At 41.1% G+C, this 72,089-nt stretch overlaps 2 protein-coding genes and 2 long non-coding RNA genes across 5 annotated transcripts; 3 read left to right on the top strand and 1 right to left on the bottom strand.

The window, feature by feature from the left end:
- Positions 1-25,598: 25,598 nt before the first annotated feature.
- Positions 25,599-28,702, bottom strand: LOC110739004. 2 transcript variants are annotated; one of them, XM_021919457.1, is made up of 3 exons: positions 27,151-28,702; positions 25,979-26,716; positions 25,599-25,894 (listed from the first exon to the last, which is right to left on the bottom strand). In XM_021919457.1, the coding sequence occupies exons 2-3, from the start codon at positions 26,396-26,398 to the stop codon at positions 25,796-25,798; spliced, it is 519 nt and encodes a 172-aa protein (XP_021775149.1). In that variant the 5' UTR covers positions 26,399-26,716; positions 27,151-28,702; the 3' UTR covers positions 25,599-25,795. The 2 variants fall into 2 exon arrangements, with proteins under 2 accessions (XP_021775149.1, XP_021775151.1); XM_021919459.1 differs by having other exon boundaries at positions 25,979-26,400.
- A 641-nt stretch (positions 28,703-29,343) lies between these two features.
- Positions 29,344-31,421, top strand: LOC110738937. The gene is made up of 2 exons (XR_002514683.1): positions 29,344-30,829; positions 30,942-31,421. It is a non-coding gene; the product is annotated as an uncharacterized LOC110738937 (long non-coding RNA).
- A 14,588-nt stretch (positions 31,422-46,009) lies between these two features.
- LOC110739003 (protein SLOW WALKER 1-like) lies at positions 46,010-48,111 on the top strand. Its single transcript, XM_021919456.1, has one exon. It carries the CDS (start codon positions 46,196-46,198, stop codon positions 47,780-47,782), a length of 1,587 nt encoding a protein of 528 aa, XP_021775148.1. The 5' UTR covers positions 46,010-46,195; the 3' UTR covers positions 47,783-48,111.
- An 8,987-nt stretch (positions 48,112-57,098) lies between these two features.
- LOC110738936 lies at positions 57,099-58,959 on the top strand. The gene is made up of 3 exons (XR_002514682.1): positions 57,099-58,238; positions 58,325-58,417; positions 58,515-58,959. It is a non-coding gene; the product is annotated as an uncharacterized LOC110738936 (long non-coding RNA).
- Positions 58,960-72,089: the final 13,130 nt, after the last annotated feature.

Below are 72,089 nucleotides of genomic sequence, written 5' to 3'. Positions count from 1 at the left end.
CTTATAGGCCAGCACGGGTGTGCCTATGGTAACACGGCCGTGCTGCCTGTGTTATGTAATCAATGCACGGCACTTGAACTTCCTTAACTCCTCGGACTCCGGTCAAGGCTAGCTCAGTTACGTATCAAGGGCTCGGGATCCGATTAAACTCGGTTGATATTACCTGAAAACACATCAAAAACAAACCGAAAACCCGTGAAGCACGTAATATGGGGAACGTAAGCATAACAAGATAATAATCGGCCAAAGCGGCCCCAAATACATCCAAAATCATCCTAAAATATGCTCTAAAGCGCGCCCTAAAGTGCGCTTGTCAACTCTCACCTAGAGAGACCCAATCACTTTAATTTCCGCATTAATTACTCCTTAAGCAAGTACTAACTTGACCGTCGGAGGCGGATCTCCAATCATCCGGAGCATCCGTTTGTTTTGCAGGTACAGGCGTCCGGTTCCAGTCTCGGAATTGTAACTCTCCCGTAGGACATCAGAAAACCCCGAAACATTTTGGCGCCGTCTGTGGGGAGAGTACTTCTGAGATGGCATCCATGCCTGTACCAACTCCTGAAGAGAGGCATCCCCTAGACGACCCTCATGTTCAGTCGGATCATGATACTGAGAATGAATTTGAAGTTGAAGCTCACACAGCTTCAGACGGGACCCTAAGGGCCCGACGCACCCGTCATACCGAAAGGAGGGAACGGGAACATCTTCAAACTGGAAGTGAGCCAGCAGGCGCACCGCTTGTTCGGCAGCAGCCGGCTGATGGGTATGCTCCCATCACAAGGAACGAATTCATGACCTTCATGAGGGACTTCAAGGGAGAGATTCAAGAGTTGCTCAACAAGAAGCCTGCTTTGGCCAAGGAACAGTCGGCTAAGAAACCCTCCACTTCAGGGAAGAGGAAGCCAGTTCAAGGGCGAGAGGCGACCCCTCATCCTAAATCTAGGAAGTGGGAGCCGCCTGCCCTTGATTTCACAAAATACCGTTTTCCTACTCCAGGAAAGAGGAAACATGTTCGTCATATTCAGGCGGACGGGTTGAAGAAAACATACACAGATGCTCGGTTATTGCTAGAACAGAAGAAGGGTGACCGATTGTCAGAGTCGGCCTCTACTTCAAACTTCTAAGACATTCTGCGCAATACCTCGATGAGACATACTCAGTCGCATCATGAGAGTCAGTCAGGCGGTACCTCCCGTCAGTCCGGCTTTCACAGTGACCAGGCGATACCAAACTTACCATTTGTACCGCAACAACAATATTTTTTGCAGCCACCTCTGTTTGGGGGGCATGCAGCAAAGAATGTCCAACCTATGGACTGGCAGCTACGGTTGCTTAAACTTGGGGAACAGCCGTCGGCCTTCTCCAAGGAAATTGCTGAAGCCGCTCAGCCGGCCAAAGTGAAAAACGTATTAGTAGGCGCCTATGACGGCACTACTAACCCAGAAGACCATTTGATGGCATTCACCAACCTGATGTACCTTCAAGGGTTGGATGATCCCACTTGGTGCAAATGTTTCCCAGCGACTCTCAAAGGAATCGCACAACAATGGTTCGGCAACCTGCCGACTGGTTGCGTGAATAACTTCAGGACGCTTGCTTACTTATTCACCTCCAACTTTGCCATGAACATCCCTGCGAAGAAGACGACCCTTGATTTAGGAACGATTCAGCAGGGCGAGAAGGAGGGGCTTCGTTCTTACATCAGGCGGTTTAACCTGATGAGAATACAGATTCAAGGGTTACCGGATGAGGTAGCCTATACTGACTTTTTCAGAGGCCTCAAAGACGGATCGACATTCAAATTTGATTTGGTCCGAAAGAGGGTGGCGACTCTTCAAGAGGCCTTGATTGAAGCGGAAGCCTATATACAAGCGACTGACCTTTGCAGTACAAAACAGTCGGACGGGAATAGGTTCGACAAAAAAGAAGGGCGACAAAAACAGTTGTCGAACAAAGATGAGAAGAAAAGGAAAGAGGTCTGGGCGGCTGATTCCTCTAAACAGCCGGCCCAGAAGAAGAAAAAAGAATTCAAACCCTACTCCCCAAAGTATGCGTTTAGCAAGGACAGCCAAGCTATCCTGAAGGAAATCAAGGGACGGATCTCAATTGAGAAGCCGGTCCCCATGAAGGGTTCTGCAAGCAACAGGAACCAAGAAAAATTATGTGATTATCATGAAGATGTTGGTCATCACACCAACGAATGCATCAGTCTTATGCGGTATCTGGACCGCTTGGCTGAGCAAGGCGATCTTGACTCTAATGTCAAGAAATCCACGGGGAACACTTCCTCGAAAAAGCAGTCGGCCAAAAGGAGTCAACAAGCCGACAGCTCTGATACAGATGATGCAGTCGTCTACACCATTGCAGGCGGCTTCGCAGGAGGCGGTCCCACTATTAGGGGTAACAAAGACAATATCAGGCGGTTAGATGTAAATTCCGTTCACCAAGAGCGGTCCTCCAAATATTCATTTCCTGAGATTGTCATCACCGAAAAAGATCTAGAAGGGGTAAGGGGGCCGCATGACGACCCTATCGTTATTGAGTGTAAAGTGGCCAACCAAAGAGTTGGCCGAATCCTTATAGATACTGGAAGCTCCTCAGATCTTATCAGTAGCAAATGTCTGTCAAAGTTAAAATATCAGACTGATTGCATACATCCGGCATCCCACCCTTTAGTAGGGTTTGGAGGAGGAGTCGTCCACCCAGTGGGACGAGTGGATTTACCCATCCGCTTGGGTGAAAAAGGGGAAGGGCGACACATGGTAGTCCGGTTCCTGGTAGTAGAAGAACTCTCGTCCTACAACATGATTCTGGGACGACCAACCCTGAATAATTCCAAGGCTGTTATAATCCCATCACTTATGTTGCTCAAGTTTAAGAGGGATAATGGAACAGTCGGGTCCCTAAGGGGAGATCAGAGGATGGCCCGAGAGTGCTATCTCTCGGATATCAAACCCACTGTTATGACCGCTGGATCAAGTGGTGGAAAAACAGACCTTGACAATGTTAAGGAGAGTGCGCCTGTTCAAGAAGCAGGCGGCAAAAAGAGAAAGGCAGCCCAGACGCGGGCTGCAAGAAAAGACAGAAAATAGCAATCATTGGCAGAGGAGCGGTCGGACGAATTCCGCCCTCAGCCGGCTGGTGAGCATACGGATCTGATCTTAGACAACTCACGTCCTGACCGAACAGTCAAAGTTGGGACGACTGCTTCGCGGATCCTGGGCGACGATTTGCACAAACTTTTAAAAGAATACAAGGATATCTTTCCATTCGAAGTCCACGAAATGCCAGGCATTAGTCCTGACCTGGCGGTACATAAACTGGCTAAGGATCCGAAAAAGAAGCCGGTAAGGCAGAAAAAGCGGAACCATGGTGAAGAAAGAAGTCAGGCGGCAGCCGCCGAAGTCAAAAAACTACTTGATGCAGGGTTCATTCGGCAATGTTACTTCCCAGACTGGGTTGCAAATGTGGTGCTTGTTAAAAAGCCGAATGGCACCTGGCGAATGTGTGTAGACTACACAGACTTAAACAAGGCATGCCCAAAAGACAGTTACCCTCTGCCTAAAATTGATAACCTGGTCGACTCAACAGCCGGCCATGCTTTGATGAGCTTTATGGACGCTTACTCTGGTTTCCATCAAATTCCTTTATGGAAGAAAGATCAGGAAAAGACGGCCTTCGTCACTGATCAAGGGCTATACTGTTACACGGTTATGCCGTTCGGTCTTAAGAATGCCCCGGCCACCTTCCAGCGAATGATAAACACTGTGTTCTTTGATCAAATAGGGAGAAACGTCGAGGCATACATTGATGATATGATTTTCAAGTCTAAGCTTCAGACAGATCATCTGTCGGACCTCCGAGAAACTTTCGCCATACTCAGGCGGAACCGTGTCATGCTCAATCCCAAGAAATGTGTATTTGGAGTTGAGTCTAGGAAATTTCTCGGAATCCTTATCAATCAGAGAGGAATAGAGGCGAACCCTAAGAAGGTACAGGCGGTCATCGATATGCAGTCGCCTCGTACCGTCCGAGAGGTTCAGAAGTTAACAGGTTGTCTGGCGGCCTTGGGAAGATTTCTAAGTTGATCAGGCGACAAATGCTTATACTTCTTCCAGGCCATTAAGAAGAAGGCAAGGTTTGAATGGGGGCCGGATTCTGAGGCGGCCTTCTAGAAATTGAAAGTTCACTTGCATTCCTTGCCAAGGCTGGTCAGCCCTTTGCCCAAAGAAGTACTCTACATGTACCTGGCCGTCTCTGATCATGCGTTAAGCGCTGTTCTTCTTGCTGAAAGAGACGGCTGTCAGCTCCCGGTCTACTTTGTCAGTCATGTATTGAAAAATGCCGAGTTGAGGTATCCCTTAGTGGAAAATTTTGGTCTTGCACTCTTCATGGCTGTTAAAAAATTGAAGCCCTACTTTTTGGCACATGCAGTCGTCGTGTATACAGATCAACCTATCAAGCGGCCACTGACCACCATGGAGTCGTCAGGCCGGATGATCAAATGGGCCATAGAAATTCAGAGCCTCAAAGTTACTTTCGAGCCTAGAAAAGCAGTGAAAGGGCACGCCTTTGCTGACTTTATTGTTGAGATGACTCGCCCCCCTGATTCTCGAGATCCAGACCAAGTCTGGAAGGTATATGTGGATGGAAGCTCTACTTCAAATGGTTGTGGGGCAGGCGTCATATGTCAGTCGCTAGAGGGCGACAAGTACGAGTATGCTCTACGCTTCAGTTTTCAGGCCTCAAACAATAAGGCAGAATATGAAGCTTTACTAGTCGGAATCCGCATGTGGAAGGCTGCAGGGGCACGAAAAATAGACGCCTGTTCCGATTCACAATTGATAGTGAGTCAGTATAATGGTGAATACGAAGCAACCCATCCGGCCATGATCAAGTATTTACAGGCCGTACGACAGGCAGTCGGATCCCTTCAAGATTTTCATCTGACTCAAGTGTCGAGATCAGAAAACAACCAGGCGGATGCACTTTCAAAATTAGCATCATCCGCCTCTTGTGATACTCCTCGAACTGTTTTTTGGGAAGTGATGGAGAAGAGAAGCATCGAGGAAGACCCTATTGGAATCCTAGACAGAAGCTCAACCTGGATGGATCCAATCAGGGCATATCTGACAGACGGTACCCCGCCGGATGATCATCACCAGGCGGCAGCGCTGAAAAAACGGGCAGCCAGTTTTGAAATGATAAAGGGAGAACTTCACAAAAGAGGGTACCTTCAACCCTACTTAAAGTGTGTTACTCCAGAAAAGGGGCGAGAGATACTAGACGATCTTCACTCTGGTTACTGCGCTTCCCATATATGCGGTAGGTCACTTACTCAAAGGACAAGACGGCAGGGCTACTTCTGGCCTACTTTAGAAGCAGATGCCATGGAGATGGTGAAAAAATGTGACAAGTGCCAAAGGTTTGGCAAACTAATTCACCGACCGGCTACTGACCTCACTACCATTCATAGCCCACTACCGTTTGCTAAGTGGGGCATGGATATTCTGGGTCCCTATACGCTTGCTACAGGCGGAAGGAGGTACATACTTGTTGCAGTCGACTACTTCACTAAATGGGTGGAGGCGGAGGCTGTAAAGGGAATCAAGACGAAGAATGTAATTTCATTCATCTTGAAAAATGTCATCACTCGGTTCGGGGTTCCCATGTCTATGGTCTTTGATAATGGTCCCCAATTTGAGACGCCTGTTCTCAAAAGCTGGTTGGGTGACCAAGGAATTTCACACTACTTTGCATCTGTCGGCCGTCCACAAGCAAACGGCCAGGTAGAAGCCTTTAATAAAATCATCTCAGACGGTCTCAAGAAAAAGATTGAACGAGCAGGCGGCCTATGGGCGGATGAATTACCACATGTTCTCTGGGCCATTAGGACGACTGAAAAAGGGGCGACTGGAGAAACTCCATTCCTCCTAACTTATGGTGCGGAAGCTGTTCTTCCAATTGAACACCACGAGCCGACTCTTCGAGTAATGCTATATGACGAAGAGGCAAACTGGGAAGCCATGCGCCTGGCATTAGACTCACTCCCTAAAAGGAGGGGCAATGCTGTCTTGCGCCATGAAATTTACCGCCTGAGAATGACTCGATCATACAACAAAAAAGTACACAGGCGTCCACTCAAAGTGGGGGACTTTGTACTTAGAAAAATGGAAGCAGTTGGTAGGGCTAATGAGTCTTGCAAACTAACTCCCAACTGGGAAGGACCCTACCGAATCTATGAAGAGGTCAGGGACGGTACCTACCGTCTGGAAACACCAGACGGCCAACCGTTGCCTCGAACTTGGAATGTAGATAATCTTAAGAAATATTTCTTTTGAATGATGTAAATAGTCGAGGACTGCTTAATAAAAGTTTGATGTTTTATTCAATTCTGTACTAAGAGGGGCATGCCTACTGACAAACAGTCGGCGACTCTCCATGTTTAGTTTTCATTCTTACTTAAGAGGGGCATGCCACTTGTTCCACACAACCGGTTACTCTCCCAGAACACAGTTCACCAAGAACTATCAAAGGCTCATCGCTAAAATGATCAGACCAGGCGCCAAACCAACTGATCAAAATATAAAAATTCAATTCGACCTGTCCCAACGTTATAGCAGGCGTCCGACGGCATCCATCCGGATGAAATTCGTCGCAGAGAGCAGCTCCCTTTTGGGTGGAACATTGTTCTATAAAATCATTACACGGCACCTATACGACTGTCTAACCAAGACAACCACGTAGCCGTTTCACGGACAAGGATACCTCTCACTTAACTGACTAATCAGGTCAAACAAGTGTTCGCAGTAACCATCCGTGTCAACCGACCGACTGAACTACTTGGGATAAAAACAGTTGGTATCTTATGAGTTAATAGCCAACAAACATTGGCGAATAAAGGGGAACAACCGGTACCCACCGCTTGATACCTCTACTACTCAGTCACTTGGCGACTAGGTAACAATTATGTTTCCATGGTCACTCTTTAAAAAAAAAAATTAGTATGAAACTAAAAAGGTGCTCATACGGCGCCTGTTCACACTAGATTAAAAATGGCGGGGAACAGTCGGCCTGAACCGGCTAGAGTCTCCAGCTTAAAAAACAAACAAGGCAGGTAGGAAACCACCTTCCTACTTGGTTGAAAAAAATCCATTCTTTAAAGTGGCCGACTGATCGCTTAGCCTGGAGACAAACAACCAGTCGTCTAGGGGCATAGGTAGTGTGACTAATTATTTCGTACCTGTCCGCAACTATCGGCCATGAAACAGTCGGTATAGTGTGCAATTTGATATCAGAATATTCAATACTTAAACAAATTTGAAACAAAACAAAAATGAAATATTTCAGCATAAAAAGAAGTCGGTCATTAAAGACCGGCCAAATATTAAGAACCCCGGCCCCCTGGCCGGGTAAATACAAACAAACGGCACGCAGGCCGTGGAGAGAAGACATAAAGCTTAAGAAGGGGGCAGATCTTCAATATTAGCAGTTGCCGCCTGGTCAGCACTCTTCTTGCTTGACTCGGCTTCAGCTGCATCCTTCTTCGATGCATTACCCCCAAGCGGCACAAGCGCCACTACCGGCTCCTCCTCCTCCAACGCCTCGTCCTCAACAGCCGCCAGGATCTCTTGATTATATCTATTAGAACACTGGCGGTACGTTTTTTCCCAGGAGGAATAGTCGGCATTGGGGAAGAGGCGGCCCCAGGTCATGCGCTGGATTTGAGCAGAGTCTTCCATCATCTCTCGGACCAGCTCTTTCTTTTCTTGCTCGGCCTTTTCCGAGAGCTCCTGAGTAAGACTCTTCTCCTGGGTCACCAGGCGTTCCTTTACGTTCGCCAAGGATTTCTCCAAGGTTTCGTATGAGGACATCTTTTGGCGAAGAGGTCTCAGCTCGGCCTTGAGATTGTTGATGGTCGCCTCCAGCTTGCTATTTCTCTTCTGGGCCACTTCTAACTGAGCCCGGATGGCAGAAGTAGCCTGCGCCTGATAATAAAGAATGTCAATTGTCAGAACCTCATTTTGGGCAATTTAAAACATTGCCTTATCACAGTCAGAGGCGGCCATAGCTTTTGCGGCCTTTACCTCTTTTTTCTTCTTGTCAAGCGGCTTACGGAGGCCGTTCACTCGGAGCAGGGCCTAAGTAAAAAGGGAAAAGGCGTCAGTTTCCAAACAAAAAAAAACAGGCGTCCTTCAAATACTAAAAAATATGCTAAGTATACCTCAGCAAGGACCCCTGCAATCCCGTCTAGGTCAAGGGTGCCGACACCCCTGACCGCCTCCCTTTCAGCTGGAGGAACGACCTTGATCATAGACTTGGCCACCTCGACCAAGTCAGGCTCCTGAGGGCCGGCTGCATCAAGCATAGGCAAACGGATTAGACCTAGTAAAGAAGGGAGCAAGTCTAAAATTTACAAGGACAATTTCATACTTCTAGGTGGCCCAGCTGGAGTTTTAGAAGGAGTGGTCGGCTGCTTCTCAGCCGCCGCATGTTTCCTGGCAGAACCAGGAGAGCTTGCAACAGTCGTCCTCCGGGTCTTGGAGTCCGGATGTTGGGAAGAAGAAGCTCTTGGAGCTCCCGTCTAAAAAAAAAAACACTCGGTCAGTATATGCATAAACCCAACTCCAAAAAAGAGAGTGAAGGGTTCGAACCTCACCAAGGGTGCCCCCTTGTTGGGGGAGTCGGTTGAAGACTGTTGTATGATGGAGGCCCGCAACATGGCCGCCGCAGTCTTGGAGGCAGTAATTTTGCTCATGGCGTCCGCTGCAAAAAAAAATAGCAAAGTTAATAAAAAGTCATCACATAAATGCATGGAAAAACAGAGTATTCGACAGGCCGGCTACCTCTTGAGCACCGACTGCTGAGGCCACAGGCGGCCAAAAAGTACTCATCGTAGAGTCATTTGAAGCTCGGGACGCAGTGCAGGGGTACTTGCTCTCGTACCCCTGAGGTAGAGTTCGCCCTCGACTGTACTTTGAAGAGTCCTTTATCTAGGATCTCTTTCTTAGACTTGGGGGGAACAGGCGGCATGCTGCGGCCGCCTGCAAGAAGGGGCGGATTCCTGTTCCACCTGTTGAAGCGCTTGTTCAGTTCTGTGTCTGAACTCTCAATGATAAGGAAGGTGCTCCGCCAGTCCTTCCATTTGTTTGCTTTACCTCTTGTCATGAGGTAGCCCCTGTGGCTCGTCAATTGATACCAGCCGGTACCGCCTGCCTTAGGGGTCCGGCTGAGGTAGTTCATGTGGGCGAAAGCCTCGAAGTTTGGCTCCACCCCGTGCAGTTCACACCCGGCCACATAGCCGAGTACGTTGACCCAGGAGTTCGGGGCTAACTGCCATAACCCCAACTCATACCCATCCAGGATCCGCTGAACAGCCGGATGCAGTGGGAAACGCAGCCCAGCCTTGATTGCCGCCTCGTAGCAGCCAAAGCAGGCGCCATCATAGCTAGTACCAGCCGGCCAGACGACTGTGTCCTCTGGATCCGGCACGAACACTAAAAAGTCGGGGCCCATTGTGTGGTTCGCAATAAAGCTCCCCGCTTTCTCTTGCATGGCCGTTATCCGGCCCCGTGGGTGACAAGCGCACTTTAGGGCGCGCTTTAGAGCGTATTTTAGGATGATTTTGGATGTATTTGGGGCCGCTTTGGCCGATTATTACCTTGTTATGCTTACGTTCCCCATATTACGTGCTTCACGGGTTTTCGGTTTGTTTTTGATGTGTTTTCAGGTAATATCAACCGAGTTTAATCGGATCCCGAGCCCTTGATGCGTAACCGAGCTAGCCTTGACCGGAGTCCGAGGAGTTAAGGAAGTTCAAGTGTCGTGCATTGATTACATAGCACAGGCAGCACGGCCGTGTTACCATAGGCACACCCGTGCTGGCCTATAAGCAAGCAACCCTAGGCAAGGCAGCACGGCCGTGCAAGCCAATAGCACGGCCGTGTCAGTATCCACGCACCCGCACGGCCGTGCAGGCCATTAGCACGGCCGTGTCAGATGTTGCCCGTGCCCGTGTCAGCTTCAGTATGAGCCCCGTGCTAGAGCATATTCAGCACGGCCGTGTCATTTTAGCACGGCCGTGCCAGGAAGCTGCACGGCCGTGCCATATATAGCACGGCCGTGCCAATTTGAAGAAGAAATCCGGTTTACTTACTGACAAGCTAGCACGGCCGTGCCAAATACAGCACGACCGTGCTAATCCAGGGTTAACTGCGCGCTTGACTTTTCCGCATTAGAAGACGTATATAAGGCCCGACTTTAAGAGGATTCCAGAGACAGTTTTAGAGATAGTTTTGAGAGCCTTTGTAGAGAGTTATTGGAGAACGTTCTTAGTATTAGAGATTCATTAGTTTTCTTAGAGATATTTCTAGAGATTTTAGTTTCTTGGATTGATTTGAAGCAAGATTTGCGAAGATTCTTTGTATTATTCATTGACGACGGATATCAAAGTTCTGAACTTTTCCATTGATTCGCATCAATACAGTTGGTATTATTCATTCTTGTTTATTAATCAAGCTTTATTATTCCTTAATCAGAATTCATGTTTATATCTATTATGCTTTTGGAATTCATTATTGCTTTGATTATGAATATGTGTGAGTAGTCTCCTAGCTAGGGTTTCGGGATGAAACCCGGCCTAGGTAATCTATGTAATTGAGGATTGATTTTGATAAACGGATTGTGATTAAATTGATTATATGCGATTGCATGTTAATTCATTATAATAGGAGTAGCTAACCTAGAATCTTGAATTTGATTGCATGATATTCTTGATTTGAACAAGAGATTGTGAATTGAGTATTTCATTATTGAATGTGGTTTGATTATGTATCGAGTAATGTTAAGTGCATGAGAAATCCAAGCTTAGTATTGCCCGTTGTCTTCCTATCACATGATATTGATCAGACTTATAGTCTTTGCATATCCCGTTTGTCTCTGTGATTCCTTGTTGCTTAGTTACCAATGGTTAGGCGGATTCCCGTTCTCCCTAGTGTCTTAGTTTATTGATTTATTCCATCTTATTAGTAGTATTTTAGAACACCATTTTCCATTGATTTCGAACTAGCTTAGGTTTAAGATTGATTTGCAATTACTCTCGTTCCTCGTGGACCGAACCTTCATTTGCCATTGTACTTGGTTATAGGGTGTTCGTATAAGTATTGTTTGATTGAGAGTTAGATTGTAGCGACCATTTTAACCCTCGTCAAAATGGCGTCGTTGCCGGGGAACGGTGTTTGTTAATTGCTTTTTGATTTCTTGAGTCTAGTTCATCATAAAAAAGCGCAAAAAGATTTTTCCCTTTTGGCTACACTTGTAGCCCTGCTATTTAATTGGTTTGGTTAGTGTGTATGCGCAGGTCTAAACAGAGAGAATTAATACCCTTCGATCCAGAAATCGAAAGAATTTTGAAGAGCAATCGTAAATCTCGATTGACGTCATCAAACTCTCAAGGAAAGGAACACAACACACAACAGGTTCCAATGGAAGACATACCGCGCCAACCCAATCGGCCAGCACCACGACCCCTTAAGGAGTTGGGAACTCCTAGGGCGTATAGAGCTTCAAATGGGATTGCTCCACCCACTACTGAGGCCAATGATTTAGAGATCCGGCCGGCTATGATCACCCTCATCGAGAGAAGGTAGTTTAGTGGTGCCAAGCATGAGAGCCCTTTGGCTCATTTGAACGAATTTGAGAAATACTGCAATACCATCAAGGTTAATGGGGTGAATCAAGAGTTCGTGAGATTGAAGCTTTTCCCCTTTTCACTTATTGGGAGAGCTCTCGAATGGTTAGAGAAGGAGGTGAAGCCGAACTCTCTACACACTTGGGATGATGTCACGACAGCATTCTTGGGAAGATTTTATTCCCAAAAGAAGACGGCCGATGCTAGAGCTTTGATCCAGGGATTTCGGCAAAGGAGTGGGGAGTCAATCTACGAAGCATGGGAAAGGTACAAGGAGTATCAAAGAGAGTGCCCACACCACGGAATCCCAACATATCAAGTTTTACAGATTTTCTATGGAGGATTGAGTCCTCAAGGGAAGACCAGTTTGGATGCGGGAGCAGGTGGCCCCATTATGAACAAAACCGAAGAAGAAGTCATTGATATCATAGAAGATGTGGTACGACACCACATGGATTGGCAAGATGGAGAGCGAGAGGCCACGAGCAAGAGTGGAGGAGCGGTCTATTCGGTAGACCATCTTAATGCAATCGGGAATTTGACATCGCAAATTGTAAATCTAGGTAAGGAAATGTCAATTATCAAAGAGAAGCTCAACGCTCCACCGCATCAAAATCTTCCATCCTATTCTAAGGGAGCAGGTATGCACTCTAACTCTAATAATATGCCTGCTGGATGTATATTCTGTGAAAACTGTGGGTCTTATGACCATGATACCTCTGCCTGTAACGTAGATTTCCAATTTCAATCCAACTATAATGATGGTAATGAGTGTGATAATGAACAAGTCAATGCCTTGTCTTATGATAATAGACCTAGGAATGACAATAACAGATATTTACCACCTAATCAAAGAGGGAACAATTATAATCAACAGGGTAATAATTCTGACTACCAACAGCTAAACCAGTGGGGAAACAGGAACCAAAGGGACCAAAATCTCCAAGGGTCTTATAATCAACATGGTAATTTTGGTAATCAGAATAATTACCAACAAAATGCAGGTAATCAAGGGCAATACAATCAGAACATGAATGCCAATAACAGGGGAAATTGGAATAACAATGGTAACAGGAACAACTTCCAAAATCAAAATCCCCAACAGTCTAATGCGCGTGGCTCCCGAGCCTCTAATGAAAACTACAATGCTCAAGGACCATCGCAAAGGACTAGTTTGGAGGAGATGATGGAAGCACAGACCAAAATGTTCAACACTTTCATGGCCACCAGTGACAAAAAGTTTAATGAAGTGATGACACATAATAAAATGCTTGAAACCCAGATTTCTCAGTTGGCTAGTGCTATAAAGGATGGGGTTGGAGTGTCAAAACTCCCACCTCAAGGTATTGACCCTAAAAACTTTGTAAATGCTATCACCACTAGGAGTGGAAAGACATTGAGGGGGAGCGATGAAGTAGTACCCCCTAGGAGTCAATCTGTGACTACACCTACCACTGATACTGTTATAGAGAGTGAGGAGGAGAGGACCGGAGAGAATGATAAAACTGTAGAGGTCCTAAATGAAAAGGAAGTAACACAAGTCAAAGAACCCAATCTATTGCAAAAACTTCCTTACCCCCATAAGTTTGTGAGACATAAGTTGGATGTTCAATTCGGTAAGTTTTTAGATACTTTGAAGCAAATTCACCTTTCCATACCATTCACCGACGCTATAAAACAAATGCCTAACTATGCTAGGTTTTTGAAAGATATTTTGAGTGGCAGGAGGAATTGTGATGGGGTGGAAACTGTTAACCTCACCGCGAATTGTAGTACAATCATCATGAACAAGATGCCTCCCAAATTGGGAGACCCAGGTAATTTCTCAATCCCTTGTGCTATTAATAAAATGAAAATTGATAATGCATTATGTGATCTTGGGGCTAGTGTTAGTCTTATGCCATATTCTGTATATCAAAGATTAGGGGTAGGAGAACTTCTTCCTACCAACATTACCCTACAGTTAGCTGATCGTTCGATCAAATTTCCTAAGGGTAAGGTAGAAGATGTTCCCCTACGAGTTGGGAAATTTGTGATACCTGTGGATTTTGTAGTTTTGGAAATGGATGAAGATAATCATATACCTATTATTCTTGGGCGACCTTTCCTAGCTACCTCTGGTGCTCTCATTGATGTGAAGAGTGCCAAGATTTCTTTAAAGGTGGGAGAGGAGGTCCTTGAATTTGATCTGAACAAAAGCATGCAATATCCTTTGTCTACTTCCGAAAACTGCATGATGATTGACACTATTGATTCGATTGTCTCTAGTATGCATACACTATTGCTTTCTAATAACCATGATCTTGAGCCAAGTGATACCGATGAGAGCAGGTACATAGAGGAGCAAATGCTAGAGGAAGATGATGGTGATAACGGTTTCAAGGAAATTACACCCATGTATGAACTTGCTAAGGCCACCACAAAAGAGGTAAACGAGGCCCCTAAGGTAGAATTGAAACCTCTACCATGACATCTAAGGTACGAATTTCTTGGCCCTGATTCAACTTATCCTGTCATTGTGAATTCTTCTTTAGATGCGGATCAAACTCGGAAGTTGTGTGATGTATTGAGAGAGCATCAAAGTGCCATAGGCTATACCATTGATAACCTCAAGGGTATTAGCCCCGCTATATGTATGCATCACATAACTCTCGAGGATGGTGCGAGGCCTTCTATTGAGAGGCAGAGGAAACTTAATCCTCAAATGGGGGAGGTGGTGAAGAAAGAGATCACCAAACTTCTTGATGCAGGTATCATCTTCCCCATTTCAAGCTCTAGATGGGTTTCCCCTGTGCATGTTGTCCCTAAGAAGGGGGGAATGACTATAGTTGAGAATGAGAATGGTGAGCTCATCTCAACTAGAACGGTGACCGGTTGGCGGATGTGCATAGACTATAGACGTCTAAACGCATCTACCAAAAAGGACCATTTTCCCCTCCCTTTTATTGATCAAATGCTCGAAAGACTACTGAACATTCGGACCCCTGAACTTGCGGTGGAGCGTTGAGGATATTGTGCCAGATGTTGCCCGTGCCCGTGTCAGCTTCAGTATGAGCCCCGTGCTAGAGCATATTCAGCACGGCCGTGTCATTTTTAGCACGGTCGTGCCAGGAAGCTATGGGAGGAGCCGTCTGAGTTCGAAATTTAGCAGTTCTTTTTGTTCTGCCATCATGTTCTGCATAGACACAGAGACAGTCGGACTTTGTATAAAGGGCAAAAATGGGTCCGGAAAAGGGCAGGCGGCACTCCTAGTCCTAGATTCAGCCGTCCCCAGTGACCGGCTGATCACTAACCTAGGCCGTGTCGTGTGCTTCCGTGGTGCCATTTCAAAAAAGAATAAAATAAAGAGAAAATTAAGAGTAAGAGAACCAACGGTTACCTGAACGAGTGACGTTGATGAAGTTCTGAAAATCCTTTGCAGTCGGCTTGTCAGAGCAGGCGGTAGGCAGAAAGGGTCCAAAATGTCAGAGCAAGTTCAGGGGTCCGAATGTTCTCTCACAAAGTTCTCAAGTGTGAAAATGACCGAAGTCAACACTCCTTTATATAGGCGAAGTGAGAAGGCGAAGGGTCACTTCCAGAATTCAAAATTTTGGCGGGAGAATCTCTCGGCCTTTCGCCGAGTGACACCTGTAGCAGGCCGTCGCCTGTTACAGGGCGACACCTGTCACAGGTAACACGTGACCAGTCATGTGCCACCTGTGAGGGGCAAATGATTAGGGGATTTTGCTCCCACCAATCGGAATGCACCACGTGGGCCAATCAGGTCCTGACAAGTGTCCCCCAGTTGGACCTCTCAGGGCTTGCCACGTGGCACACGCTTATTCGTCCACCTTGGACCTATTATGTCATGACACGTGGCATACTCAATGCCTAATGGAGAAGCCGGCCACCTAGGCCCAACTTCCGAGGGAAGCCCAATCAGCCCAAGGTTAACCTAAACCTAGGATTGGCACGTTTCCCGAGGTTATAAATACCTCCCTTAATCCTCATTAAGGGAGATTACGCACATTAAACACTCTCACCTAGAGAGACCCAATCACTTTAATTTCCGCATTAATTACTCCTTAAGCAAGTACTAACTTGACCGTCGGAGGCGGATCTCCAATCATCCGGAGCATCCGTTTGTTTTGCAGGTACAGGCGTCCGGTTCCAGTCTCGGAATTGTAACTCTCCCGCAGGACATCAGAAAACCCCGAAACATCATCTACACTCACTAGTCTTAGCACACACTTTATACATACTCTTTTCACACCATGGCCATGTCTTAGGTTCATGCATGAGTCGGTCTTTTCCGTCATTTGAGTTGGGGGGTACATTATATTCCTAATTCTTCATATCCCTCCATCTACATCATTTTTCCTTCACATTCTATTCCAATATTTCTTCACTTCCTCTACCCATTGCATGTTGAATAAAGTTTGAGTCAAATAATTAACAATGAATATCCCCAAATTCCTTTTCCACAGTACTTGGTCAAGGAGAGAAGGGCGATTAATCAAGGACAACCTCTTTGTTCAAGTCTCACTTTTTGATAAACCGATTCATCAAAAGAGGAAGGCTAAGAAGATAATTGCAACTCAAGAGGAAGTTAATGAACTTAGGATTCAATTGACTAACGTGACTGAGACACTGAAGCTACTCACACTCAGATTGATGATCCTGTGAAGCAACAACAAATGAACCTCATGCAAGAGTGTTTGAGCAAGCTATATAGTGACTATAAATTTCAGGGCATGAGTTCACAAGGGGTCTCGCTGGACAAGGAACTTCTTCCACATAAGTTCAACGCCACTGACATCCCAAAATTCAAGGCAACAGATAACCCTTACTTTCATCTAAGAGCTTTTGAAACTATAATGAACATAAAGGGTATCGATAAGAAGGTTTTTCCCTCTCTGTTCTCACTATCTCTTGAAACCGTTTGCCAACAATGGTACTTCTCCCTTGATAAGGAAAAAACCTCTACCTAGGAATCGATAGTAAACGCTTTCGTTGATAGGTACAAGTGCAATATCCAAGTTGAAACCGACCATAGACAACTTGAGATGCTAAGACAAAAAGAGAATGAAGGTTTTACTTCTTTCTTTAATAAATAGAGGGAAACTTCCACCAAGGTGATTGAAGTCCCCACCGAAAAGGAGTCTGTGAGGATGTTTATCAAGAATCTCCAAGAAAGGTATTCAAAGCACTTAAAATATCAACACAACTTGAATACTTTCAAGGCCGTTTATGACATCGGAATTAAAATCGAAGACGACCTTTCAAAACAAAAAGCTACTAACAATAGTAACCACGGTGGCTGGAAAGGAAAGAAGAACAACAATCCTTCTTCTTCCGAAAACGCCCACTCTAGTAACAATGTTAGTACCTTTGATCTCAGTGAAGTTTTAGCCATAGATAACCAAGGATCTAAGAAGCAACTAAGGAAAGACTTCACCCCCATTGGGATGAGCTACGATACTGCCTTTGATCGACTCCATGCCAAAGGACTCATTACTCCCATTGGACCTATTCAAGATCCCGCACCTGAAAAGAGATTGCCTAGTTGGAATCCAGACGAACACTGCAAGTACCATCAAGGTAGGGGTCATGCTACTGAGAGCTGTTGGAAGCTAAAAGAGGCTATCCAACATTTGATTGATAATAACAAGCTTCCAATGCCTCCAGTTAACAAGAAGATCGAGTGATGATAAAGGAAACAACACAAGACAAGAGGCGAGCTTCAACGACAAGATTTCGTGACCTCTTTTTCTATTTCTTTTTCATTTTTTTCCTTTCCCCAATAAGTCTAGCATAGGCACCTTTTCCTTTGCTTAGATTTATTTTGTAGGAGCATTATATATTTTCCTTTAATAAAATGAGCATTTATTTCCTTATATATGATCATTTCATTTTATTGCATTAAAAAAAAATCCATGTCGAATTAAGCACAAGGTATACCAATGATTTAAGGCAACCCTTGTAGCCACATCATATCTCCTTTCACCTTTCAAATATGCAATTCTTTCTTCATACACCACTTTGAGCCTCGTCTAACGATAGACCCTCCTTCTTTCAACCTACATCTACCTAACCTTGGGATGGGATGGTGTGCAACTTATGCAATTCTAAAAAAGGGCTTGAATGATTCAAAAAAATTAAAATAGCAAAAATAAGCAAAAGCAAAAATAAATAAAAGTGTACAAAAGGGCAAGTGTTCCAATGTCTTTGATATGAAAATGTCTTCGATATGAACACATCTCAGATTGCGTCTCTTATCGAGTGCTCGGTACCGTGCCTGAGAAACATGAATGCCAAGTGAGTGATAGACCGCATGATCGAGATTGCTCACACTTATAAAAATGAAATAAATGCTAAAGCAAAAGAAAGAGCTAAAAAAAGAGTTAAAATCCTCAAGCATAAAAATACAAAGATTCGAAAGCGAGGTTGCACACCTTGGGGGCTTATCTAGGGTCTTGAGCCTTTATCCCCTTCTTCTTTAAACCTTTAGCCTAGCCACGTTACAACCCTTAAAAAGACCTTTAATTTTTGAGGTATACACACTTGTGCGAGGTTCGGCTAGAGCTATGTTCGGCCTGATTCCTAACGGATACGTAGGCAACCTCACATCGAGGTGCGGCTGTAATAAACATGCATTCATATTCACATTCACACACTTACACCATGATCATATCAAGGGATCTCCAATGCTCATCCCTATTCACTTAGAGCTAGACTTGGGGGCTTGATCCCTACATCATTAGCTTACCTAGCCTAAGAGTCACCACCATTTGACTCTTTTCAACATATTTTCCCACACACTTAGCCCTTGCGGCCTAACTTTAGTGTCACTTTCACACACCGCACAGATACATGACCAAATACTTCCCTTAGGAACCCTTTGTCATGAAATCTTAACATAACAATGGAGCATGCCTTGTCACATCACTCATCACTCATAATTGTCATTACATAGAAGTATGAAGTGCTTAGCCTCCGTGACTAAGTTACCCAAATACTTTCATCATTGAGTCAACCATTGAGATAGCCTAGGATGGATTAGTCCTTGCATCTTGAGAGACAGTATCAAATAACATTTGACTAAGCTCATTTAACATGCACCTTCAAAACTTCGATTCTTTTTCGCATCTTTCTTTTTCGGGAGAAAGTCGGTACCCTCCACAAAAATGACGGAAAATTTTTGCTTTTTGCATTTTTAAGTCACATTGAGTTAACACTATGCACACACAGGTCACGAGTCACACGTGTCATTTCACTTTGAGTCGAGTCAACCTCGAGTCAGTCGATCACATCGAGCCAAGTTTATACTTTGAGTCATGTCAAGTCAATGAGTCAAGCAACGCTAAACCTTAGGTCAACCCTAAGATAATTAAACCTTAGGTCAACCCTAAGATGGTTAAAGGGATTTGCAAAGTTCTATAGTCAAAATAAATACAGGTGCAGCAGAATAGGGAAGACTCTACTCCAATTCCTGGCGCCAGAAATATCTCAACAACGACAGAGCTCGAAGCCTCTCTGAAAGGTGATTTTGACCTCATGCAGCAATTTCGGGTTCCTTGGTACGCCAATTAGCCCCTATAATCAATTTGACATGATTGAGTAGTCGATTTGATTACAACCGCAAATAAGTGATCGACCTGGACGAAAGATCGTCTCACTTAGCTTAAAGCACCTAAGAATTGGCTCATCACGGAGACACCGACATACTGGTTTTAGTGGAAGCAAAGTTCAAGCGAGCTTTAGAGATCGACAAGTGTTGGTCTTCGGTAATTTTCTTCGGAATATTATCGCAACAACTGAGGATGACTTCAAGTAAAGTTATTTTCGACAATGTTCGCTAAGATTGTGGAAGTTGTCACCCAAGATTTGAGGAGATAGCACGAGATGGGCGGTCTTCGGCGGCATTCGCTAAGATTATGGAGGTTTTCACCCAAGATTTGAGAAGATAGCACGAGATGGGAGGTCTTCGACGGCGTTCGCTAAGATTGTGGAGGTTGTCACCAAGATTCGAGAAGATAGCACGAGATGGGCAGTCTTCGACGACTTTTGCTATGATTGGAAAGGTTGTCACTATGACTCAAGAAAAGGCTCGAGATGTAGCAACATTGATCGACGGCGTTCCCTAGATTGCGGAAGATCGTCAAAACAAGCAGCAAGATGGCGTTCCATAGATTGTGGAAAGTTGTCAAAAAGCAACTGAGGATTGTTTCAAGAGAAGCAATATTCGATAGTATTCCCTTGGATGTGGAATATTATCAATGCGGATGAGGATTGTTTCAAGAGAAATAATCTTCGATAGTATTCCCTTGGACGTGGAATATTATCAATGCGGATGAGGATTTGTTTAAAGAGAAGCAATCTTCGATGGTATTCCCTTGGACGTGGAATATTATCAATGCGGAGGAGGATCGTTTCAGGCGAAGCAATCTTCTAATTTGGAAGCAGTTACGGGTGTAGCAGTTTTCAAGCAGGATGGCATTCTCTAGCTTGCAGAAGGTCATCAAAATAATCGGTTACTTTTAGAGACATGTGCTCGACGGTGCAAGATACACGTTTTTTAACTCTTTTATCTGTTTAACTAACGTTAGTTTGCAGGTATCGGCGTTACAAGATTGGTTTAGGATCGCAGAACATTCTGAATCATTCTCCGTCCCTATCGATACTTTGACTTTTGTTTTCGAAACTTGCGTTTCTCCAAACTCAGTCAAAGTGGGGGCTTCTGTAGACACCCGTTTGTGTCTCCCAAAAACCAAACCCAGTGATGAGTACCATTTGCATCGAATCATAATCGAATGAAGCGAAAGTGTGGAAAGTCTAGTGTTGCGGAAAGTTTTAATTCTTTTCTCTTCTCTCTGTTTTTGAAAACTTATTTTAAGAAAACAGACAATACAGTTTGGTTGGTTCATGATATGGGTCCAATAATAGTGTAGTTGGATGGGGTTTGAAAAGAGCTTTCCAACGATATATTATAAGCCCAATTCCGATGAATATTGAGGGAATTATGGCCAATTTACTAAACTGGGCCCAGTTTGAGCCTTATATGCGGCCCAATGATCTTAGGGAGGACCTAATATGATTTATCATTCCTAATGTAATTAGGAATGGTTTTAGTCTTCTAGAATCTTCTAGAAGGTTTTCATTCCTAGTTCAATTAGCATTGATAAATTGATTTTTTGACTTTTCAGAGTTTTAATTAAAATCAAATAGCATTTTTGAGGAAATTATATGATTTTATCCTCCAGTACGGTAAAATTATCTGATTTTCGAAAACGCGTTGGAAATAAGCTTGGCGCCTAACCCCAGGCCTTGGCGCCTGGAACCAGGCCTGGCGCCTGGCGCTAGCCATTGGCGCCTGGCGCTAGTGTTGGTGCCTGACGATAGTTAGCCAAGGGTGGCGCCAGCTCTGTTTTCTGTGCGTCAGACTCTGTTTTGTTTATTTTATCTTTTTGGCTAATTTTCTCTATAAATATCGTATTAAAAACTCCGTTTTCATTCACCAATTCTCCTCATTCTTTAATTCATTCACCTACAATCAGTTTTCATTCGCAATCATTAATTCTCTAATTCTCTCTTAATCATTCACCAACTCTCATCAAGGTTTTCTTGATTATTCTCTCTCTTTTTTTTTCTAAACTAGCCTTTTTTCATATACAAAATTCCGCATTCACAAGATCTAGAAACACCTAGCCATATTTGAAGTTGCCTTCACCCTAGACGTGAAAGGTTTAATTTCTGAGGGTTTGGTCTCAAATCTCTTTTTCTATTATTTAATTTAATTGTTGTTTATTATTTTCCTTGAAGTTACTAATGTGTGTATTTTGTTATTAGAAAGAGGTACAAAGCATCAAAGTAAGTACTTAAATTGATTTATTGATATTATGATGTAGAAATCATGTTTACATTGTTATTATGATATTCCTAGTATCATGTCTAGGGTATTTTTAATATTAAATATGATTCCTGTGATGTTTCCTATGTTCTTCCTAATATTTATGATTGTTAGTATCATGTTAGGGTTAAAGATTTGATTTTTATTGCTTAGTGACATGCTAGGGTTTGTTATTAATCTTGTTAGTATCATGCCTAGGATCTTGCTATTTTTATTATGCTTTAATATTAACATGAACATGATTATGATTATAATTGTTATAATTTATTATTATTTTGATGATGATTATTTTATTTATGATGATTATGATTATTATTATGATATGATTATTAATTATTATTCATGATTATAATTTTATTATTATGTTGCTTGATATATTTATTTGTATTGCTTGATCACGCCTTTTATGCATGTTAAAGGGAATTGGTACTTGTAATCATGCTTAATAAGATAATAAATAATCTTGTTAGGGTTAATATGATTATAATTCAAGTGATTGCCAATAATAGTTTGTTTGTGCATTTATATTCAACCAACATAGATTAAACAGGTTTAGGGTTAATCATATTGATTGCATGTTAATCAGAAAGCGCACATGAATACGATAAGAATAAAATAGAGGCCTATTATTAGGGCATGTTCAATATCTTTTAAGTTGGATTTGTACCATCATCCCCAAACCCTTATTTGGTTCTAGACCTTATGGAGTTGACGATCTCTTGGATCGTTAAGGGGTGTAACCTTCATCCTATGAACGGTTTACAAGTTCCTTAAAAACTTGTTGGCGACTCTTTTGCTCTATCTTCTTCCCTTTTGGACGCCACCGTATTTTAGTGTATGATCATAGTTAGGGGATTAACGCTTTAATTTATTCCCTACAGAAGGTAAATAATCATATGGAGTATTTTATACTTTAAACGGTTTCTTGTTTTAGTATGTACAAGGCTCCACATGCTCCAATTTCTCTCACAATTTGATGATGACGTAGTTTGACTCAAAATTCTTACTGCAAGTCGTTGTAGTTCTAGGGTACTTTCACCATATGTCAACCACCACATAGCTACATTATCACAATTAAGTTTTAAACATGTATAATAACATATGTAATATATAGTTACATAGATTAAGAAGTTATATATGTAGAACGTTTTATTACCTGGGTCCATGTAACTAATTCCCTTTTTAGTCGAAGTACTTGCAAGACTATCCATCTTGTCCTTGTAAAGGTAAATCTGTTTATTGAAAATAAATATTAACATAGTCACGTTTTATTAAAACAAGTAATTTTATTATTCGAGAATGTAGTTGAACATTCAAATATAACGACTTACTTGTTGAAGTGCTCTAACTTCTTTTTCTATGTCTCGCGACAATCGTGAGATCACATATTTTACCCCTTTCAAAAGCTCTTGGTCATTTCCAACATCATGATTTTCATACATGTGTTGAGGATTGAGAAAACACCCTTAATATGTTGTAAGGTTAGTAATAAAAATGTATTAGTTAGATTATATAATAAAAAACTAGAAAAATAAAATAGTACCGTTAATTTTAATTCATATTACCTGCTGCATGTAAATCAGTGTGTAGTCCGAAGTTCCACCTTTTATCAATCATCTTCCAATAAGTCTTATAATATGGACAATATCCTTTGATGGCCATTTTACATCTTTCCATGGCCTCGTAAATGAACCCCATTGTTGGTTGGCTGCCTTCGTCAACCAGTCTCAGCACTTTTAAAATTGGTTCTTGCAATTTCATGATTCAATCAGCTTTTGTCTAAAATGAAGCTACAGAACTTGTCGGATTTTTTTATAACAACTCACGTACTTCAACAGCCAAAGGATCCATCATTTGTCCATATCGAGAACTTAACCATTTTGAGGAGTCAAACATCTCCTGCAAAGAACATCATAAATTGTGTTGTAAACCGAGTGATACCAGGAAGCATGAGTTCCCTATCTCCGGTAAATTCCTTCATGTAACTGATTGCCCATTTGTAGTGATAGATAAATTGTGAAATCTTTTTTGCTTTCACCATCACAGGTTTGATGTTTTTCATGCTCCCCAAATCCTATAAAAGAAGATCTAATCAATGTGCGGCACAGGCTGTCCAATACAAATGCGAAAATGCTTCCATTAGTTTTTTTTCCTACAGCTTTCACGCAAGCCTCATTGTCTGTCACTATTTGAATAACTCTTTCTTCTCCGATTTCTTCTAATACCTTTATCATAAGTCAAAAGTAGTAATCGGCATCCCTTTTCATTACATTTGTGGCATCTATTGACTTATGGAAGACAGTTCCACGAGCAGAGTACACAAGAAAGTTGATAATGAGCATATTTGTAGGTCCTGTCCAACCATCCACTACGTGAAAAAATGAATTTGGCACCGGTTCAAACCCAGCCTAAGAAACCGGGTTTGAACCGGTTCCAATGTGGGGGGTGCCAAAAAGGGGTTTAAAAAGGCACCGGTTCAAACCGGTGCCAAAAATCGAAATTGGCACCGGTTAACCGGTGCCAAAAAATCCCACAGAAAATTATTTCAAAGATTTTGGCACCGGTTAACCGGTGCCAAAAAACCCCAAAAAATAATTTTTTTTTTTGTTGTCATTTTTCACTTAAAAATCAAATTGACTAAAATAAATAAGAACAACAACATATTAATCGAATATCATTGAATATAACCGAAAACTTACAGTATATAATCAAGAAAAAATTACAATATAAGAATTATAAAATTAAAAATTTACCACATATAAATAAATAAAAAAGAACTACAATATAAATCAAAAAAAAAATATTACAACATCACAATAAAAAAAAAACCCCAAACATCTAAATCAATATTCTTGATTCTTGATTCTTCGATTATGTGCAATATTTTGGGCTTGCAAAGGAAATAGTATACCTGCGCCAATTAGTTCATCCAAAAAAATCAATTAAAATGTATTAGCTGCGAAAATTAGTTTAAAACCCAGAAAATTAAAAAAAATCGAAAAAATTAAAATTAAAAAAAAATTAAAACCCAGAAAATCGAAAAAATTATAATTGAAAATTAGTTGAAAATCCAGAAAATGAAGAAAAAATTAAATTAAAACCCAGAAAATCGAAAAAAGTTAAAATAAAAAAAAATTAAAACCCAGAAAATTAAAAAAATAAAAATAAATAAAAATCGAAAATTAGTTCAAACCCCAGAAAATTAAAAAAAAATAAAAAAAATTAAAATCGAAAAAAAATTAAAACCCAGAAAATCAAAAAAATTAAAATCGAAAATTAGTTGAAAATCCAAAAAATGAAGAAAAAATTAAATTAAAACCCAGAAAATCGAAAAAAATTAAAATCGAAAAAACTAAAACCTAGAAAATTAAAAAAAAAATAAATTAAAATCGAAAATTAGTTAAAAACCCAGAAAAAAACGAAAAAATACCCAGAAATCGAAAAACAAATAATAATCGAAAAATGAATCAAAATCGAAAAACAAATACCCAGAAATGAAATCCAAAAACAAATACCCAAAAATGAAATCGAAAAACAATTACCCAGAAATGAAATCGAAAAACAAATACCCAAAAATGAAATCGAATAACAATACCCAGAATTCGAAGAAAAATAAATCAAAATCGAAAAAAAAACCTATTAAATTCGAATAAAAAAGAACTAGAAATCAAAATAAAATAAAAATCTATCAAAGTTGAAATCGAATAATAAAACCCCCCAAAAATCGTAAAAAAAATGAAATCGAAAAAAAATACCAAGAAATCGATTGAAAGAAAGGAGGACGGTGTTGCATGTTGGAATTCTTTGAATGCAAGAAGGGAGGAGGACACCAGGGAGGAGGACACCAGGGAGAAGGAGATGAGGGAAGAGAAATAGAAGGAGGAGAAGGAGATCGAGAAAGAGGAGGAGAGGAGAGAGAAAGAGGAAGAGGAAGAGAGGAGGAGAGAGAAAGAGAAACGACTGAGAGGAGGGGAGATGAGTGAATATGTTAGGGTTGGGGGGGTTTTAATGGTCCGGTTTTTTTTTAATATTTAATGGCTCCGGTTCAAAAAGGCACCAGTTCAAAACGGTGGTCTTTATGTTTTTGGCACCGGTTTGAAATGAACCGGTGCCTTTTACTGTGGTTTAGCTTCCCACCAATTTTGTAGGCTATTTTTGGCATCGGTTTGGACTGAACCGGTGCCAATTAGGGGGTGCTATTTTGATATTTTCTACTAGTGATCGCACATTATAGTGACACCTCTTTCATTCCAAGTTGGCTCGAAGGTTTTGATGTATTCCTTCATTTCCTTGCACTGTTCCGGAAGGTATACCTACATGAAAAAAGTTTGATCAAAAATTAAAATATTAAATAATTACTCATTCATAGAATTCAAATGTTAAAAGAACATGTTTACCTCAGTAATATCATATGTTGTAGGTGCTCGAACATTAGGACATTCTCGTATTGTCTCCATAAGTGGGTTTGTGTATGGAGACTCAATTGCTCTGAAAGATTGATTTGTATCAAGCATCCAATTCCCAAATGCTTTTGTAAGTTCCTTTTTTGCTTTCTTTAGCCAACCAGTGCCAAGTCTCATTTGTTTTTTCTTTGAGCAATCTTTTTCAAATTCTATTTCACGAGCTCTCAATCTTGTAGTCGGATTTGAAGGTTGTTGAATCGCTAGATTTCTATCTTGAACTGATGTTGATCGATTCAATTGTGGAGGATGGCTACTACCTCCATCATTGTAGTATCCACCTCTACCTCTACTATATACATCACGGTGATAGTCAAACTCATGTTGCATTCTACTTTGTCGTCGAGCAAATTCCATTTCTGGATCATATCATCATCACGTATTGATCTTCATAATTCATTCTTAACCTCCATATCAATTCTTTGTTTGTCTTTTTTCTTATCTTTATAATCCATTAACATTGCCATCATATCTCTTTTTACATTTGCCGACACACTTTCACATGGAGCAACATCACCTTTCTTGTGAGCTAAATGTAGTTTTAATCTTGTTATTCCTCCATTAATTGTTTTATTACAATATTACATTTTATTTTACGTTTGTTGCCGTCAATTGCTTTGCCAAATCTCCACACAATATCTTCATCTCTTGGTGCCATTAGTTTGAAGCAAAGTACTATAACATTTTTAAAAAATTTATTAATTATAAGATAATCACATGAAATATTTATTGTTCAATTAAAATCATTACGATTATAAAATAAACACAATATTCAATAAATAAATAATCAAGAATAAAATTAATCACACAAATCTTTAATTTAAATACAAACTACTTTTCACTTACAATAAGCAAGTAACAATATTTTCTATTAAAAAATTGAAAATAACGTAATTAAGCAAAATGTTAAATGTCATATACAAAAATGATAAGTTTCATTCGTCATTTTTAATGACATCTTTTTTTTTCTCTTTCCTGTTTCCAACCTTTCACCAACATCTATTCTTTTCCATAAACATTATTTTCTGCTCAAAAATTTTATTCACCACCTACATATTTTTTCAATCTAAATTTGTGAAAAAGATTGCTCAAAAGTAGAAGGCTCAAACCTGAAGAATGGCTTAAGTGCTGAAGTCGTACTTTTCGGCTGAACGTGGGAGAACGCTGAACACCTCTGCACCGCGCCGCCGCTACGACGAGTCCTCTTCACCAGCCATCTTTTCGAGGTTCTTCAGATCTGGTAAGTTACTTAATTTTTTTATTTTTCTTATTTTTTTGGAATTTTTGGGATTTTTTTTTTGTGCTCTGAAATTGTGAAATGATCTTCTCTGTCTTCTGGTAAAAAAAACCTTCAATAATTGTTAAGTAGTGGACCAAAAACTTGTGCCATTATTGATGTGAAGAAAGTAGTAGAGAATCTCTGAAAAAAAACTAAAAAAGCATGAAAATGCGCTAAAAATGGACGAATTACTAAAGTATCGCTTGACTTGGACGGTACGGGGCGACATAACGGAGTATTTCAATAACCCGTTACAAAACGTATAAATTCGTTTCGATAGAATTGAATTCCCTACGGAACAGCCACATCGCGACGTAACGACCGCATTTTAATACCCTGCCGGTGGCAGCCGGTAGCAGCGGCGGCGCCACCAGCAGGCTGGCAGCAGCCGGCTGTGGTGCCGGCCACCCTATTCTTGGAAAAAATAAAAAATAATATTTTGTTTTTATTTTTGTTTAAACCTTTGATCTAATTATAGATTATGGGTTTTGTGTTAATTTTATGATGATTGATATTATGTATGGTGCAAATCAATTTTCATATTTTAATTCTAATTTAAAAGCCCAAATTTTGAAACCCTAGATTCATAAATAATTGATTATCGAAGGATTATGATTTTGGGTGGTTTAAACCTTTAATTTAAGAGTTTTAAAGCATAATTACAGCAAGTTTTTATTAATATATATTGCTGGAATTTTTGGTAATATGCTAAAAATCAAGTTTCTTTACAGAATTTTAATTACCCATTAATTGGAACTAAAGTATGAGGTTTTAAATAAAAAAAAATTTAGCTTGTTTTAATTAGATTATATTGAGTGGTTTAATAAAAGTGTTTATTGTTGAAATTTTGTGTAGATTGGATTTTAATGTTCTATTATGATCTTAATTTATAGGAGACTTTGAAGTGAGTGATTTCTATTAGTCGTGGCGGTATTAAGATCAAATTCAAGATACGTCCGCGTACTTAGCATATTTTTGATGATGTAGTAGCATGCTAGATGTGATTAATTAATTCCAAGTAGTATTATGCTAGATTATGATTGGAAATTGTGATTCGGTTATTATTGATGATTGAATTATGAAGCATGATTTATTTGTGATGGATTATTGATTTGGAAATAATCGTTAAACATGTTGAATATGAACCACACTTTTATTTATAACATGATAGAAAACATGTTTAATTAAACTAAATGTTTAATTTAATTTGGAATATTTAAAGGGAATTTTATTATGGTTCATATAATTTTTTATTGATGCTATAAGCATGGGAAAAGAGCTATGTAGGTGTCTACGTACACGAGGACTAAATCGTATGTTGGTGCCTTAGTGCACTTAAGGTGTTTTAACACCGAGGGATAGTATTTTTGGCACATTAAGCGTTTAAGGTGTCTTTGACACCGAGGTAGATTTAAAAAGGGTTCAACATTAAATATTATGTGGTCACTAATTATTCAAGAATTAAATTAGAATGTTTAATTATTTGAATAATTATAATGATTGTATGATTATGGTTTGAGAATCATCACCAAGTTTAATTATATATAAATAACGTAAAGTGAAAGAGATTACGCACCAAAACTCTTGGAACGTATACACCTTGAGTATGAACATATGTGGGTAGTTATGGGGTTTTATATTTAACCATAACTTCTACAAGGAGTACAGGACGCTATATTTTCCTTTTATAATTATTATGCGCAGGAATTCTGCCACCTATGAGTGGTTCTTTGATACTAGCACGGTTAACTCTCGTGTTAGTACCCCTTTTTGGGACAGGTTAGGGGAGAAACCTATTTGATGCATAATCAATACTAAATAAATTATTTAGTTACTTAGTTGAGAATTTTTGTTGTATGTTGTGTGCTAGAAAACAGGTGCAACATGGTAAGTTGTGTGTTGATAGGTAAAAGCATGTTAGTGTGTTTAACTACGCTTATGTACTCATATTTGCACTGGCCTTGTCTTTACCTTGGCCCTATGATGACCCATTTTTAATGGAGAGTAGTGGAAACAAGTAGAGAGAAGTTTTTCAGGCGATAAAGCATATTCATGATGGGCATTGAGTAAAGAGCGAATCATGCTAGTTTCTATTAGTTTATTATGTGTTATTGTTTTCATTATTCTATTATGCTATGTTTGTGAGACTGACACAGAGGTTTTGAATTTGGTTTGGTTTTGTTAAGGGCCTACAATGGTTCCAAGTTGTAGGTTTGACTTTGTTTTACTTTGGTTGACTTTTTAAGTTGAGTCGTTTTAAATATTTTAAAGGAGAGTCTTCCGTTGTGTGTCTTTAATAGTTGCCCTAGCCGTTTTCACAGTGACGGTAATATCTTAGATTTTCCTATTTAAAGTTTTAAACAGGGTAAAACAAGTATTTTAAAAGAAAGGAATTTCTAGGGTGTTACAGGGGTGACTCAAGAAATTAATGTGAAGAGGGTCCTAAAAAAAAAATCAAGCCTAATGTCAATCGTAAGAAACTTAGGGATAATGTTAATGTAGCAATGGAGGATGCCTTGGGTTACAATGAGTGAAGATTCCAAGAAAAAGCTTGAGCTTATCGAGAGAAAATTTAATGACAATGATGAAGGTGGGCATCAGTCCAAGAAGGATCATGATTTGCTCATGGAATGTGTAGATGCAGTAAGTGCTCTTAAGGAAATTGATGGAGCTTTATTTGCAAAGGCAGCTAAACTAATACATGCATGATGATCCATTGTGATGTTTCTTAGATTTCCAAATGATAGGAAGATAAAATTTGTGCTCAACCTTTAAGCATTATCTCGTTTTTCCCCTTAAATATGCATGTTTGAGTATTTAAACTCAATTTAGATCTTATCATAAGTATACTTTTTTTTGGATTTTGTATCTGGATATGATTTAATATGAATAATAATGGTGATTGTGGTTGAATTTTTTTTATTTTTTTATTTTTTTTATCATGTGCACTGATAATATTCTTTATGCTTGCTTATAACATTTATATGTAAAAATTTCAGATATTTATGGATTTCGACATTGAAGATATTTTATCGGGTTTTGACAAGGAATATTTTTAACAAAAATATTGACAATTTATATTAACTTACAAAATAGCAGGTTCCTTAAAAAGAAACCCCGTTTGCAAAGAATTTCAAAGTTAACTGGCTACCAATATGTCCTAGAACTGTTTAACGGTCATCTAATGACATGTTATGATTTGATTCAAGTGACTCCATAGATCTTTATTAGCTTGTGTGAAGAATTGAAAAAAAGGGAAAAGTTGAAAGATTCCAAAATTTATATAGATTCAAGAACTTGTTGCAATGTTTCTTCTTATTATTTATCATAATTCAAGGCACAAACTAATAGCTGATAGATTTCAACACTCCTTAGAATCTACTCACCGCCATTTTCGTAAGGTTTTGTATGACGTTGCATCATTGTTGAAGCATTGGATTGTTCCTCCGACATTTGATGAAACATCTCTAGAAACTAAAAATAACCCAAGATACTATCCAATTTTCAAGGTAATTTTTTGTATTAATTTTTAATTTTTACATTTTTTACTAGAATTTTTTTACATATTATCTATGTATTAATGCATATAGTATGTAGTTTGAATTTAACGATTTATTATAGAATTGCATAGGAGCTATTGATGGAACTCATGTATCAGCACGTGTGCAACAAGATGATCAAATTCTTTATCATGGAAAAGAAAAAAAGCCTACGATGAATGTAATGTGTGCTTGCTCATTTGACATGAAATTTTACATTTGTGATGGCTGGATCTGTTATCTAAATTATTGACTTATTTGAACGCATAATACTAAGTGATTACAATCTATGCATGCAAGGGAGGTAATTTCCTTAAAGATTTAGATAATACTAAGTGATTACAATCTATGCATAGATTGTAATCACTTAGTATTATGTGTTGAAATAAGTCAATAATTTAGATAATAAATAATTGACTTATTGAAACCTATTAAATAGTGATTATCTAATAGATCACATTTTTGAACTCACCATGTAATTTCTATTAATACATTCTTAAAGGATACATCAAAGTTACAATGATCTATATGAATACATCATGAACTTATTTTCCTTTTGACACACTACAAGTATCTTACATATGCAACTTAATATGTCTAATTTGCTATGCAAACTTACATGTGTAATGCCCACTTATAATTGCTAACTAATTTATGTTTGGGGTAATTTTACCCCGCCACGTGGTCCAATCAGAGGATGACACGTGTAGCCCCCAGGATGGCCCAAAGTGGACCTATTCCTGCTTGACACGTGTCACTCCAGAAACTTGGGGAAAATGGCGGCCTTCAGGCCCAAATCCCAAGAAAGCCACCCACCAATGATAAGGGTTCAGTGACCTAATCAGGGGCACAAATCTCGAGTACCCTATAAATAGGGAGATTCCCCTCTTTTGGAGGGCACGTTTTACCATTTATTACAAACTGTCCCTATGATAGAGACATCTGAGCTTGGAATCCGAGCAGATACCCACCTAAATTTCTGCACCTTTTTCTCTCCCTTCAAGTTACTAACTTGTTCGTCGGAGGCGGAGCACCACCCAACCGGTGTCTCCGTTTGTTTTGCAGGTACAGGCCGCACCGGACCAGTCTTTGTGTTGTAACTCTCCCGAGGGACAAAAATACCCAAAACATTTGGCGCCGTCTGTGGGGAGATTACCTCAAAGATGGTTCAAGAGTCTGTACCACCTCCTAACCATCTGAGCGATGACCCGGAAGTTTTTACAGACCAGGAAGATGAAGATCCTCAGGTCGAAACCTATACGGCCGATGATGGCTCTCTGATAACCAAGCGCATCCGGCCCAGAGAGACTCTGGAGCGGGGTGCCTCCCAGGCGGGTGCAAATCGACCCCTTGGGCAGCCGGAAGGGGAAACCCATACGACAGTTGGATCAGCACCTGTCTCCCGAGACGAACTCATGAGATTCATGACAAGTTTCAAGGGTGAAATTAAAGAACTGATAACTAAGAGCCGGGCTGGCCCAAGTAGGGGTCAGACGGTCAAGAAGACTCCTCTGGAAAAGGGGAAGTCAGTCAGAGATCGGCAGCCCACTCCTCATCCAAAGGAGAAGGCAGTCGGGACCATTGATTGGTCCAAAATTCTTCTTCCTAAGAGGAATACCAACAATACCCGCCGGACCCAGCAGCCGGAAGGAAGTAAAAAATCAACTCTTGATGCTCAGGAGATCATCAACCGGAAGAGAAATCAACAGTTGTCTGAGTCGGCTTCTACGTCGAATTTTCTAGACAGCTTCAACAATACTTCTGCAGGGAATGCACTTTCCTTGCATGAGAGTCAGACAAGCGGTAATACCGTCCACTCTGGCCCTCAGATGATCGGGACTGCACCATATGTACCTTCTCAGGTCTACGGTCAGTACCCACCTTACTATATGCAGCCAGCTTTTTTCGGAGGTCAGGCGGCATATCACAACGTCCAACCTCTGAACTGGCAGCTCCGGCTGCTCAAGCTTGGTGAACAACCCTCTGCGTTCGCCAAGAATATAACCGAGGCGGCTCAGCCGTCCAAGGTTAAGAATGTGTTGGTGGGCACCTATGATGGTACCACCAGCCCAGAAGACCACCTGATGGCATACACCAACCTCATGTGTTTACAGGGTTGGGACGATGCCTCCTGGTGTCGATGTTTCCCGGCTACGTTGAAGGGCATTGCCCAACAATGGTTTGGCAACTTGCCAGCCGGTTCAATTGGCTGCTTTAAGAAGCTAGCCTTCTTGTTTGCCACCAACTTCTCCATGAACATCCCTGCTAAGAAAATGAGCCTTGATTTGAGCACCGTTAAGTAGGGTGAGAGAGAAGGGCTACGCTCATATGTCAGGCGGTTCAACCTTGTTAGAATCCAAATCCAAGGACTGTTTGACGAGGTAGCATTTACAGACTTTTTCAAAGGTCCGAGAGACGGGTCAAACTTCAAATTTGACCTCGTCAGAAAAGGGGCATTCACGCTACAGGCGGCCCTGAGGGAGGCGGAGAGCTATATTCAGGCTACCGACCTCTTCACGCCTAGTGGTCAGTCAGACTCTAAGAAGTCTGACAAACAAAAGGAAAGTCGGTCTGCTCAGCCGGCCAACAAGAAAGAAGAGAGCAAAAAGAGAAAAGAAGTCTGGGCGGTTAGTGATTCTGACCAGCCGTCCCAAAAGAAAAAGAGAGAGTTTAAGCCGAACGTCCCCAAGTACGAGTTTAACAAAGACTGCAACTCCATCCTCATGGAGGTAAAGGACCAGAAGTCCATTGACAAGCCGAATCCAATGAAGAGTTCCGTTCAGTCATGGAACAAAAATAAATTCTGTCAGTTCCATGAGGAGGTTGGCCATGACACCAACGACTGCTTCAGTCTTCAGCGGGCGTTGGACCGTCTGGCTGACAAAGGGTTGTTGAAGTCCTACATTTCTAAGTCCCCAGCCAGGGCAAAGAAGAAGAACAAGGGTCAGTCCTCCAAGACTACCCACCAGCCTGCTAGTAGCTCGGATACCGACAAGGAGTCGGTCTACATAATAGCAGGCGGGTTCTCATGTGGTGGCCCTACCATCCGGGGCACCAAGATCCTTCTTCGAAAGATGGACAAAGATGATGATGAACAGGCATCTGCAAGCTCCTCCTTCCCAGACGTCCTGATCACTGAGAAGGACAGGGTCAATGTCCGCCGTCCGCATGATGACCTGGTCGTCATTGAATGTAAGGTTGCCAACCAGCTAGTTGAACGGATTCTTATTGACACCGGAAGCTCATCAGACATCATCAGCCTCCGGTGCCTGCAAAAGCTGAAATACAATGACAGCAGCATGCATCCGGTTACCCACCCCTTGGTTGGTTTTGGGGTGGAATGGTTTACCCAGTCGGAAGGGTTGATTTACCAATCCGGCTGGGTGAGAAAGGGAAAGGGCGACACATGTTCGTCAAGTTCTTGGTCGTTGAGGAGTTGACCGCCTACAACAATATTTTGGGCCGGCTAACCCTCAACGAAGCCAAGGTGGTAATCATCCCTTCCCTTGTTCTCATCAAGTATGAGAGGGGTGACGGCTCTGTTGGTTCCTTGAATGGGGATCAGAAGATAGCCCGGGAGTGCTACCTCTCAGCCGTCAAAGATACTGTGGCCCCAGATGGCCAGGAACCAATAGATCTTAACAATGTTAAGGATGCCGACCCATTACCCGCCCCACCAGCAGTCGGGAAGAAAAGAAAGGCACCTCTGCTAGTGGAGGTGAAGAAAGAGAAAAAATAGCAATCATTGACCGGTGAATGGTCAGACGAGCTCCGTCCCCAACCGGCTGATGAAAACATTGATCTCGCTCTGGATGACAGCCGACCAGAGCGTACTATAAAGGTTGGGACGGTTGCTTATACTACTCTGGGTGCAAGCTTGCACCTTTTGCTGAAAGAATTCAAAGATATTTTTGCCTTTGAAGTGGAAGAGATGTCAGGCGTCAGCCCGGATCTCGCTGTCCATAAACTCGCCGTGGACCCCGAAATGAAGCCCATCCGGCAAAAGAAAAGAAACTACGGCGAGGAAAGAAGTCAAGCGGCAGCTGCCGAAGTCAAAAAGCTGCTAGACGCCGGGTTCATTCGGCCTTGTAATTTCCCCGACTAGGTGGCCAATGTGGTCCTTGTTAAGAACCGAATGGGACCTGGCGCATGTGTGTTGATTACACAGACCTCAACAAGGCGTGTCCAAAGGACAGTTACCCGCTTCCAAAGATCGACAGTCTGGTCGACTCTACAGCCGGTCACGCCTTGATGAGCTTTATGGATGCTTATTCTGGATTCCATCAGATACCCCTCTGGAAGAAAGATCAAGAGAAGACGGCCTTCGTCACTGATTTGGGGTTATTCTGTTATAATGTGATGCCGTTTGGCTTGAAAAATGCGCCTGCCACTTTCCAACGGATGATTAATACGGTCTTAATTAATTTAATTGGGAGGAATGTGGAGGCGTACATTGATGACATGATAGTCAAATCCAAGTAACAGGCGGATCACCTTTCTGATCTCCGAGAAACGTTTACCACCCTCAGGCGGCATAAGGTCATGTTAAACCCCAAGAAATGCGTCTTTGGTGTTGAGTCTGGGAAGTTTCTCAAATTCCTGATGGATCAAAGGGGGATAGAGGCTAACTCCGAAAAGATACAGGCGGTGATTGACATGAAGTCACCCCGTTCTGTCAGGGAAGTTCAGAGACTCACTGGTTGCCTGGCCGCCTTGGGGAGGTTCCTCAGCCGGTCAGGCGACAAGTGACTTTACTTCTTCCAAGCAATCAGGAAGAAGACCAGGTTTGAATAGGGAGACGATGCTGAGACGACATTCCAGAAGTTAAAAGAACACTTGCATTCTCTACCTAGGCTGGTCAGTCCTTTGCCTAGGGAGACGTTGTACATGTATTTAGCCGTCTCAGATCATGCTCTCAGTGCCATTCTCCTTGCTGAGCGAAACGGCGTTCAGCTCCCGGTTTACTTCATTAGCCATGTTCTCAAACATGCTGAACTCCGGTACCCCATGGTTGAAAAATTTGGCCTTGCTTTGTATATGGCATTCAAAAAGCTGAAGCCTTACTTTCTGGCAAATCCGGTGGTGATTTACACTGACCAGCCACTGAAGCGGCCAATGTCCACCTTGGAGTCATCCGGGAGAATGTTGAAATGGGCTATTGAAATGCAAAGTCTTGAAATCACTTACGAACCAAGAAAGGCAGTGAAAGGCCAGGTGTTTGCCGACTTTATTGTTGAAATGACCCGTCCGGTGGCTCCGGATAATCTTAATCAGGTTTGGAAAGTGTATGTAGACGGGAGCTCTACAAAGAACGGCTGTGGTGCAGGTGTAATCTACGAGTCTCCTGAAGGGGACATATATGAGTATGCACTACGGTTTAAGTTTCAGGCCTCTAATAATGAGGCGGAATATGAAGCCCTGCTAGCCCGACAGTATAGAGTACTGACCACACTGAGGGACAGGCCCTGAAGCGAAGGACGGGAACGAGCGCCGGTATCCGTATGTGTAAGGCGGCAGGGGCAATGAAAATTGACGCCTACTCTAATTCACAGTTAGTCGTTAGCCAATATGAGGGAAAATTTGAAGCAACTCATCCGGCTATGATCAAGTATCTTCTGGCGGTCAAAGAGGAGGCTGGGTTACTTGAAGAGTTTCACTTGAATCAAGTACCCAGGTCGGACAACAACCAGGCGGATGCATTGTCAAAGCTGGCATCTTCCGCCTGCCATGATACGCCTCGGTCAGTCTTCTGGGAAGTTCTTGAAAAAAGAAGCATCTATGAAGACCCCATTGGAATTCTTGACCGAATCTCTACCTGGATGGATGGCATCCGGGCCTACCTTTCAGACGGTACACTTCCTGAATCGCCACAGGAGGCAGCCGTCATGAAGAAGCGAGCTGCAAGCTTCGAGTTGAGAAACGGAGAACTCTTCAAGGCGGGGCTATTGAAGCCTCTGTTGAAGTGTGTCACCCTAGAAAAGGGGAAGAAAATTCTCGAAAACTTGCACTCGGGATTCTGCGCCTCCCACATAGGCGGCAGGTCCCTAGCCGTCAGAGCCAAACGACATTATTTTTGGCCCACTCTTGAGGTAGACGCCAAGGAGTTGGTGAAGAAATGTGACAAGTGCCAAAAATTTGGCAAACTTATTCACCGTCCGGCTACTGATATGACGGCCATCCATAGCCCAATCCCGTTTGCAAAATGGGGCATGGACATTTTAGGTCCTTACACGCCTGCACTAGGCGGAAAGCGCTACATCTTGGTGGTTGTGGATTATTTCACCAAGTGGGTGGAGGCTGAGGCGGTTATGAACATCAAGACCTCAGACGTAATTTCCTTCATCTGGAAGAACATTATCACCTGGTATGGGGAACCTATGTCTATGGTGTTCGATAATGGTCTTCAATTTGAGACGCCTCAGCTCAAAACTTGGTTGGGAGATCAAGGGATCTCAAGCTGTTTTGTATCAGTCGGTCGACCCCAAGCAAATGGCCAAGTTGAAGTCTACAACAAACTGATCTCAAACGACATTAAGAAGAAAATTGAAAAAGTCGGTGGCTTGTGGGCAGAAGAGTTAATCCATGTCCTATGGGCCATCCGGATAACAACAAAGGGGGCAACCGGTGAAACCCCATTTCTTATGGTTTATGGTGCTGAAGCCGTCTGGCCCATTGAACATTACGAGCCGACTCTCAGAGTCATGCTATATGATGAAGAGGCAAACTGGGAAGCAATGCGCCTGGCATTGGATTCACTCCCAGAACGCAGGGGCAATGTCGCCTTGCGTCATGAGATTTACCGTCTGAGAATGACCAGAGCTTACAACAAGAAAGTACACAAGCGTCCCTTGAAAGTTGACGACTTAGTGTTACGGAAAATGGAGGCAACCGGTGGGGCCAATGAACTGGGAAAGCTAACTCCAAATTGGGAAGGCCCCTACCGGATTTATGAAGAAGTAAGAGACGGCACCTACCGCCTGGAAACTCCAGACGGCAAGTGTCTGCCTAGAACTTGGAATGTAGACAATTTGAAAAAGTATTACTTCTGAGATTTGTAATGTTTGTAAACAAGAAGTATATTAATGAGAAAGTGCCTTTTGTTTTCAATTTTGTTTGTGTTTTGTACGCCGCCTGAAGCAATGCTCAGACGGTCATTTGTTAAACCTTCTAAGTTTGAGACTTGGAAAAGAAATTAAACGTTTGTATGATGAGAGGCCAATGGCCAGATAATTAAGCTAAGCACAAAACCGCTAGTGGCTATACAGCCGGTCTCAACCTAGACCAGAGGCCAATGGCCGGATGGCTGCTTTTTCACAATTTCGACTGTCCCAACATGGACAAAGGCATCCGGCGACACCCCTCCGGGTGCGATCGTCGCAGAGAGAAGCCAACCTGCTTACTCTACGTACCCATGCAGTCGGCCACAATTAGGTGGCCGAATCGATCCATCCATAGCCGTCTAAAGAACGACTAAGTTTTCGGAACACCGGATGTCCTAAGACATCAGTCGGTGACCGACCGAAGTTCTTACTTAGGCTTTTCATTCCAAAATTGCACAGACTCTCCCATTGGGGCAAAAAGAGTTGGGCAATGGCTATACAACTGTCTTGAAAAAGACATGAGGCCAATGGCCGGATGGTTATACAATCTTGTAAATTCGTCTGCTCCAATATGAAATATGGCGTCCGACGACACCCCTTCGGGTGCAATCGTCGCAGAAAGCACTCTTATCGTTTACTTTACGGTTAACTCGTAGCCGCCTGACCGAGGTAATCTAAAGAACGGACAAGTCTTTGGGAACCGGATGACCAAAAGACATCAGCCGGTGACCGACCGAAGTTTTTTCGTTTTTAAGTTGCACCAATTCTCCCGTTTGGAGCAAAAGAGTTGTGCAATGGCTATGCAATCTCTACCTAGACGGACAAACACCGTCTGGTTAGTGACTGGAACGCCTGTTGGTGTTGTGCACTTGGTTTGGGGCAATCACTACTGTGATTGATTGACTTACAAACGCATCATTCTCTTTGCAGCATTAGACGTTCCCAAGTCAATCAACCAACTCCATTTGAAACCAACCACACAGCCGTCCAGGGGCAAGGACAGCCGGCTTTTGATAAGTTAGGCAAAAAATCGCCGCATGCTTCTGATAAGTTAGGCAAAAATCAGGCATATACGCAAAAAAGGCATATACGCAAAAATGTAAAAAACGAAATCCAAATACAAACGCAAAATGATCAAAACCGACTCAGTCGGTGCATTCATTAAAAGTCCACCCAACCAAACGGTTGTAGTGGATCAAAATGTTAACCGGACTCCGTCCTGGAGAAGAGAGAAATTGTTGATTAACCTGGCTCCTCAGCCGGTAAATACAAGAATACTCGGCACGCAGGCCGGAAAAGCAAGTTTTTGGCATACTGCCGCAGATAAAAGAAATAAAAAATAAAAAAGTTGGCATACTGCCGCTGAAATCACTTCTGGCCCACAGGCGGCTCCTCCTGGTCCTCCTCTTCCTCATCATCTGAGGGAATCACATGTGCTTGACCAGGACCGGGTAGCTCAGGCGCGGGAAGCTCCGTGTTGGCGTTGGCCCAGACGGCGATGGACTCAGGCTTTGGCTCACCTTTCTCTCTCAAGTACACCACGTCTTCGGCGTACCTGTGAGCCAGTGCCCAGACGCCATAATCCTTGTCTGGGTACAAGGCAGCCCAGATGATCTTCATTCTGGCGTCATTGTCAGCATCGCTTTTAGCAACCAGGCGGTTTTGCTCTACTCCAGAGTTGCTGTAAAGTTTATCCGAGCCTGGGCAGCCTCCTTCTCCAGCTTCTGAACCTTGGCTTTCAAGTTGGTGTTCTCTTAAAAAACACCTTGGAGTGTGCCAAGGTCCGCCTGGGCCTTCTTGAGCGCCTCGTCAGCCTTCTTGAGGTCCTCTCCGCCTTTTTCTGAGCCTCCTCCGCCTTCTTCTGAGCCGTCTCTGCGTCGCTCACCCGCTGGTTGGCCGTCTTCAGATCCGCCTCCAGCTTCTGGATTTTCGACGCCTGTGTCATGGTGATTGCTTTAGTTTCAAGTTCATTTACGATAGTGGAGGATTATAAAGCAACATTATCAGCGTCTGTGGCGGACTTCTTGGCCTTTTTTACCTCTTCCCGTTTGCGGGTATAAGGACGCTTGAGCCCGTCTACCCGCAGCAGAGCCTGCAAAAGCAAATCAAGTTAGTATTGCAGGCGGAGTAAAGCACTTAGAAAATTTTTTCAAGTATCTTACCTCAGCCAGAAGGGACAGGATTCGTTCCAGATTGAACGTCTCTATCCCAGGGATAGCGTCCTTGTCCTTCCTGCTCACCGCCTCCAGCATGGCCTTAGCATGCCTCTGGACGTCTGGCCAGCGAGGAGATTGATCTGCACCATAATCAACAGGTGATGAGTGCGAAATTAAGGCAACACCTATCTGTTATCGACCGTCTGAGGATGACGTCTGTTGGGAGTGGGATTTCACTCGCAAAGGCCACCCCAACTCAGGCGGGGATTCAAATGGTTTCTTACCTTCAGAACCGGCCAAGCGGAAGCCGCTTGCAGGCGTGGTGAACCCCCCGATTGCTAATAGGGGGTTGGCGAGGTCGAGGCCCAAACTGCCGCCTATCCTCTCATTTCGCCCCCCCTATCCGCATTTGATTTTTCCCGGCTGAGGCGCCAGGATTCATGGCGGAGCTGGATTTTTTGGTCTTGTTGGGGGTGGAGGCGGATTCATCCCTGGCCCGTTTGAGATCTTTCTCAAACGTCTTGCTCTTCCCTACCTCTCCTCCTTGTGAAAATAACAAAGTTAAAGTTAGCATCCGGAGAAAGTAAACCTTGAGGCCAACCTAAGAAAGAGTCAAGCATTTTTTACCTTGGCCCTGAGCGCGGCCTCCTGTGTTTCCGCAAGCTCCTTGCGGATGGTTACAGAGGACCGCTTGGGTGTCTTCTCGGTTGGCAACATGTTCAAAGCTTCTTCTGCAAAAAGAAAAACGTTGATCAATATATCATCAAGCAATTTTGATGCAAAAGTACTACAGGCGGATGTGAACTCAGGCGCATACGTTTGGTAAATATCTTTCCTAGCCCGCAGGCGGCTAAGAAACACTCATCCCTGAACCAGGCGCTCTTAGGGATCCAGTTCTTGGGGACTTTTATTGTCTCCCCGGTTGACAAGGTTGCGTCTGTGAGGCCGAAAAAGTCTGCCTCAATTATTTTGTCGAAGTCCTAATTTGGGATCTGGGGAAGACAGCACTTCCGGCCCATCAGTTCGGGCTTCTTATTGTATTAGCGGAACTCATAGTTCTCCCGCCTGCTAGGAGCCGTCAACAGGTAGAACCTGTGCTTCCAGCCGTCAAATTTAGAGACCTTGTCTAAGGTCATCATGTATTGGGGATACGTGGTTAAAGTGTACCACGCCCTCCAGCCGCCTGGGCTTCGGCTAAGATAATGCATCTTAGCAAAAGCTTCCCAGCCGGGATGGAGCCCCTGGATTTCGCAGGCGGCAACATACCCCAAGATGTTTGCCCAAGAATTGGGGGTAAGTTGCCAGACTCCGAGGTCGTAGCCTCTCAAGATTACCTTCACCGCCTGGTGAAGGGGAAAGCGAAGACCGACTTTGAACGTTGCCTCATAACAACCGAAGTAGCCGTTGGCGTTCTGTTGATCGTCTTCCCAGGCGATGGTGTCGTTCTCAGGCGGCACCCTGATTTTGTACCCGTCTCCTAACGGGTGCATTTGTTTAAACCTCTCCAAGTTGTCCTCCATGTGACCCCTATCTTTGGCTGAGACGTGGATTTTGAAGGGGTCGTCCTTCTCACTCCACTTCTTCCTCTCCTCCTCCTCACTATCTACAAGCGGTGGCAAGTCGTCACTGCTCTCAGAAGTGGAGGCGGAGCTGTCGCTCTCCGTCTCCTCCTCATTTTGTGAAAAAGGAGCTAAGACGCACTACAAGAATCAGGTCAAATACCGACGGAACGGTTCCGAAGGACCCGAAAATCCGTCGGAAAAATCAAAAGTTCCGACGGATTTATTTTCCGTCGGATATTTCCGACGAATTATAGCATTCCGTCGGAAATTTCCGTCGAAATAATTGGACGTTCCGACGGAATAATCCGTCGAAAAAGGTCTTTTCCGACGGAAAATTATTCCGTCGGAAGTTTTTCGACGGAAAAATCCGTCGGAACATTTAACTATAAAAAAAAAGATTTTTTTTTTATAAACTTCCTAACCCTAATTCCCTTTCTCTTCCGCCCCTTTTCTTTTTTCCCTCTCTCTCTCTCCTTTCTCTCTCCTCCTCCTCCTTCTTTCCTTTCTTCTGTTCCTTGTTCAGCGAATTCTCTCCTCCATTCCTCTCTTTTCTTCTTCTCTTTCTTTTCTCCTCTTCATTTTCACCCCCTCTTTCTTCTATCACCACCAATAACATCTCTGCCATCCCCACCACCGTAACAACGGCGACCACAACAACGACGACCACAACCACCGTGCAACAACAACGACGACCACAACAACACCGGCAACGCCCAACATCAATTGTAGATCTAGTTTAAATTTAGGTTAGATTGTAGATCTAGTTAATTGTTTATGTAATTGTTTTATTTTGTAAATTTTATTAGATAATTGTGTAATTATATAATTCGTTTAATTTTTGTTGTGTAATCATCGTTTTTTTCAATTTTCTTTATGAAATTCTTGTTAAATATGTAGATCTAGTGGTTTTTTTCAATTTTATTTTCTTAATTTTCGTATTTTGTGTTAATTTTCGTATTTTTGGGTTGATTTTCGATTATGGGTTATTTTCTAACCCTAATTCCCTTTCTCTTCCGCCCCTTTTCTTTTTTCCCTCTCTCTCTCCTTTCTCTCTCCTCCTCCTCCTTCTTTCCTTTCTTCTGTTCCTTGTTCAGCGAATTCTCTCCTCCATTCCTCTCTTTTCTTCTTCTCTTTCTTTTCTCCTCTTCATTTTCACCCCCTCTTTCTTCTATCACCACCAATAACATCTCTGCCATCCCCACCACCGTAACAACGGCGACCACAACAACGACGACCACAACCACCGTGCAACAACAACGACGACCACAACAACACCGGCAACGCCCAACATCAATTGTAGATCTAGTTTAAATTTAGGTTAGATTGTAGATCTAGTTAATTGTTTATGTAATTGTTGTATTTTGTAAATTTTATTAGATAATTGTGTAATTATATAATTCGTTTAATTTTTGTTGTGTAATCATCGTTTTTTTCAATTTTCTTTATGAAATTCTTGTTAAATATGTAGATCTAGTGGTTTTTTTCAATTTTATTTTCTTAATTTTCGTATTTTGTGTTAATTTTCGTATTTTTGGGTTGATTTTCGATTATGGGTTATTTTCGATTTTTTTTTTTGTTAAATTTTGTGTTTTTTTAAGGTTTATTTTTGGAGTGGTGGTGTTTGAAGGTGGGAAGGGGCTAGGGTGGGTGTCGGTGGCGGTGTTTGAAGGTGGTTTGGTGGCTGGTGTGGGTGTCGGTGGTGTCGGTGGTGGTGTTTGAAGGTGGGAAAACGATTGCTGTGGGTGTTGGTGGTGATGTTTGAAGGTGGGAAAAGGGTGTACAGTGGGGTCTGTTCGTCTGGTGGTGCAGGGTGGTTGCTGGTGATGTGGGCTGGTGGTGGGGTGGTGCGAGGCGTTTTTTTTTTTGTTTTTTTAAAATAATTTTCCGACGGAATTTCCGTCGCAACATACCGACAGAACTCAATCCGTCGGAAACTTGCGACGGACTTTCTAGGGCCTGAAAATATTTTCCGGCGGACTGAATTCCGTCGGAATAGTGTTTCCGACAGAAATTCCGTCGGAAAAAGCCCATTTTCCTACGAATAATTTTCCGACAACTAGTTCCGACGGAAACGAGTTTTCCGACGGAAAACAGGGTGTTTCCGACGGAAAATTTCCGTCGTTATTTAGCTGTTTTCTAGTAGTGACGGCTTCATCGCCGCCTTGGTCGCATTCTTCCAAAAACGAATGTGCGGGAGTTGAAGGGGCACGCGGAGGGGATCTCTCCAGAGTCGTCTGGTTTCTTTGACCAGGCGCTTCTCCCTCAGGCGTTTGGTCGCCTGAGCCCTCGCTTCTGTAATCCGGATCGGGGGCCGTCTGCATAGTCCGAGCCATTGTGTCCTGCACAGACACGTAAATGGTCGGAATCCAAGCAAAAGGGTGGTCCCAACACCCCGAGACGGCACTCCCAATCCTAGACTCAGCCGTCCCTGGTGACCGGCTGGACTCTAACCTAGGCTGTGCTGTGTGTGTTGGTGATGCATCCATTTATTGCAAGAAATATGTACAAGCGGTGAAACATGAAAAAGAGCTGAGAGAGGCAGAGACGGTACCTTTAGATTTGATATCTGAAGATAAACGGGTCCGGCTGGGTTGACGAGAACGATTTTTCTTACTTGCACTTGACTCAGACGGATGACTTCTGCTCTCTCAAAGTTGTCACTCTTGAAATTTTTTTGTAAACGTACTAAAATTATGAGGGTAAACGACTATATATAGAGGGTAAATGCGGGGGCATCCCCGTAATTTACTCAGAAGTTGAACGGTTACTTTTTGGCGGTAAAATTAACACCAACCGGAGCGTGACACGTGTCACAGATGCCACACGGCGTGCCACGTCACATCTGTGAGGGGCAAATGTTTAGGGTAATTTTACCCCGCCACGTGGTCCAAACAGAGGATGACACGTGTCAGCCCCAGGATGGCCCAAAGCGGACCTATTCCTGCTTGATACGTGTCACTCCAGAAACTTGGGGAAAATGGCAGCCTTCAGGCCCAAATCCCAAGAAAGCCGCAATGCGGCGCAGCCCACCAATGATTAGGGTTCAGTGACCTAATCTGGGGCACAAATCCTGAGGACCCTATAAATAGGGAGATTCCCCTCTTTTGGAGGGCACGTTTTACCATTTATTACAAACTGTCCTTGTGATTAGAGGTGTACATAAACAGGACCGGACCTGAAAACCGACCTGATCCGGACCTGTTGGGACCGGACCTGACCCGGACCTGTAGATTCAGGTCCGGTCCCGGTCCTTAAAATTCAAGGTTTCCGGTCCCGGTCCGGATCAGGTCCAAACCCGGGGTTTTCAGGTCTGGACCTGAAACCCGGTAAAAATGTATTTTTTTAAAAAAAAAAAACTTTTTTTTCCCAATTATCAAAACAAGAAGTCAGTTCATTTCTAACCCTAACTTAATCAATCACTCCCTAACCCACTCAGCCAACACAAGTCACACAACACACTTACAAACCCACTCCCTCACGCTGCACACTCCTCTAGCGACCACTGGATCGCGCGACTCTAGCAACCCCAGCCACTAGAACGTGCGACTCTAGCAACCGCAACCACCACATTGCGCGACTCCAGCAACCACAGCCACCAAAACACGCGACTCTAGCGACCGCAGCCACCAGATCGCGCGACTCCAGCGACCACAGCCACCAAAACACGCGACTCTAGCGACCGCAACCACCAGATCGCGCGACTCCAGCGACTGCAGCCACCAGAACGCGCGACACTAGAGGCCGCAACCACCAGATCGCGCGATTCCAGCGAACGCAGCCACCAGAACGCGCGACTCCGGCGACCGCATCCACCAGATCGCGCGACTCCAGCGACTGCAGCTACCCAATCATACACCAATCGCCCTCTTACTCGCTTCACGATCTACCCCGACCTTCCTTTGCGACCATCTACTTTGAAGGTGGTAGATCTGGTGGTTACTGTTGTCTAGTATTTTTGGTGTTTGGGAATTGGGACTTTAGTCAATTTATACAATTTATGTAGTATTCATGATTGATAATATCAGATTTTATGTTATTATTTATTTTATTTTTTAAATAAAAAATCAAAAAATAAATAAAAAAACAGGTCTATTCAGGTCCGAACCCGGACCGGACCTGATTTTTCAGGTCTAACCCGGAACCGGACCTGTTGAATCAGGTCCGGTCTCCGGTCCTCAAAATTCCCTGATTCAGGTCCCGGTCCCAACAGGTCCGGTCCAGGTCCGGTCCGGTTTTGGACCGGTGTACAGCCCTACCTGTGATATAGTGCTTCCTAATTAGCATCTTCGATTTGATTAACAACGAACCAAATTAGTAACATTGAAAAGTGAAATTAGCAAGGAACGACTAGTATACATGAATTTTGCCAAGCAACCTATCCAAACGGGTCATGAAAACTTGGGTGGGTATAATCTTAAACCCTACTTCTAAAACACCATCACTCCATTTCCAAAACCCTTCCAATCTCTCTCCTCTTCTCCCTTCTTCTTCCTCCTCTGTACTCCATCCTCCGTAACCATGGCAGAGCTTCAGACGTTCCCCACAAAACCCCGCCTAAAACCCACCTCCAAAAAATCCAACAATTCCCCAGAATCCAAATTCTGGAAATCCTTCAAAACCCATGAAATCTCAGGCTTAGTTTCTTCAATTACCTCCATTGATTTCTCCCCTCAGTCTCCCCACCATTTCGCTGCTACATACGGTGCTTCCCTCTCTTTCTTCAACCCCCACCACTCCTTTTCACCTTCGGAGCCTATCAATACTATCCGCTCCTTTAAGGACACCTCCTACTCCGCCTCGTATCGTTCCGATAGCAAGCTCATTGCGGCTGGTTGCCAATCTGGAGTAATTCATGTTTTCGAGGCGAAAACCCGAAACGCTCTTCGTCAATTGAAGGGGCATTCCAGGCCTGTGAGGTTAGTTCAATACCCTAGAGTTGATCGTTTGCATTTGTTTTCTGGTGGTGATGATTCTGTTGTTAAGTATTGGGATGTTGCAACTGAAACTTCTTTGTGTAATTTTTTGGGTCATAAAGATTATGTTAGAAGCGGGTCTGCTTCTCCTGTTGATGATAAGTTGTTTGTTACTGGGTCTTATGATCATACAGTTAGGGTTTGGGATGTTAGGGGTTCTAAACTAGGGTCATCTGCAATGGTTGTTAATCATGGAAAACCCGTCGAAGATGTTACATTTTTGCCTTCTGGTGGGTTGATTGCTACTGCTGGAGGAAATGTGGTCAAGATTTGGGATGTGATTGGAGGTGGGAAATGTGTGTATTCGATGGAGAGTCATAATAAGACTGTGACGTCGATTTGTGTTGGTAAGGTGGGTAAGGATAGTGGGGAGGAATCTGATCAATATCGTCTTTTGACCGTTGGGTTAGACGGGTATTTGAAGGTGCTAGATTACTCGAAGTTGAAGATTACGTTTTCTATGAGGTTTCCTGCGCCTCTGGTGTCGGTTGGGTTCTCCCCTGATGGTTCGACACGGGTTATTGGAACCTCGAATGGGATTATATATATGGCAAAGAGGAAGAAGGAGAAAGTGGAAGAACGTAGTGTAGGAGATTTTGTTGGATTTCAGTATAGGGAGGAGCCGCGGAAGAGAGTGTTAAAGCCGTCGTTCTTTAGGTATTTTCATCGAGGGCAAAGTGAGAAGCCCAAAGGAGGTGAATATTTGGTATTAAGACCCAAGAAGGTTAAGTTGGCAGAGCATGACAAGCTATTGAAGAAGTTTAGGCACAAAGATGCTTTTGTAGCCGTTCTTCAGAAGAAGAATCCAGAAAATGTGGTTGCTGTGATGGAAGAATTGGTAGCAAGAAAGAAGTTGTTCAGATGTGTGACAAATTTGGATGTTCAGGAGCTTGAACTGCTGTTGGTGTTCTTGCAGAAGTATACAACTCTTCCAAGGTATGCTGGTTTACTGATACCGTTTGCCAACAAGGTTATTCAAATGCGAGCTGAGGATATTCGAGGTTGTGATGGCCTTAAAGCTCAACTAAGGAATTTGAAGAGAACTATTCAAGAGGAGCTGCGGATACAACAGTCATTACTGGAGATTCAAGGAATTATATCCCCCTTGATGAGGATTGCTGGGAAGAGATAGTGCTTGTTGCCATAGTATTGCTTTCACAGCTATATGTTAATTACCTCTTACCAGAAACCATACTTTTAGTGGAGGATATGATCTTTAGCACATTTTTACTTTTTATCACCATGTTTACATTTTGTAGAGGATAGAATCTTGAGCACATGTTTAGTAGTGGATAGAATCAAGTGCTGAAACTACATTTTGGATTCATGATCTCCTTTGTTCTTGGATATCTGCTCAAGTTAAAATTTTGGTTTCGAGAAGTCATATGTTCTTTTGTACTAGTTTTGCTCCAATTATTTTTGTTGCCTTGAAATGAGAAACTAAAAAAGTATTTTACTTTATTTGTTGATGGCACTCTTCTTGTGTTATATTCAAGTTTACATTATTGAACATTGCCTTCTTTTAGTCTAACACTTTAACCTGAACCACTATTATTTATTTATTTATCTATTTGTTTTAATGTTTGTGCACTAATCGCTTTGACACTTCTGCACTATCTTTGTGGTTTATATGGAAGAATTTTTTTTTTGTGTGGGGTCTTATTACATTTGTCTCAATGGATACTTTCAAAGCATCAACTTAATCTTTACTTGTTGGAATTAAATATATTAGTGGTCAGACTTGTGAAAGCTTTTAAAGCAAACTGACTAAACCAAAAACAAAAAAGAGTATTACCTATGCATTTGTCATTTGTTTTGTGTATGTGTGAAAGATTGGGAGCAACTCGATTTTGATTATATCAGCTGCATTTTTGAAGAGTAATCAAAGCTGTCATTTTAACATTTATTGCTTCACTGGGAGCATAAAATTTCATGTTTGTAAATAGTAAGAGGACATTTGTGGATTCTTTCTAAGTTTCTATTGTTTATTGTTTTATTTCTTGTACCTTCCCAAATCCCCTTCCTTCCTCCCTCCCTCCCTATATTTATATTCTTTTAAGTTATCAAGGATATTGTGTTTGTTTTTAGTGTTCTTGCAGCCAGGAGAAACAGAGGACAAAAAGCAATAACTGCCGCTTTCTGTAAAGCTAGCTATACTACAGCAGCGGGTCTTTATATATTTGGGATTTCGTTCTCTTAAAATGATTGTGTGCTGATATGTTTTGGACTGAATTGAAGCATGGTTTTAAATCTTGGATGCGGTCATGATCATGGTAACGGTTGTGGAACCACTTTTGTAGGCAATTTGGATGGTTTGCAGCGGTTGCAAGCTTGAACCTTAAAAAAGTTGTCAAGGTAAGCTCAAATAACATTACAGTGCAGTCACGAATCTCATGTTGCAGTCAGATGTAACACCATGATTTGAAGTCCATGTGACCCAATGAGAATGAAAAGCAAATGTACTTTTTTGAAATATGGACAAACGGCAATTTAACTGATTTGCATATTCCAGTTTTACACGAGGAAGTAAAAAACTTTAGTAACTTTACAAATATCTCACTCTAGGATACCTGAATATTGTATATGAGTATGACCTTTGAGGTCCTTCATATTACAGAAAATTCATACTGAAGCTGTATGCATGTACAGCTTAGATGTATTTGCAACAATGTTTGCATGAGGAGCAATTGATGAAGTTGAGAAAAGTTATGCTAGTGGGCAAAGCTAAATTGGCTGTTTGGTTTTAACATACAGTGTTTGCACCTTTATAAAATGTTGGTGTCTTCAAAAGCTAGCTATTCATTGTAACCAATTGACCACGCCCAGGGTTGTGAAAATCAAATGCCAGTGCTTCAGTTTACCTTGAATATATCTACATGATTTTTATTTTACCTTCTTCTGGTGCCTGAAGTGAAGGGACTCTGACTACAGTATCTGGTATGAATTATTTACATTTTATTTTGTGCACTTCTGTATTGAGTTTCAGTGTTGATGATTTCTTCTATGATCTTAGTGACCTTACCTTATGACTATTGCAATTTATCTTGAATACCACGATAAGGGGTAAAAATTCTAAAAGAAAGTCATGAAAAAGAGCGTGGGGGGTCTGATCAATTGTATTACCAAAAAAAAAAAACCCAATGCAACATGACTATTCAGCTTGAAAAATCTCTAATTGTCTCTTTCTTCCCTTTTTTTCCTCATCATGTCATCTTCAAAATGAACCATAGATTATTATCACACACTTAGCTACTTACGTGTGCCATTATAGAACAATAAAAAAGATTCAATTAGTATTATTGTTTGGACTACAGAGCTGTGTTCATTGATGTCATGTGGCAGCAAACTTCATAATTTTATTCTTGGGACATAATTGTTAACTTCCAGCACCATGATTTTGTACTATCCTTCTTTCCTGCTTGAGTGTGAAACTCTTGTTTTTCAGGGATCATGCTGGTGGAAAAGATTAAAGAAGAGCTGGTTTATTGAATCAGGATTTTAGTGGTTTAGTTGATGATGTGAAAGGATGCACTGAGTTAACTCGTCAGGGTCTATTTCCAAGAAAAGGGAGGGTGGTGGACGAGTGCGCTTCTATCATTTTGCTGATGAGGATGATACTGAGGATTTTCGACCTGGGTACAATTTTGATTTTGATTCCTGAGAAAGGTTTGCTCTTAATTAATAATTTAAGGCTTGAATCTGACGATGATTTTGAGAATAACAGTTAGTAGTTTCATGCTTGAATTTGCTGTATAATAAGTTGCTGCCATATGTATTCCAAATAGTTTAATGGGCCAGGCTGGGCCATATGACCCATGCGGCCATGCCTCGATCCGGCCTGTTTAACAAACAAGTTGACCCTGACCTAGCCAGACCCTTTACCATCTTATCCAACCCTACCCTGACCAAGCCCGTTGAACAGGTCTAGAAAAGATCATGTTGGAAGAGGCTTTTAAAAGTCATAAAAGACTAATCAGAAGTTGGAGAGAGTGGAGATTGAGATAAGGGTAGGGGAGACAGAAAACAAATTTAGCTTGATGGATAATGAGTTGCATCCATTGATTCCTTTTATGTTTCCTTTGGTATTGAAAAATTATTTTAACCTCCAATTATCTCCATTCCGCTGTATTTCACTCAATTTATTTCATCTTTTCTCCTTTTCTTGTATGCTTTGATTATTATCACAGTAGCTATTCTTCCTTTGGTTCTATATTCTCCTGATGCTTGGAAGTTGCTGCTTCCCTTCTTATCAGGTTATCAGCTTCCCTTCTCTCGTCCATTAAAGCAGCTTCTGAGGTTTTTTTTCTTTTTATTTATTTATTTATCGAATATCACTTTCACACTCTAGGGTTTAGTTTTACACTAATGTTAATTCAGTTATCAATTTATTCAATTTAGGTTTCTTTTAAGGTGAATTATTAAACTATTAGCTATTATTTATTTTACTTTCCCTTTTAGCCAATTTTGTTAGATGAGTTGTAATTGTGATGATTTTACTCATGCTCTGTAGTTGCACAACACATTTACTGTTGATTGTTTAAATGCTGTAAGTGCATATTAGATGCTTCTGTCCCTAGGATAACAGAATTACACAGGCTCATTATTAAGTATTTTGGGCAGGTTGAGAATTCATTGAGATTCATGTTATGTAGGAGGCTTAGAACTGCTGGAAATGGGGACAGAGCAAGCTAGTGGTGTGCCAAAGCATGGAATTGCCTCAAAATTCCTGCTGAAGCGCATCCTCTGCCTGGGGAACCGACTGCATTTGCATCCACCATCAGTTATCATGCTAAATTTTGTCCCTTTTATCTCACCTGTCACGTGTGAGCCAGAGCAGGTTTTTTATGCCACTGCCGAGAGGGTTTGGGATCGTCTTATTCAGGTTCCAATTTTAATACCTAAGCTTTCATTTCATTGGTAGAAGGATCATTTTGTGACTGATTAAGGTTTCCTTTGCAATGAGTTTGAGTTCGTTATTTATAACGGATATGTTGAGCTGAACTTAAATGTAAAGTAAATATTGAAGTATCTTAGCAATTTGGAGTAGTGTTGCTAGCAGACATATAGTCGTTTGACCGATGTGTTTCTGTTTTCTTGAATCAATATTCAAAGTTGTAATCTTTTGAATATTTTAAGCTGTTTGGATTTAAATTAGAAATGGGTTGTAACACACTCCAATCCTTGGTCGTTGTGTAAAGTTAAGATTTACACGCTCTTGGTTCTTGGTGTCAGACTCCGGTGTTCGTACAATGTCGGTTTTTTGGGTATCTAACGTTGTTAATTGAGACGAAAGAAGAGTCCAACCATGTAAGTTTTTGTCCACTTAACAATTTTAAGCTTTCACTTTTCTGTTATGTACAAGTTTCTCGTTTATAAATTTTCCCTCCTAATTAAGTAAACACAATTATTTTTTTGATAATTTTAAGCTTTCAATTAGGTTCCAATCACTTTTCTGTTACTTTTGTATGATGCTGTCTGTCATCTCTTCTTTAATTTTATTTTCATCATGCATTTTGTGGCAATATTTCGGCATTTTTTTCTGGATTCTTTACTGAGAAAGCTAGTCTTGTTACTTTGTTAGGGATGTGGTTGGGGGCTCTAAAATTTAATTTTAGAATTCTGGCTATTCTGATTTTGGTTGTTTTGTGTGGTAATCTTTGTTAAAGTCATGGAGGGCCCTGGGAACATATATTCTTGGTTTTGACTTTTGAATATTGTATATATGGCATTGTTTGTATGAAATGTGTTTTTAATTTGTGTTTTAGTGAGCCTTTTATTCTCATTAATAACCATCTATAGATCCATAAGCACTATCTAACATAGATTGGGCACAACACCAACTCAAAGCTAGATTATCTGCAATAGGCTCTTGCAGTATAAATAGTTTTGTGCTTATATCTTGTATTGTTTCTTTTATGTGATGTTTGTCGACTTCAATTTTTGAATAGTGGAAGGAATTGATTTCTTCACAAGCTTGCTTTGATGCATGCATAGCATTACCTTGAGTTTTATCTTTTCCTTTTCCTTGTATCCAGGAAATAAGCAGCAGCAGTGCCTCTTGCATTACAATCCTGATTCCTGATTGAAGGAAATGGTTCTCTCAACTTTGGGAGATTGCAGGGCTGTTCTTCATAGAGGTGTAGTGACTCAGGGTTTCACAAAAAGCTTTAGAGCCGAGATGGAGAGTGCTTGGATCTTGTAACCTTTTTCTTTAGATTTCTATCTGATTTTCATGCACTGATAAATACCTTTTTTTTTTTTTTTTTTTTTTGAAAAAGAGACGTAGAGCTGCATATATTAAGAGGAAAGGTCCATATCGGACAAAGTTACAATACTCTGATTTTCATGCACTGATAAATACCTTATTATTCACTGGGTTTACTTTCTCCTCTTTTAACTCATTTTGTAGAATGCAATACTATACTAAGTCACAATTTTGAAATTAGAATCATGACGTTTCATTTCTTTGGCTGTTGTTGAACGCTTTTGAAATGCATTACTGAGATGTGCAGATATTCTTAATGACTGTTACATTGGAGACATTACAGGAGTATGTCTTAAATGGATTTTCCGGCAAAGGATATTGGGTCACTTTGTTTTCAATCGAGTTTCTGATTGATGGGAGTACACTCAGTCTTATGGCTTCAGATGAATATAAATTGTTTAGGTTAGCACTTTTCTATGTCTTTTAAAATCTACTTACTCTTTTTTTTTTCAATAGTTGCAACACTTCTCTTTTCACACTTGTCAATGCATGTTTTCAATCGCTTATATCTTTAATTAACAATATTTAAAAATTATAAACATTTGATATTACTGTTGTATCAATACAAATCTAACAAGATTCCACATGACTTAATAAAACAAAATAACTGAAAAAGAGAAAGGGACAACCACTTTGTACAATCATATTCCCTCCCTAAAATTTCTTCACCAAAAAAAAAAATATATTCCCTCCCTAAAATTTCACCAACAACCACAATGAAACTATGGCGGGAAAAAATTCCCAAAATTTTCCCAATTTTTTCCCTCTTAAATTTTATTGAAATAATTAATGGAGTTCCCTCCCCTATTCCCCCACCTCAAAGCAAGAGAAATGCACTCCCCTCAAAAAAAGCAAGAGAAATGCACAAAACAGTAATTTGAAGCTCCAAAGTGTTGAAAAGGCCCCAAATTTGAGAGAAGCCTTTATTTTGCAAGTAATTAATTCCCGGTAATTGATTGAGCTGCAGCTTTGGATATGAAAATAGAAGAAGTTTTGGTGAAGATTTGTAGGTGGTAGGTGCGATTAGCGGAATGGATTATGGTAATTCGGGGTATAAAGACCGTAAGATGATTGAGGTAAGTTATGATTTTGGTTTGTTTTATTTTGTACCCAAAAAATTAAATTGGTTTCTTGAAGTTGAGAATTGGAATTTGAGAATTATTTGAGAAATTGAACTGTATATTTTAGTTCCATATTTATGAAATGGGTTTCCTAATGTTGAGAATTGAAATTTGAGAGTCGAATTTGTTTGAGAAAATGAACATTATGGTGACATTTGTTTCTTCTTGAGTATGCGTGAACAATGTCAGTATGTGATTAATTTGTATTTGATTTGTAGTTACTTATCTTCTAGTTATGCAACAATAAACAATTCAGAACATACCATCATGTATGAATACAAGTGTTGTTGGTACACATTATCATACCGAAGATAAAATTATCAACGTTAACGTTTGTATACCATGCATCTACATGGTTAATGGTACGTACTGGTAATAACAACAACCATACATGAAATACTAGTTAGTACTTGTGAACTATAAATGGGTAAAAGGTAAATGAACTACTTACATAGGAGGAAATATCTACTCTCTGTTGTTTCATAACTTGTGATGATCCTGTTGTGGTGTTCTGTCCTTGGTTTGTTTTTATTATGATTAGGGAAGACTACGTTTTGATTTATTTTTTGTTTGGTTTGGTTAGGAGTGTAATGTTGTGAACCACAACCAGGGTATGGAGGGGAGCAGGAGCAGATACGTAAGTTGTAGCTTAGATAGTTGTGATGAAAGTGAACATTTTGATTTGAGTGGTGACTTGTAGGGTGGTTTTGACTTGAATAAGGACCCTCCTGCTGAATGTACCATTACCATGAACAAATGTAGTGTGGATTTACATAAAGCAGGCTTAGAGAGTTCAAGTATATGAGTAGAGGCAACCGTAGTACCCCAGAAGTAGGAATGGAGTTTAGTAATTGGGATGACATAAATAATTATTATCGTAGTTACGGGAAGCAAGAGGGGTTTGGTGTTGTGTGTATAGGTTCTGGAAAGACAAGATCATATAGCACTTATGTTTGGAAGTGTGAATGTTATGGAATGACATCATACATGAGGAGGGTTAATGCAAAGAGGGTTGTGGTTTATGATGAGCCATATGTGAAGAAGAAGAGTAAAAAATGCAAATGCCAGTTATGATGCATGGGCAAGGCAATAATGAAAGTGGGTGGCAGATCAAGAAAGTAGTTAATGAGCACAATCACACAGCGAGTCCTCGAGTTGTCAAGACACATTGCAATGTATAGGAAGGAAAAAATTACTAAGCATTTGGAGCATAGGATTGAAACTAACCATGCGACATATATTCAACAACTTGGCGGGCCAAAGACATGGTGTTGAGAATGTGGGATTCACGAAAAAAAAAGATATTTATAATTTGGTGAATAGAAAGAGGAGGTTGAAGTTAAAAAATGGTGATGCCGCGGCTATGGTGGAGTATTTTATCTGCGGATAAACAATTTTTTTTTCACATGCATCGCCTTGATGAAAAGGGGTGATTGAAAGATATCATGTGGGTTGATGCCCGGAGTAGGAAGGCGTTTTAGTATTTTGGAGATGTTGTCTGCTTCGATTCGACATACTTGATAAACCCGTATGAGCTCCCTTTTTCGAACTTCGTTGGGGTCAATCACCAGACAATCCTAGCTTTGGTTTCCCATGAGAATGCCGAGACGTTTGAGTGGCTATTCAAGACTTGGGCTTCTTGCATGGGAGGAAAGCCCCCGACTACAATCATGACAGTCAGGATCCTGCGATGAGGAACACAATAAGAGTTGTTTTCCCAATGCCACAAACATGCCATTGGCGTGTTTATGGCACATCATGAAGAAGTTCGGTAAAAAACTTGGTGCTATTTCTAATTACGAAGATGTTAACGAGGCATTGCAATGTCATTTACAATAGCATTACTCCAAAGGAGTTTGTTGAATCTTGGTGGGAAGTTGTGAATAAATTCAAGCTATAAGAGTATGATTGCTACGAGTGGCTGGAAGGTAATAGCTTGTTAATATTTCAGTTTTTTTGCTGGTCATTGCATGATACATTCAAACAATTCTATCTAGGTTGATGCAATTTTGTGTTTGTATTTGTTTTGCGAGAATATGTGAAGAGATGCCAATTTGTTGACGAAAATAAGTTGTACTTTTTGTATTTGATAATTAAGTGAGTATTTTGTGTGTTAAAAAACATTCGTTTTTTTTTTTTTTTAAATTCAGCATATAATATGTAGAGAAATTATCTTAGTAAATGAAAAAAAAAAAAATTTAGTCATTTTTTTCCCTCGGTTCTTACTCTTTGATTTGTTTAAAGGCTTTGGGTTCTTACCGAGTTGTTAACTATTAAGTTATAATTACCTTCAATTAAAGCTCGCTCATTAAAAAATCATTGTAAATTGTCACTTAAAGTATGTATTCTTCGTCTATTTTTTGCTAGTCCTTTTTGTCCAGCAACATGCAACTTTGAATCTAAAACATTTCACTCTAATTTGTTGCCCAATTTTATTGTTAGTTAATAGTTTACTGATGAATATTTGAATTAAAAGTATTATGCTTCATAATTGTACCCTAAAGAAGCTTCCTTTCTTTGTTTTGGACACCATTTATTAGGTTGATAAACAGTATTGCAGATTTAGCATGGGGTTGAAGTTTTTGAATTCTTACCCAAAATTCCAAATTTGATTCAAATTCTATTATCTTGAACCATTTGAGAGAATTGTATTAGAAAGAACAAAAGGGAAATTATGGGAATATGCTTAAAAATGTGTGGAGAACTTAATTTTAACAAGATTTAACGAAACTAATTTATGGGAAATGTGTGTGGTACGCATTGTACACATTTAAAAAGTCTTTCTAAAATGGGAATACTTATGTTTTCTGAATTTTCTGGCCTTTCACTTGAGTCCATATATTACAAATAATGTTTCCTTGTTTGATATTATATCTTTCATGTCTCTGACATTAAGATATAATGTGTATGTGGCTCTTATACCCATATAGGCTGCAATATGCTTGTTGAGTATCAGGTTTCTGTTAATGTTGTGGCCCTCCTGTTAATGTTAAGTATTAGGAGTTTTATTGATGCTTAAAGGCTTGTTAATTGCTGAAATGCCATATTTATTGGGTAGGCCTATACGAGAAGCGAGAGATGTGGATCCCTACATATGTGAAAGGTGTGTTTTGGGCAGGAATGCAGACAACTCAAAGGGTTGAGAGTATAAATAGCTTTTTTGATGATTATATTAACAAGCACACCTGGCTATGTGAGTTTGCTCCTAATTATTTTAAGGCGATGGAATACCGAGCAAACGATGAGAAGGAAGCGGATGCCAACTGTACACGTTTAGTGAGGCCCTTGATATCAAATTTGCGTTGGAACATAAATTTCAGAAGTTGTACACAGATGGAAGTTTGTAGAAGTACAAAACTAGTGCAATCGTGTCACATATGTGACTCTTGTATTAAAGAAGTCGGTGTCACATAACGAGGAGGAGTATGTGTTCTCAGACCGTGTATGGATATATTGTAAGAAAAAAGGAAGGAGACTCCTCTCAAAGGTCGGGTGAAGGACTATACTGTTTTATACAACAAAGAGAGAAAGGAGGCGTACTATGACTGTTGCCACTTTGAATGTCATGGGATAGTTTGTAGGCACATAATTTAGGTTTTAGACATGAGTGGCGTAACTGATATCCCTTCCATGTACATACTTGATAGGTGGATAAAGGATATTAGTAGGAAACACACTCTCGTTAAAGTTGTGTATCACGATGCGTCAAAAACAGAAGAGGTTCGAAGATATGATAAGTTGATGTTAGCCCTTGAACCTGTTGTATTGCGTGGTTCAGCCTCAGATGAAGCCGTTGAAGTCTTGATGGACTTGATTCAGCTAATAAGCATTAAGGTCGATGAACTGTGTGAGGGTCAGGCCAAGGTTCTGGTGGGGATGGTGGTGATGTGGAGGCAATGAAACATGTTACGCCTCCAACTCCCAAAATCCCAAGCTCTATTAATAAAGAAAGCGTTGCAGGTTCCTTAGACTCACCCAGTTCTACGTGTGTAAAAGATCCGGACCTTGGGGTAATAATAAGAAAAGGCAGACCTCGAGCAACATGGTTTGTATCCCCAGCAGAGTAGGCCAAGGCCAAAGTTCCAAAGACAAGTGGTAAGAAGAAGCAGGCCAAGGGGCATGACAATCATTTAGAATATGAGCATGGGACTGTCCAACATCCCTCTGAGTTGCTGCAACATCATGCGGAGTTCCAACAACAAGTAAAGTTTTCTGATTTCAGTGTATCTTTTATGTCATGTGTTCATTTTCATTAATCAGTATTTTTAACAAAAAGTATTGTGTGCAGGTTTGTTTCCCCAACGTGTTACCTACTCAACGTAATCCCATTTCTAATTTTAGGGGGGATATGTTATGCCTCCAACAACATAACATTAGTCTGGTATATGTAGTGTAATTCATTAATAGTTTTAGTGTGTAACTTTTGAGTTGTGGTACTGGTGTATTAGATTCTTACAAACAATTACCATATGTTGTAGGTCAACCAAGGATATTATGCTGGAATTGGGAGTCGGCCTTCAGTGTTGAACGGAAGGGTCCTTGCTGGTGGGGTTCATATCAGTCAACAAAGTGAGGCAGTTGGTTACTTCACCAATATACCAAGGTCAACTACATTTTGGGGAAGGTGGCCATATTATCAACCTTAGCTATGTACCCAACACGACCATACAGCATATGCGAACTCATATGAATACTCAATCTAATTTTTCAATAAATAATAATTGATTAATGGACTCAATCAGAATGATAAACTGTAGTTCTAATGTCATTTTACATGATCTTCTTGGTACTGTTAGTATTGGCATATTATACTTGTACTGAATTTATAGTTTTGATAGTATGTAATACAAATACCAGCCTAGGGTTGGATGGTATATTATTTGGATGGAGTGAGTTGTATGGACTAACTCTTGCTATTATTAATGATTCTTACTGCTGTTATCAATAATTAGGAATTATTTCATTTCAATAGTACTTATAAAATCTATGCTCAGTTAAAAATACCAACATAGGGTTCAGTGGTATGCATTATCTAACGCAGGTGCATGGAACTTGGTGAAGGAAGTTGAAGAAGTGCCACAAATTGTGACACGTAGTCGAGCTAAAATCCTTAGTGGTCACCTCTCGAGGTTGACTATCATCAAACTTGAGTAAATTTTGTTTTCTTAGAATGAAGCTCCAAGGATTCCGTGTGTTACCCAAGAAATTTTTTTATCAGTGTATGATGCATCTAATTCATTCAGCCATATCTCCTTCGTTACAAGAAATTTTTAGGTGTTTCACATTGGAGGTAAAAGTAGAGTTCAAGAGCTTTTCAACGACAGGTTACATGCCAAATTTGAGCAAGAAACGAAGAAGTTATGAACGTTTGAAGTTGAGCTGTCCAGGCAGTCGCAAGGAGCGGCCGCTCCCCTTCCCCAGGAGGTGCGCCTGCTCCTCACAAAGGAGCGCCTGATCCTATGGGTGTCTTTTAAAATTCCAAGTTTTAGGAGCACCCTCTCTTACCCTTTAGAGCGGCCGCTCCCGAATGCTTTGTTTTGAGCGAACACCTTCCTTTCTTTTGTGGTTCTTTTTACCATCTTTTAATCTTGGCCTTTTATATGTAATTTAAGAACTTTAGGGTTATTTGTAAAGCATTTAAATAGAGCTAAAATTTGTTTTGGGGAGGAACTTTTGCTTAATTTTGAAATCAATGAGATTTTCTCTCTCTTCCCATAATCTTTGTGATTATTTGCTTTCTTTATGATTGCTACTTGTAATGTTTGTGGTTACACCTTAATCCTAGCTTTACTTTGTGTTAGTTTTGATTAAGAACCCCCTATTTCATATATCTTGGTGATTGTTGAGATAGGTTTATCTTGTTTTGTTGATTTGAAATTGTTGTTACTTGATTTTCCCCCCTTTTCTTTGTTTTTTTTCATATTAATTTGGTATCAAGAGCCTAGGTTATTAGCCTAGAAAGATCCTACCTTTTGAATTTCTCTTCCCCCTCTCAAAAGATCTCATCTTTTTCCCACAAAATTTGAAATTTTCTCTCAAATATACAAGCTTTCTATCTAGAAACATGGATGATAGGTACTATTATGATGATGATGATGATGATGAAAGTTACAATGAGCACTCTAGATTGGATGCTCTAGAAAGGAAGTTTGATAGACTTCTTGAGGTCTTGGAGAATAGAAGAAGTCATAGAAGAAGAAGGAGAAGCCCAAGTGGAGAAGGTGGTTCTCACTCTCCTCACTGGAGAAGGGAACACCACCAACGACACCATGAGGACAACTGTGACCGAGACATCAAGTTGTGGAACTTCCGGAGTTTGTAGGTAATCTTGATCCTTATGAATTTCTTGATTGGGTTAGAAGTATGGAGAATATGTTTGAATATAAGGGTTATAATGATGAAAAACGTTGCTTCTTTGTGGTATGAGAACTTAAAGAATCGTAGGAGGAAAGATGGAAGATCAAAAATCACTTCTTGGGAGAAATTGAAGAAACATATGAATAGGGCTTTTGTGCCTAGAGATTATTTTCAAGATGCCTTTCTTAAATTGAATTCTCTTAAGCAAGGGGCTATGTTGGTAGAAGAGTATACTAGGGAGTTTGAAAAACTCTCGATTATGAGTGAAATTGAAGAAGCACCGGAGCATAATATTGCTAGGTACATTGGTGGTCTTGAGAGAAATCTTGGGCAAAAGGTTGATGTACATGACCATGGAAGTTTTGATCAAGTTGTGCAAAAGGATTTGAAGTTTGAGAAATATGACAAGATAAGTAGTGCTAGTGGGTTGTAGGGACTATTTCAAGCATTATCCCAAACTTGAACCCCATTGTGATCATACACTTAAGTATGGTGGCGTCCATAGGGATGGAAGCTAGAGCAAAAGAGTCGTCTACAAGGTTTAGGAACTTGTAAACCGTTCACAGGGTGAAGGTTACACCCCTTACCGATCTAGGAGATCGTTAACTCCAACAGATCTGGAACCAAGACTGGAAGTTCGGGGATGAAGGTACAAATCCAATCTAAAGAGAAAGAACTCACCCTATAAAATAGGCCTCTACTTTATTCTTCTCGTATTCATGTGCGCTTTCTGACTAACATGCAATCAATAGGTTAACCCTAAACCTATTTATCTATGTTGGTTGAATATTAATGCACAAATAAAAATATTATTGGCGATCACTTGAATTATAATCAAATTAACCCTAAACAAGATTATTAATTATCTTATTAAGCGTGATTACAAGTACAAATTCCCTTTAAACATGCATAAAAGGCGTGATCAAGCAATAACAATAAATATACCCGAGCAACATAATAATAATCATAATCAAAATAATCATTATCACGTCAAAGCATAATATTAATAGCAAGATCCTAGGCATGATACTAACAAGATAATAACAAACCCTAGCATGTCACTAAACATAAAGATCAAAGCTTTAACCCTAACATGATATTAGGAAAGAAAATAGGAAGCATCATCATAATTTATATAAGAAACTTAATTATTACCCTAAACATGATACTAGGATGCAATAAAACATCCTAACATGGTACTAGGAATCAATAAAATAATCTAAACATGATTTCTATATCATAATATCAATTAAACAATTAAAGCACTTACTTCGATGTCTCGTATCTCTTTCTAATAACAAAATACACACGTTAGTAATTTCAAGGAAAATATAAAACAAACAATTAAATTAAATAATTGAAATAGATATTTGGGACCAAACCCTCAGAAATATCAAACCTTTCACGTCTAGGGCGAAGAAAACTTCAAACTTGGCTAGGTGTATCTAGTGCTAATGTATGAGGAATTGTGTTTGTAAAAGGCTAGGCTAGAAAGAGGGAGATAGAGAATAAGCTTTAGCTTAGAGAGAGAGAAGAATTAGAGAATTCTGGTTATCAAAAAACGGAGGTCCAAGGACCCTATTTATAAGAAAATAGTCCGGATTTGATAGAAAAGAATCAGAGTTCGAAAAGGAATAAAACACCCTTCTGTCGCCAACGACAGGGCTCGTCGCAAGGCGACGAACCTGTCGTTTGGCGATGCAGAAGGTTTTCAACGTGGAATTTACTTTTTGATAAAATCGAGTCATAAAATCTGTGTTAAGGGTAAAATCGTATTTCCATATAAAACTCATAAAATATAATTATCAATCCTAATCCTATTAGGATTTAAAATAACCTTCTAGAAGATTCTAGAAGACTACAATCAATCCCAATAGCTTTAGGAATGATAATTAATAATAGACCCTCCTCTAGATCATTGGGCCGCATATTAGAACCAAACCGGGTCCAGTTTAGTATTTTGTCCATAACTTCCAATTAATATAAGGTGCACCTTTGTGCACCTTAGATAGGTGTAACAACACAGCCCAAAAGCCCAATTACACACAACCCAATTAAGAAAAACCCTAAAATTAAAAGACATGAAAACTGCAATACACCCACCCACCCCCAAAGCACTCACCCACACCCAATAAATATAACGTCACTTCCAAACTCAAAATTCTTCTTCTTCTATATGATTTTCTCTCTCCTCTTTTTCACTTTCTCTCTCTTCTATTTTATTTTATCTCACTAAAAAACTGCAAAAACATTAATGGACATTAGAGAAGAGATGCAAAATCAAAATGATCCTCCCTAAAAAAAAAAGGCAATTTTATTTAAATTTCACTTAATTTTGTTTGAATTTATATGATTATCACTTAATTTTGTTTGAATATTGTTCGATACTCTATTGTTTGAAATTTTTTATTGGAATTGTCAAAAAAATTAATGAAATCAAACAGATACCTTATGTTCACATTTTGAAATGAATATGTTCATATTTTGAATTCTTATGTTCATATACTGAATCCTTTCGCAAACTTTCTGAAATTCATATATTCACTTTCTAAATCCATATGTTCATATTTCTTATGTATATGTTCACCTTCTGAAATGTTTAATTATGTTCATACGCATTAAAAATGAACCAATGCATATGTTCATATTTTGAATGCATATGTTCATATTTTGAATACTTATGATGCATATGTTTCATAATCATATTTATTTTTTATTTCTTCAATTTTTTTATGTTCATTATTAAATGCTTTATATTCATAATAATATTTAATATGTTCATAATGTAAATATTCATAATAAATATTTATTGTTCATAAATATTCTCATTAAGTCTGTTTATGCATATGTTCTCTTTCTTAATAGCATATGTTCATATTTTTTACGCATATTTAAAGAACCTATGCATATGTTGATATTTTGCATGATTAAGTTCATTGATAAAAAAAAGGCAGAAAATCAGATGAAACACATATGAAATTGATCAAAGCTAAAAAAAATCAATTCATATGAATTCAAAAAATCAGATAGACAACCAATTCCATATTGTAAGGAACAAATCCAATCGTTAAATCAAAACAAAACGAGAAAAATAGAAAAAAAAACAGAGGAATTTGTGAATTCAAAGATTCATATGAACTTTAATCAATCGAAATTAAAGCACAAAATCGAAGTTCACAAAAAAATTCATACTTAATAACTACTTTCATGTTGTAAGAAACAAAATCAATCAAAAAGTGTAAAAAAAAAAAACAGAGGAGAGAGAAAATAAAAAACGAAGGAGAAAAATAGAGGAGAAGAAAGCTAATGTTCATTTTCTCAAAAGCTAATGTTCATATTGTGCTGTTGTTACACCTATTTCTAGGTGCATGTGTGTGCACCTAAGAATATGTGCATAACTTCCTCATTATTCATCGGAATTGGGCTTATAATATATCGTTGGAAATCTCTTTTCAAACCCCATACAAATACACAATTATTGGACCCTTATAATGGACCAAACTAAACTGGATTGACTATTTTCATAAAACAAAGCAGGTTTTTAAAAACAAAAAGAAAGAGTTTTAATAAAAACTAACTGCAACATTATACTTTTCACACTTTCACTTCATTCGATTATGATTCGACGCAAAAGGTATTCATCACTGGGTTTGGTTTTGGGGAGACACAAATGGGTGTCTACATGGGTATTCTAAACCTACCTTCAAGATTCCTTTTACTCCAAAGGGTAAGACAAGCAAGCCCATTGCCAAGGATGACATAGGCAAGGCTCCCATGCATTCTTCTAGGGATGAGAAATAGAAAGGCTTGCTACAAGTGTAGAGGCTATGGAAATTTTGCTAATGAGTGTCCCAATAGTATAGCTATGATGATTCGTGAAATTAATGATGATGAGTACGAACATGAGAAGAAGGATTTTGGGGACCCTATATGACAGGGTAAAGTTGTATCCCCTAATCAAAAGTAATTCCTACATCCTCAAACTAATGTAGATAGGGAAGTAGGGTCGAATCCACAGGCAAACGAGTCTTTCTATTCCTAATTAACTAATATAATCTAGATTATGAAGTAACCAATATATAAGTTTGAATAATAAACTAAACTACGGAGATAAGGAATTAGGAGAAAACAATATATAAAAGGATCTAGGGCATAGTTTCACCAATAAATAATATTCCAGGGTAGAATATAATAATCATTCATCAATGCATGCATTAATCAGATTATAAAGGGCTTTCGCTACATATTATAATCACACAATTAATTTACCGGTATTAAATCTCATCCTTTCGAATCTCGACTTAACCATTTATAAATTAACCTGCCTATTGAAACTAGACATAAACATCAATTCTCATATGTCGAATCTCGAATCAATGTTGTCAAACTCATGCATAAAAGATCAGGCCTAATCTAGTCACAGAGCATTAAATCAATCAATAGGAAATTAATCTGACAATTAACAATAATTAATTACCCCTTCATATTATTTATGGATCCCCACAAACCCTAGAAATAAAACTATTCAAGCATCAACGTAACTAAACTAATCAAATAGATAAAGCAAGACATAATCAAAGAAGTAAATAAAATAACTGAAATTAAAAGAGAAGAAATTGTTACCAAAAGTAATCTGAATTAATGAAAGTAATTAAGAACAAAGTTGAGAGAGAAATTAAGAGAGAAAAATATCCTAAGTAGAGAGAGAAAGTCTAAAAAAAGAAGGTAATGAGAATTTACGTACATAATTTGTACTTAAACATTCCTTAAACAAAAATTAAAACAAAACTAATCATCTGCTAAGAAAAACACGCGCCCGATCGGGCAAGGGGCCACCCGATCGGGCCCGCCTTTTTGCTCTGCAACGGGACGGGGGTAAAACACTATATAAATTGGACATATCAAACTCCCCCAAGCCAAACCTTTGCTTGTCCCTAAGAAAAGAGCTCATCAATGAACATATAAAACATGCCTCATCCCAATAAACAAAATCAAGCACAAACGATTCAAGATAAATCTAATGAACATGCTTCAATGTCAATCAATCTTATTCATCTAATTATCCTTCATCCCCAACAATTGTCAAGTAAAGCAAACCACATGAGCATATAGAATTCAAGACTAGTGCTCACACACTTAACTCTCATTTATGTGACGAGTAAAAGATGTACTCGATCGCTCTCCAACCAACCCCTTTATTTGTGAACAATGCCCTCCCATCTCACACTCTCGTGTGTTTAAAACAATGAACGCTCAACCTACTAGTCGACTCGAAATATGTCAAATCATAACTTGCATTGATAAACAACACTTTCACATTCATACAACTCTATGCACAAAGGTCGGAAGGTCTTTAAATCTTGTAATGTAAGGCTAGGGTAAAGGGTAGGATAAGTCTAGGAAAATGTGAGAGCAAATCCATGCTTAAGGGAGCCATATCCTAATAAAACACAAGGTCACAACAAGTGATGACCAAAACATCTCCAATCACAGCTCAACTCCACAAAAGTTCACCAAACAATCATATATACAACACAATCCCAACACTTACATATTCACTCACAAAATATGATAATATGGAATAGAGTGAATTAAAACAAACTTTGAACCACTTATTCTTTTTCTTCCTTTTTTTTTTCAAACTTGAAATCTGTTTTTTTTTTTTCTTTTTTTTTTCTTGAACAACCTTCAAATAGAACATTTGAACATATTAAACAACTTTTTTTTTCCCTTTGCTCTTCTTTTTTTTCTTTTTACCACATATTGGAAAATTTAAACTTTGTAACACAAGACATCAACATTTTCCAATCAAAATATCAAAGAACAATCACTCTTCTTTTATTCCCACATTGTGCAAATAATGTGCACACCACAACTCCCTCACCTCACCAACTAATAGCTCCCCCAAGCCAAGCTTGGGACTAGTAACCAATGGGGCTCATATAGGCTTGTAATGTGGCTAAATAAACAATAAAAGGGCACAAGCTACAACATGGGTAACAAGAAGAGAACAAATGTATCTAATATCGTCTGAAGGCTTCCTAAGAGAACAAATGCCTTCGTCCTCCTCAATGTGCATAATATAGAGCTATATAAACATTACTAATGATTAGGGGATTTTGCTCCCACCAATCGGAATGCGCCACGTGGGCCAATCAGGTCCTGCCAAGTGTCCCCCAAATGGAACTTTCAGGGCATGCCACGTGGCACACACTTATTCGTCCACCTTGGACCTGTTATGTCATGACACGTGGCATACTCCATGCCTAATGGAGAAACCGGCCACCCAGGCCCAACTTCCGAGGGAAGCCCAATCAGCCCTAGGTTAACCTAAACCTAGGATTGGCACGTTTCCCAAGGTTATAAATACCTCCCTTAATCCTCATTAAGGGAGGAGGACAGAAAAAACACATTGATTACACACAGAGTTACAGGCTGATTACGCTAAAAACTCACATTAAACACTCTCACCTAGAGAGACCCACTCACTTTAATTTCCGCATTAATTACTCCTTAATCAAGTACTAACTTGACCGTTGGAGGCGGAGCTCCCACCACCAGGAGTCTCCGTTATTTTGCAGGTACAGGCGTCCGGTTCCAGTCTCGGAATTGTAACTCTCCCGCAGGACATCAGAAAACCCCGAAACATTTGGCGCCGTCTGTGGGGAGAGTACTTCTGAGATGGCATCCAAGTCTGTACCGACTCCTGAAGAGAGGCGTCCCCTAGACGACCCTCAAGTACAGTCGGACCACGATACTGAGGATGAAGTTGAAGTTGAAGCTCACACAGCTTCAGACGGGACCCTAAGGGCCCGACGTACCCGTCATACCGAAAGGAGGGAACGGGAACATCTTCATACAGGAAGCGAGCCAGCAGGCGCACCGCCTGTTCGGCAGCAGCCGACTGATGGGTCTGCTCCCATCACAAGGAACGAACTCATGACCTTCATGAGGGACTTCAAGGGAGAGATTCAGGAGTTGATCAACTAGAAGCCGCCTGCTCTGGTCAAGGAGCAGTCGGCTAAGAAACCCTCCACTTCACTGAAGAGGAAGCCAGTTCAAGGGCGAGAGGCGACTCCTCATCCTAAATCTAGGAAGCGGGAGCCACCTACCCTTGATTTCACAAAATTCCGTTTTCCTACAGGAAATAGGAAACCTGTTCGTCATATTCAGGCGGACGGGTCGAAGCAAACATTCACAGACGCTCGGCTACTGCTAGAGCAGAAGAAGAGTGACCGATTGTCAGAGTCGGCCTCTACTTCAAACTTCCAAGACAGTCTGCGAAATACCTCAATGAGGCATACGCAGTCGTATCATGAGAGTCAGTCAGGCGGTACCTCCCGTCAGTCCGGTTTTCATAGCGACCAGGCGGTACCAAACTTACCGTTTGTGCCGCAACAACAGTATTTTTTGCAGCCACCTCCGTTTGGTGGACATGCAGCAAAAAACGTCCAACCTATGGACTGGCAGCTACGGTTGCTTAGACTTGGTGAACAACCGTCGGCCTTCTCCAAGGAAATTACTGAAGCCGCTCAGCCGGCCAAAGTGAAAAATGTATTAGTAGGCGCCTATGACGGCACTACTAACCCAGAAGACCATCTTATGGCCTTCACCAACCTGATGTACCTTCAAGGGTTGGATGATCCCACCTGGTGCAAGTGTTTCCCAACGACTCTCAAAGGAATCACACAACAATGGTTCGACAACCTGCCGACTGGTTGTGTAAATAACTTCAGGACGCTTGCTTACTTATTCACCTCCAACTTCGCCATGAACATCCCTGCGAAGAAGACGACCCTTAATTTAGGAACAATTCAGCAGGGCGAGAAGGAGGGTCTTCGTTCTTACATCAGGCGGTTTAACCTGATGAGAATACAGATTCAAGGGTTACCGGATGAGGTAGCCTATACTGACTTTTTCAGAGGTCTCAAGGACGGGTCGACCTTCAAATTTGACTTGGTCCAAAAGAGGGTGGCGACTCTTCAAGAGGCCTTGATTGAAGCGGAAGCCTATATACAGGCGACTGATCTTTGTAGTACGGGAAAACAGTCGGACGGTAAAAGGTCCGACAAAAGAGAAGGACGACAGAAACAGTCGTCAAACAAAGACGAGAAGAGAAAAGAGGTCTGGGCGGCTGATTCCTCTAAACAGCCGACCCAGAAAAAGAAAAAAGAATTCAAACCATACTCCCCAAAGTATGCGTTTAACAAGGATAACCAGTTTATCCTAAAAGAAATCAAGGGACGGATCTCAATTGAGAAGCCGGTCCCCATGAAGGGTTCTGCAAACAACCGGAACCAAGATAAATTATGTGCTTATCATGATGATGTTGGTCATCACACCAATGATTGCATCAGTCTCATGCGGTATCTGGACCGCCTGGCTGAGCAAGGTGATCTTGACACTTATGTCAAGAAATCTACGGGGAACACTTCCTCAAAAAAGCAGTCGGCCAAAAAGAAACAACAGGACGACAACTCCGATACAGATGATGCAGTCGTCTACACCATTGCAGGCGGCTTCTCAGGAGGCGGCCCCACTATTAGGGGCAACAAAGCCAATATCAGGCGTTTAGATGTAAATTCCGTTCACCAAGAACAGCCGTCCAAATATTCATTTCCTGAGATTGTCATCACTGAAGAAGATCTAGGAGGGGTAAGAGGGCCGCATGACGACCCTATCGTTATTGAATGTAAAGTGGCCAACCAGAGAGTTGGCCGAATCCTCATAGATACCGGAAGCTCCTCAGATCTCATCAGTAGCAAATGTCTGTCGAAACTAAAATATCAGACTGATTGCATACATCTGGCCTCCCACCCTTTAGTAGGGTTTGGAGGAGGAGTCGTCCACCCAGTGGGACGAGTGGATTTACCCATCCGTCTGGGCGAAAAAGGGGAAGGACGACACATGGTAGTCCGTTTCCTAGTAGTAGAAGAACTCTCGGCTTACAACATGATTCTGGGACGACCAACCCTGAATAATTCCAAGGCTGTTATAATCCCATCTCTTATGTTGCTCAAGTTTGAGAGGGATAATGGAACAGTCGGCTCCCTAAGGGGAGATCAGAGGATGGCCCGAGAGTGCTATCTCTCGGATGTCAAGCCCACTGTTATGGCCACTGGGTCAAGTGGTGAAAAAACAGACCTTGACAATGTCAAGAAGAGTGCGCCTGTTCAAGAAGCAGGCGGCAAGAAGAGAAAGGCATCCCAGACAGGGGCCGCAAGAAAAGAAAGAAAATAGCAATCATTGCAGAGGAGCGGTCGGATGAGTTCCGCCCTCAGCCGGCTGGTGAGCATACGGACCTGATCTTAGACGACTCACGTCCTGATCGAACAGTCAAAGTTGGGACGACTGCTCTGAGAGACCTTGGTTACGACTTTCACAAACTATTGAAAGAATACAAGGACATCTTTGCATTCGAAGTCCATGAAATGCCAGGCATTAGTCCTGATCTGGCGGTACATAAACTGGCCGTGGATCCAAAAAATAAGCCGGTACGACAGAAGAAACGGAACCATGGCGAAGAAAGAAGTCAGGCGGCAGTCGCCGAAGTGAAAAAATTACTTGATGCAGGGTTCATTCGGCAATGTTACTTCCCAGACTGGGTTGCAAATGTGGTGCTTGTTAAAAAGCCGAATGGCACCTGGCGAATGTGTGTAGACTACACAGACTTAAAAAAGGCGTGCCCCAAAGACAGTTACCCTCTGCCTAAAATTGATAATCTGGTCGACTCAACAGCCGGCCATGCTTTGATGAGCTTTATGGACGCCTACTCTGGTTTCCATCAAATTCCTTTATGGAAGAAAGATCAGGAAAAGACGGCCTTCGTCACTGATCAGGGGTTATACTGTTAAACGGTCATGCCGTTTGGTCTTAAGAATGCTCCGGCTACCTTCCAGCGAATGATAAACACTGTGTTCTTTGATCAGATTGGGAGAAATGTCGAGGCATACATTGATGATATGATTGTCAAGACTAAACTTCAGAAAGATCATCTGTCGGACCTCCGAGAAACTTTCACCACACTCAGGCGGCACCATGTCATGCTCAATCCCAAGAAATGTGTATTTGGGGTTGAGTCTGGGAAATTTCTCGGATTCCTTATCAATCAGAGAGGAATAGAGGCGAACCCTGAGAAGGTGCAGGCGGTCATTGACATGCAATCGCCTTGTACCATCCGAGAGGTTCAGAAGTTAACAGGTTGTCTGGCGGCCTTGGGAAGATTTCTAAGCCGATCAGGCGACAAATACCTATACTTTTTCCAGGCAATTAAGAAAAAGGCAAGGTTTGAATGGGGGCCGGATGCTGAGGCCGCCTTCCAGAAATTGAAAGTTCACTTGCATTCCTTGCCGAGGCTGGTCAGCCCTTTGCCCAAAGAAGTACTCTACATGTACCTGGCCGTCTCTGATCATGCGTTAAGTGCTGTTCTCCTTGCTGAAAGAGACGGCTGTCAGCTCCCGGTCTACTTTGTCAGTCACGTACTGAAAAATGCCGAGTTGAGATATCCCTTAGTGGAGAAATTTGGTCTTGCACTCTTCATGGCTGTTAAAAAATTGAAGCCCTATTTTTTGGCACATGCAGTCGTCGTGTATACAGACCAACCTATCAAGCGGCCACTGACCATCATGGAGTCGTCAGGCCGAATGATCAAATGGGCCATAGAAATTCAGAGCCTCGAAGTTACTTTCGAGCCTAGAAAAGCGGTGAAGGGGCAAGCCTTTGCTGACTTTATTGTTGAGATGACTCGTCCCCCTGACTCTCAAGTTCCAGACCAAGTCTGGAAGGTATATGTGGACGGAAGCTCTACTTCAAATGGTTGTGGAGCAGGCGTCATATGTTAGTCGCTAGAGGGCGACAGGTACGAGTATGCTCTACGCTTCAGTTTTCAGGCCTCAAACAATGAGGCAGAATATGAAGCTTTACTAGCCGGAATCCGCATGTGCAAGGCGGCAGGGGCAAGAAAAATAGACGCCTGTTCCGATTCACAATTGATAGTGAGTCAGTACAATGGCGAATATGAAGCAACCCATCCGGCCATGATCAAGTATTTACAGGCGGTCCGACAAGCAGTCGGCTCCCTTGAGGATTTCCATCTGATCCAAGTGCCTAGATCAGAAAACAACCAGGCGGATGCACTGTCAAAATTAGCATCATCCGCCTCCTCTGATACTCCTCGAACTGTTTTTTGGGAAGTAATGGAGAAGAGAAGCATCGAGGAAGACCCTATTGGAATCCTAGACAGAAGCTCAACCTGGATGGATCCAATCAGGGCATATCTGACAAAGGGTACCCTGCCGGATGATCATCAACAGGCGGCAGCACTGAAAAAACGAGCAACCAGTTTTGAAATAATAAGGGGAGAACTTCACAAAAGGGGGTACCTTCAACCCTTCTTAAAGTGTGTTACTCCAGAAAAGGGACGAGAGATACTAGATGATCTTCACTCTGGTTACTGTGCTTCTCATATAGGCGGTAGGACGCTTGCTCAACGAGCAAGGCGTCAGGGCTACTTTTGGCCTAGTTTAGAAGCAGATGCGATGGAGATGGTGAAAAAATGTGACAAGTGCCAAAGGTTTGGCAAGCTAATTCACCGTCCGGCTACTGACCTCACTACCATTCATATCCCACTACCGTTTGCTAAGTGGGGCATGGATATTCTGGGTCCATATACGCCTGCTACAGGCGGAAGGAGGTAC

This window comes from Chenopodium quinoa, unplaced genomic scaffold, assembly GCF_001683475.1.
Source record: "Chenopodium quinoa cultivar QQ74 unplaced genomic scaffold, ASM168347v1, whole genome shotgun sequence".
NCBI classification, from domain to species: domain Eukaryota; kingdom Viridiplantae; phylum Streptophyta; class Magnoliopsida; order Caryophyllales; family Amaranthaceae; genus Chenopodium; species Chenopodium quinoa.
The sequence above is the reverse complement of the archived record's forward strand: the minus strand, read 5'-3'. Positions and strand labels throughout refer to the sequence as shown.

Excerpts from the sequence above, each read along its gene's own strand:
- LOC110739004 (XM_021919457.1), bottom strand. The coding sequence starts at position 26,398 with ATGGAATTTGCTCGACGACAAAGTAGAATGCAACATGAGTTTGACTAT. Across the intron at positions 25,895-25,978 it reads CAACATATGATATTACTGAG|GTATACCTTCCGGAACAGTG; the intron begins GTAAACATGTTC and ends TTTTTCATGTAG.
- LOC110739003 (XM_021919456.1), top strand. The coding sequence starts at position 46,196 with ATGGCAGAGCTTCAGACGTTCCCCACAAAACCCCGCCTAAAACCCACC.